Raw genomic sequence first — 51238 nt, forward strand, 5'->3', positions numbered from 1 at the left:
TAATTGACAGGAACCATCAATTTTAAACTTAGATTTCTGAAAAACAGTAAAAAACATAATGGAAAGCAATTGAAAAAAGTCTTTATTTCTGGGGATCAATCTAAAAACAATGGAATTGAAAAAAGTGTTTGGAAGATGAACAACCTCTTTAATGTATGTTTTTTATGATCTGCTCCCTCTCAGACTTCAGTATCAGGGAATGCTGCCAATAAACATATTAATTTTGTAACAACAGCATCACCTGCTGGTCAGGTTTCACACCAAGTTACAGTTAGTGTGACAGTAACATCATTTTTTTTTAAAATTCATTAGTATAGAACGAAAAAAACCCACAAAAACAAATTAAACTTATAAATCGCTAAGTCTTTATTAAGAAATAACTTAACAAAACTCTTCAGAAAATTTGTCAGAGCAATGATCCATCATGCGGCGCTCGATTTGTCCTCCCTGGCTATCTCCTATAAGGAAGGCAGGGAGGAGAAATCGATGGATCGCCGGATTGCCTTTCCTGAAATGGAGCGCAAGCGGAGTTTCGGTTAGTTATTTCTTAATAAAGACTTAGAAATTTAAAAGTTTAATTTGTCTTTGTGGGGTTTTTTTCCGTTCTATACCAACAAATTAAAAAAAATTGATGTTACTGGTCCTTTAAACACTTTTACTATTTAAATTTTTTCCAAACTAGTATTTTACAACAACAGCATCACCTACTGGCCAGTTTTCCAACTGTGCAATCTGAGAGAACTGTTCTGATGTTTTCATATAAGAAGATTAAAAACAGCTTTATATCTGTTACTATAAATTGCAAAAGTACTTTTATTTTTCTCAGGTTTAAGGGTTTCACTTGCAGATGCTATATATTCTAAACTGGAGAACAGCAGATACATTAGATGATTTGTACTTTAAGTTTGCAAAAAAATTGGGAACGGTCTTAAAATGACCTTTATAAAATTCTCAATTTTAAGGGATAACTTTTCCTTTAATTTCCATGAAATTGTTTGCTTTTAATAATCCTGTTTGTATACAATTTATGCCTACAGTACATCACAGGACATTTATTTATTTCTTTTATTTCCAGGTCATGCTTTGAAATGTGCAAAAAGCATGACCTCTGTGGATAACAAATCTGCAGCACATGTCACAAGATGAAGAAGATACTGATTACCAGCAATCCCCAGGTCAGCTCTTCAACCCCCCTCTGGCTCATTCACTATCTGTAGCTGCCTGTGGAAACAGTTTTTGTTGCGATGCCGAAGATGGCAAAATCCGAGTTTTCCAGATCACAGGGACACGGTTTGAGGAGGAGTTGTTTTTTAAAGGCCACACTCAAGGGGTTTCACAAGTCCATTTCTTAAAAGAGGAAACATAACATTTATTAATCTCTGGAGGAAACGATGGCAAAGTGTCTCTCTGGGATATTGGCAAAACAACTCAACAAAAGAAACAAAGACAACCAAAAAATCACAATCTGAGGAAATCTAACTCACTGCATGCAAAGGCCAGCGGCTCAGGTCATAAAATGACAGATGTTGCTGAGAGCATCAGTGCAAAGTTATCCATTGAACACAGGGAGAAAATAAACTGGGTTGCTGAAGCGTCACTACTGGGATCTAGAGTTATTCTAGTAGCAGACCCAACCAATTCTGTAACAGTTTATGAACTTGGAGAAATGTAGTCATTGTGCATTTTGCTTAAAATAATGACTTCACTTGTACTGTGAGTATATGTTCACGAGCTGCTTGCTGTGCCTTATGACAGAGTTGAAGGGGGAAAACTCATGTATATTTGTTCATGTAAATTAGAGATGCACCAAATCCAGGATTCCTTCTGCCCATCTGAACCTAATCCTAATTTGCATATGCAAATTAGGGACGGGGAGGGAAATCTCGTGACTTTTTGTCACAAAACAAGGAATCAAGAACTACTTGTATTCAAATTTGTGCACCGTTTAAAGGAACAGTAACACCAAACATTTAAAGTGTTTTAACGTAATGAAAATATAATGTACTGTTGCCCTGCACTGATAAAACTGATGTATTTGCTTTAGAAACACTACTATAGTTTATATAAACTGTCACGGGGGCCTATCAGCTCCCAGCAGGAGTAGTCTGGACCGAGGAGGAAGCCCAAGGGGTTTGTAGTACAGTTTGGGATCAGGCAGAATCGTAGTCAAAAGTCCAGGCAATGTTCAAAAGGCAGGCAGATAAGTGTAATGGAAAGTAGTGAACTTACCCCACGGGACATCCAAGATGGCGACCTCCTGCTCCACCATGCGGTTCTTCCTGGTCGTAATATGACTGCGTCAGAAACGTGTCGCCCTAGGATTGGTCGCCGGCGACAGAATGGACGCCGGCGTCAGAATGGGCGCCGGCGTCAGGACGCCAACGTGAGGACGCCGGCGTCGGCGTCATGACGTCACTGCGTCAAGTTTGGCGCCAACTTTTGGACTATTTATTCCCAAGTTCCCTTTCTGTCTTTGCCCAATTATAGGTCTATCTTGTATAGTTCCTGGGAGTGATTCTTGATTTTCTGATAACCGTGTACCGACTTCTTGCCTGTTTCATCGATTCTGATCCTTGCTGCCTGTATTGACCATTTGCCTGATTACGACTATTCTTCTGATAAATCCTTTTGTACCGCGAACTTGGTGTTGTTGTCTCCTCCTTGGTCCACACTACAACAGAGCCTTCGGGCCCTGACAGTATAATTGGGCCATGGACCCTTCTGAGGAGCCACAAGTTCCTACTGATGTCGGCAGAGCCGTTCGTGGATTGGCTTCCCGGATGCACTCCTACGAAGCCCAGCAAACCCATTTCAGCCAGGCACTTGAAGCAATCCTGGAGAAGTTGTCTGCCTTGTCTCCTGCGGATCCTGTCCCTATGCCGGTTCCTGCTATTCCGCTCCAGGTTTCCGAGCCTCGCATCCCTGCACCTCCTCTGTACAGTGGTGATCCGGATTCATGCCGTGGTTTCATCAACCAGTGTGAAATCCAATTCACCCTGCTTCCAGGTCAGTTTGTCTCGGAGCGAGCAAAGGGGGGCTATATTATCACCCGCCTGCAAGGGAAAGCTCTGGAGTGGGCCTCTCCTCTCTGGGAGAAGGAGGATCCGGTAATTGATGATGCCAGGGCCTTCATCCGGGATCTTCGCACAGTCTTTGATGCTCCTGGTCGGGCTACTTCTGCCTCGGCTCGTTTATTCCAGCTACAGCAAGGGACTCGCTCTGTTCCTGAATACGCTATCGAGTTCCGAACTCTCGTAGCAGAGACTTCGTGGAACAATGACGGATACCATGCTGCCTTTTACAATGGCCTGGCGATGCGCATCAAGAACGATCTGGTTTCTCGTGAGATTCCTTCTCGATGGGAGGACCTTGTTGCGCTGGCTGTGAAGGTCGACACCCGACAGAGGGAGTTCCAAGTCAAACTTGACAGGGAACGTGCTAGGAAGTTTTCCAGGTTCCAACCCACCCTGGCTCCACGCTTCCAAAGGCCCTTACTCCCCAGTCCGGCTTCCAATCTTCTTTCTCCTCCTCCTGTGGCACCGGCTACTTCCTCTTTACCACCTGAAGAACCTATGCAGATCGGACGGGCACGCCTTTCCGAACAGGAGAAGCTCCGGAGAAGGTCCGCTGGGTTATGCCTCTACTGTGGCGGAAAAGCCCACTTCGCCCAGGAATGCCCAGTGAAGCCGGGAAACTCCAAAACCTAGGTAAGCTTGGGGAGACTTACCTGGGTGGAATTTGTTCTCCTCCCCATTCCTCTGCTCAACGCTTTCTTCTTCCTGTTCAAATCCAGTTCGGCTCCAAGAAAATATCTTCTCAGGCCTTCCTTGATTCTGGTGCTGCGGGCAACTTCATGGATCGTGCCTTTGCCGATAAGCATACCATTCCGCTCCAACCCTTGGCAACCCCTCTTCGAGTCCTGGCGATTGATGATCGTCCCCTTTCTTCTGCCATCATCTCACAGTCTACTCAGGAACTCTCCTTCAAGGTGGGCACTTTGCATTTGGAAAGACTGTCTTTTCTTCTTATTGACTGCCCTTCTACTCCCGTTGTCCTGGGATTGCCCTGGCTGTGTGTTCATAATCCGGTCATTGACTGGTCATTTTCTCAGATTTCCCGTTGGAGTCCATTTTGTGTTCACAACTGTTTGCCTGCTGTTCCTGTTGTCAAAGTTTCTTCAGTTTCTTCAAGTTCTTCTCTCCCTCCTGAGTACCAAGCCTTTTCTGATGTCTTTGATAAAAAGTCCGCTGAGACCCTCCCACCTCATCGTCCCTATGATTGTCCTATCGAACTTTTACCTGGCTCCATGCCTCCCCGTGGCCGCACCTATCCGCTTTCTCCCTCTGAAACTTCTGCTATGAAGTCCTATATCTAGGAGAATCTTCAGAGAGGTTTTATTCGTCCTTCTACCTCCCCTGCCGGAGCAGGGTTCTTCTTTGTTGAAAAGAAAGACGGTAGTCTACGGCCCTGCATTGACTACAGGGGGTTAAATAAAATCACCGTAAAGAACAGATACCCTCTTCCTCTCATCTCTGAACTTTTTGATCAGCTCAAGGGGGCTAGTTTCTTTACCAAGCTGGATCTATGAGGGGCCTATAATCTTATTCGGATACGTGAGGGAGACGAATGGAAGACCGCTTTTAATACTCGTGATGGCCATTACGAGTATCTCGTCATGCCGTTCGGCCTTTGCAATGCTCCTGCGGTCTTCCAAGAACTGGTCAATGACATTTTTCGTGATCTTTTGGGACAGTGTGTGGTCGTGTACTTAGACGACATTCTTATTTTTTCCAAAGACCTTTCTGTTCAACGTTGCCAAGTACGTGAAGTTCTTTCCAGGTTGAGGAAAAACAATCTTTTTGCCAAATTGGAAAAATGCACCTTCGAAGTTTCTTCTATTCCTTTTCTTGGCTACATCATTTCTCCACAAGGTTTTAAGATGGACCCCGCCAAAGTCTCTGCAATTTTGGATTGGCCCCTTCCTACCAGCGTCAAGGCAGTTCAGAGATTCATTGGCTTCGCCAACTATTATAGACAATTTATCAAAAACTTTTCTTCCAAGATTCATCCAATCCTTGCCCTGATCCGTAAAGGGAACAAACCTCAACAATGGCCTCCTCCAGCTCTCGAAGCTTTCAAGACCCTCAAGGAAGCCTTTTCTTCTGCTCCAATTCTTAGACACCCTGAACCCCTTCAACCTTTCTTCATTGAAGTCGATGCCTCTGATGTAGGAGCTGGAGCAGTTCTTTCCCAAAGATCTTCTTCTGATGGTAAACTCCACCCTTGTGCCTTTTTCTCCAAAAAATTTTCTTCCCCAGAGCAGAACTATGATGTAGGCAATCGGGAGCTACTTGCTGTTAAGTTGGCCTTGGAAGAATGGAGACATTTGCTTGAGGGTTCTTCCATTCCAGTGACAATCTTTACCGACCACAAGAACCTTGAATTTATTCAATCCCTCAAGCGCCTCAAGCCAGGTGGGCACTCTTCTTTTCTCGTTTTAATTTTATCATCACCTTTCGTCCTGGTTCCAGAAACAGAAAGGCTGATGCTCTGTCCAGAAGCTTTGCTCCTGAAGATTCCTGCCCCGAAGATCCTGTACCCATTGTGCCCTCTACCAAGATTATTGCTGCCTTATTCCCCTCCTGTGCCTCTCAGTTACTTTCTGCTCAGTCTTCGGCTCCTGTAGAGACTCCTCTTGGTGTTGCCTTTGTCCCTCCGGAATTTCGTCATGCCATTTTATTCCAATCTCACAGTTCCAAACAGGCCGGTCATCCAGGGATTAAGAAGACAACCGAGCTCCTCTCTCGTTTGGTCTGGTGGCCGACCCTAAGGAAAGATGTCAAAGACTTCGTCTTGTCCTGTTCCACTTGTGCTGTTTCCAAGTCCGGACATTCTCCCCCCAAGGGGTTACTCTTGCCACTTCCCATTCCATCTCGACCTTGGACTCACCTGGCGATGGATTTCATTGTCGATCTCCCTGTTTCATCTGGTCACACTGTCATCTGGGTGGTGATCGACAGATTCAGCAAGATGGCTCACTTCACACCTCTGCGGAAACTGCATTCTGCTCCCGAACTCTCTGAACTTTTCATTAAACATATATTTCGTCTCCATGGGTTTCCTGCCGAGATTGTGTCGGATCGGGGGTTCCCAGTTTATTTCCAAGTTCTGGAGATCTCTTTGCAAAGCTCTTAACATTTCCCTTCAATTTTCTTCTGCCTACCACCCACAGTCTAATGGAGCCGCAGAACGGGTCAATCAGGCTCTAGAACAGTTTCTTCGTTGTCATGTGTCCTTGTGCCAGGATGATTGGTCGGATCTTCTTCCATGGGCGGAATTTGCCCACAACAACGCTCTACATTCTTCTTCCCAAAAGTCTCCTTTCTTCTGTGTTTATGGTCTCAATCCTTTGGCTTTCTCCCAAGATTTTCTTCTTACCAATGTGCCTGCGGCCAATGACCAAGCTGCTCACATGCTGGCTATTTGGCATGCTACTGCAGCAAACTTAGAGAAGAGTTCCCTGGTGCAGAAAAAGTTTGCTGATAAAAGAAGGATTTCTTCTCCTCCATACAGTCCTGGTGATAAAGTTTTTCTTTCCACACGCAACATTCGTCTCAAGATTCCTACACCCAAGCTTGGTCCTAAGTTCATCGGCCCCTTCTCTATCATCGAAATCATCAACCCTGTGGCTGTTCGTCTTCAACTTCCTCCTGAGCTGCGGATACCTAATGTTTTTCATGTTTCCCTGCTTAAACCTGCCATGTCTTGCCCCTCTTCTTCTTCCTCTCCAGCTCCTGTTTTGATTGACGATCACAAGGAATTTGAAGTCAAAAGAATCTTGGACTCTCGTATTTCCCGGGGCTCTCTTCAATATCTCATCGAATGGAAGGGGTTCGGTCCAGAGGAGTGTTCCTGGGTGAAAAGCTCGGACGTACATGCACCTGTCCTGGTTCGTAAGTTCCACAAACTTTTTCCTTCTTCTCCTAGCCTCGGTGGTCCTGAGGCCCCCCCTAAGGAGGGGGGTACTGTAATGGAAAGTAGTGAACTTACCCCACGGGACATCCAAGATGGCGACCTCCTGCTCCACCATGCGGTTCTTCCTGGTCGCAGTATGACTGCGTCAGAAACGTGTCGTCCTAGGATTGGTCGCCGGCGACGGAATGGACGCCGGCGTCAGAATGGGCGCCGGCGTCAGGACGCCAACGTGACGACGCCGGCGTCATGACGTCACTGCGTCAAGTTTGGCGCCAACTTTTGGACTATTTATTCCCAAGTTCCCTTTCTGTCTTTGCCCAATTATAGGTCTATCTTGTATAGTTCCTGGGAGTGATTCTTGATTTTCTGATAACCGTGTACCGACTTCTTGCCTGTTTCATCGATTCTGATCCTTGCTGCCTGTATTGACCATTTGCCTGATTACGACTATTCTTCTGATAAATCCTTTTGTACCGCGAACTTGGTGTTGTTGTCTCCTCCTTGGTCCACACTACAACAGAGCCTTCGGGCCCTGACAATAAGTAGCAGAATCAAAATACAGGCATGGTCAAAGTCCAGGAAATAGATCAGCACGAAAAGTAGAACACCCAGGAGTGTACAAGACAAAACCTATAATCGGGCATTGAACCCGTGACCCGGAAGGCCTTTTCAGTTCAAATTTCGCTCCATGCGCGTGACGTCATCATGGACCTCTTCACATAAACAAGCTGCTGTGTAGCAATGGCAGAAATCAAAAATGGCTATATGGCACAGGTTAAATAGTGGATAACAGATAACTCCATTATGTTTAGAGTTTATCTGCTGTGTAACTTGAGCCTTCTCTCCTTTGAATGGCTGCCCCCATGACTACACAGCAGCTTATTGATATAAATAATAGTAGTGTTTCTGAAGCAAACACAGCAACACTACATTATATTTTTATCACTTTACAACACTTTCATTTTTTCATGTTACTGTTCCTTTAAGAGATAACAGCTTAAGTTTCTCCTGCTTCCCCATGTGCCCTCAGAGCCGTTTAATACTATCTTCTGAAAGCTTTAGTTGTAAGGCCAAACAAAAACAGCTTTCATCCTTTCAGGCAGTGGAGCATGGAGCTAACTAAACATTCCTTCTAAGCAGATGTCAGAAGATAGAATGACTCTGTTATCTAAAGCAGTTTTTTCTTAAACGGTGCAAAATGTTTGATACTTATTAAATTGCTAATATATATATATTTATTTGTGTGGGGAATGTATTGTGTGACATAACTTCTCTGCCTGCACCTCTTGCTGCAGAGCAGCAGCACTGAGAATGATTATGGGTGTGTGATTTTGGGTTAATTAACTTCACACAGATGTATATGCTCTTCACAATGGCTAACACTCACATCTTTTTGCCAAGCAAATTTTCTCTACCAAATCTTCACCAGTTTACAGGAAGAACGTTATTTTGCCAAGAGCGATTTCCCCAGGGTCAGGTTGACAAACTACCATTATAAAAATAGAACAAGCACTTTTGCATTGTAAGATTGAAGTCACTTATTCCATGCTAATATCCCACATGCCATTTCTTTATGGTGAAACTTCTTTCCACTTCAGCTGTATAGGGAAATGCACCGGTGAAATTTCACAGAGAATTTACGTGAGGAGAGAATTCACAACATTTCTCTCACAATAGTATACTAATGAGTTTTAGTAACTGATATATTTTGTGAAAATACACCTGTTGAATTGAGGTAAAACTAGATGAGAAGAACCTCTGCTGTATGCTGGCAAATGCATGGAGCTTGTCAGGTGAAATTAGGAGAAATGCAGTTTATTGCTGAAAATCTTGGTATAATTGGTATCACTCTTTTTTGGGCTGAGCTCTCTCTACCTCTTGTTTTTGTATGTTTTCCTGTATATTTAATGAATATACCCACTTATTGTACAGCACTGTGGAATATGTAGGGGTTTTATAAATACATGGTAATAATAATAACCAACGAGACCTGGCGGGATGAAACATGCTACTTTTACAAATGTAAAAAGCTTTGCAACTAGGTCCTAATGGGGCAGCCAAGTCAGGAAAATCTAACAAGTTTGTTAATATACCTAATGACAACTTTTTTTTATTTCAGGTAGTTCAGGAACCTCCTTGGAAAGATGCTCTTTTGGAAGTTCTTATAACTAATAATGCCAAATTTATTGCCAGCATTTGCGTGGGTGAGCATTTAGTGAACCATGCTCATAATATGGTGGTTTCCTTTGAGAATATGTTGCAGAAACAGCTCTATAAATCAGTAACTAAAACACAAAATTTTAGACTTGCATCTTTGCCAGCATAAAGCCATCTCTGCAGTAATAAACAGGCCTGGAATGGCATTGTGTAGATTCAGGCAAGTACCAGAGGGGCTGCTGTAAGATGCCAAAGACAGTCACTGTTTATTGGGTTTGTAGGGGGGCTATTTGGGCCTCTGTGTACTTGAAATGCCCAAATAGCAAAGATCACTGGTTACATCAGACCCTCAGTCTCAGCTGGAAACCAGAATAAACCAAAACAACAATTTATCAACAGGGGCAAATGGATCTCACAGCACATGGTTCCTCTGAGATATAGTGTTCTAGGCACATTCAATAAAAGAGAGTATCACACACTGTTGACTTTTCAGGAGCCCACTTTGTAAGGGGGGTTAAGGGTTAATGCTCCGCCGTCACCATGGCAACCAACCTTCACTGGAATGATGGATATCCACACGATGTAAAATCACAAAAATGAAGAACTTTTATTGGCAATGCTTTCCAGTATCCATTAACTTTGTACAGTCCACACACAGTCCCATGGGTTTCACTTACTCCCTTCCTTGCAGAGCAATAACTTCCTTTTACGAACCCCTAACACGAAATCACTGGAGATACAGGAACACCCCTTTCCAAGGCGACTTACCACCTTCCTACTTCAGTCGGGCTGACACCACAGCAGTGCACCGCTGACCTTTTAGGATAGGAATTTTCCACCTTCTGGTCCTACCAGTCCGGCATACGTCCTATGCCCCTCTGGCCTACTCCAGATAGGATTTTTCTTGCGCCCCTCCTTCAGGATGTTCGTGTTCCCCCTAACACTCCAGCCCTTACTTGCTTCCATCTGGGAATTCATAATTATAGCAAGCAGGCAGGAGCCATTTTGTTGACACTGTTTTTAAGGTGAGCCTTGCATCATCTCAGAATCTTGTTTGTGCACCAGAATGGGGGACCTGATGTCCATCCCCATGTACTGATTACACAATTAAATGGTTAAGAGAACAGGGGGAATGTGGATAGTGCAGTGACATCTAGTAAGCGCTGAATGGAAAGTAAAAGTAATTGCCTGCCCTGCCTCTATTCCTTAGGCATTAAGGAATCTGCATTAGAGACCTGCAGTAGGTCAGGTGCCTACAGAATACCCTCAATGTGGTCAGTTTTGGGTAGAAAGTCTTTGATTCATCAACTGGCCAGCCGGTCTTTGGATACTCTGCCTCAGTATCCAGGTCTTAGCCAGCCCTCCCACCTCCAATGATCAAATTTGTTCTCCCTTTACTTGGTTAATCTGCCTCCAGAGTTATGCCCCTTCCAGGCTTGTTGGTCCCCAAGTTGGGTGGTAAGTAAACCCATTGCAGATTGCAGGCGCAGGTCAGATAGCGGGTATGGTTAGGGGTAAAGTGGGGTAGTGGGTTGCGTTGCAGGTCTGAGTTGTGCAAGGCTCTGCCAGACTGAAACATGCAGGAATCTGGCGGCATTTATAAGAATCTGCATGAAGGTGCAGAGGAAGAACCATTTGATTTTTAAAGAGTTTTTTTTTTTTTTTTTGCACGTGGTGCAGTCAGTATACTTCTATAAGCATTCATCCACAACACAATAACTTTTTTAAGGTTCTAAAACATTGTTATGATCTCATCCTGCTTACAATTCCTGGCACAATTGAGAATATAGTGGCCTCTCATTCTTATAATAATAAAAATTATGAAAACATAGTAAAAAAAGATCTTATCAGAGCTTTTCATCCTTTGCAGGGCTGTAAAGACCTAATAAGCTCTTTTTTGACATTTGTGCTAGAAATCATTTGTTTATGTTTTCAAAAACTAAAATTTTTGTTATTTATCAAGTGCAAATGCACAAAAAACTGGAATGTAAAACTTTGGTATCTAAAAGTTTGCAAGGTTATATAGTAGTCAATGGGAGCTATCCTAGCCAAACTTTTATCAAATTTTCCAATTAACAATATTTTGAGCTTGTATACAAATTTGAGGCATTTGTTTTTTTCCACAATTTTAATCAATCAAATTTTTTATATCCAGATTTTTTAATAAATAAGCAAATATTCCAGTTTTTTTACATTGTCACATAAATCAAAGTAGTATCAATAATCTGTAAAATTTTAATTTTGATAACTAGTCCTCCAAATTTCCATAATTTATAATTAGTTCTCTTTTTTTGATGTGGAATTTTCGATAGATTCATTATTATTATAATAAAAACTATAACCTCAGAATGAATAATGAACCAACAGATTATATCATATTAAGTGCCCCCCCAATATTAAGTGGCCCCATCATAATAAGGAGCCCCCATTTTGTGATGGTCTGTGTGTTGCCTCAGAAAAATACTACAGCTCTAACTGTAACAGGAAGAAGTGTGGAAGCAAAAGACAGAACTCTGTCTGTTCATTGGCACATGTGACCTAACATGTATGTGTGCCTTGGTTTGTTTGTGTACATTGTAAATCATGTGATCCCTGGGGGTGGCCGTAGTACTTAAAATGGCAATTTTCTTTTTAGGATTACACTATGGAACATACTACCAGAAAAGCATATATTTATGAAAATGGTTTATTTAGGTGAAGCAGGGTTTACTATATGAGCTGTTTTATGTGATCATTTTTTTTAAAGAGAGAAATTTTTGGGGGAATAGTTTTCCTTTAAATCACAAATTAAAATTTTTGTTTACCAAGCTTGAATTTGAAAAATAAAATATCTTAACTTGAATTAAGCTCAAAACTTGGTGAGCTTCAGTATTAAAAGTCAATGGGGAAGTACATTATCAACTTTCAAGCTATTTTATTTTTATTTTTTTTAAACATTCCCGATCTGTCAAAATGAATAGAATTATGCAATTCTCCAAGTTCCCTATTCAGATCTCGTGCGAATCTGATGACCGTACTCTAGGCTCATAACAAAATATATGTCAAACCTGAGGGGGTGGGGGCTAGGCGGCCGTCACCAATCAAGTGTGCCTTGGGCAGCACAAACTGTAAATACAGACCTGCCCACCATCCCACTATACCCCATACCAGACATTATACCCCCTACTGAGTTTTGGCAATCCAATATATAAGTTGGCAATCAAGATTTTTTGAGAAGTTGGGTTTATCAAGACTATCTTTTTGTACCTCCCTTTAGATTTTGTAAGACCACTGTTATTGAAGGTTGCATGTTCTCCTTCCATGTCAGTTGCTCCCCTTCATCAGCCATTCACCAGAAAACCTGTGGCAGACACATTGGTTTCAGCTACTACCTGGATTCTGACTGCATCGTGGAGCCTCTGTTTCAGCAGGTCAGCAACACATTCTCTTAATCATTCTAAATTAAGTGTCACTTTTTTTCTACTTATTCCACGATGTTGGACATTTCTCAGATGACATCACTGCTCTGTGCCACATTTCCCCAAGCCAATCTCTAGTCTCCAAGCCCCTAGTAGAAATGACTCCAGTAAATGGGTTATATACAGTATGGCATTCTTTTTTAGCACATTGCTGTATATCTCTTAAATATTAATTGCATTATACAGAAAGCAAAAGAATTATGCACAAAGTAGCAGCGAGACTGTAAAAGACATTGCTTGCAATTCTGCCCCCATACTGCAAAAGATCTGATTTTTGTTGGAAACTTTACTGGGTTAGTTTAGTGAAATGGTATACTTTGCATATCCCCACTGGTGCATTTTGGCCTGAAATACACCTGTCAGGTTTCCACTCATGTGAATTATAGGTTCTAACAGAGAACATTTTTCTTCAAAATGAAATACGACAGTGGACAAATATAAAATATGCTATCGGCTTTAGTAAATGAACTTCGGTGTTTCACTTTCACTTTATACATAACAATTGGAAATGGTTTATAGACTTGTTTGCTTAGACAGGTGTTACCCTTACTGGGAACAATAAACACAGAACAATAATCCTTCCAGTTACAATAAACTTTCCATCCCTAGTATAATGTACTAATATGTGCATGTATTTGCATTATGTGTTCTTTGCTTGTTAAAATAAACAATATCAGAATATTCAAACTCCTTGCAGCAGGGCCTTTTAATAAATGGCCAAAAGGAGCATACAGATTCATCATTTTAATCAACTCACATTCTTATCTTGTGGCTGTTGGCCCAGGGTGGGAGAAATGGGGATCATGTCTACGTTGATAAGTGTAGACCATTTCCTTATTGCCTTCCATATTATATTGCAGTGTTGAGGGTTGCACAAATTTCTTAGGCAGCCAGTGTTCTCCCCAGAAATTTTTATTTTGCTGGTAAAAAAAAGCCTGGTTAAGCAAATGAATAAGTAAATATTTGCCTCCCCACCTCTTCTAAGTTCTGCCCTAGTATTTTCAGAAGCTGATAGGGCTGAGTGTTTCTGTAACTACAGTGAGCAGTCCTATCGACTTCTTTAAGAAAAATACTACCACGACAAACAAGGTGGGGCCTGGAGCAGAGCCAATTGCCTGAGAAAAACTACCTGGAGATTTTCCAGGCAAAAAAAGGCATGGGGAGAAATCTTTGCGCTGGGCCTGCTAGTACCTTAAAGGAGAACTAAAGCCTAACTAAAGAAGTAGTTAGAAATGTTGTACATGATGTTTTGTGCTTCTGTGCCAGCCCAAGGCAACCACAGCCCTTTAGCAGTAAAGATCTGTGTCTCCAAAGATGCCCCAGTAGCTCCCCATCTTCTTTTCTGCTGATTCACTGCACATGCTCTGTGCTGCTGTCACTTACTGAGCTTAGGGACCCACTCACAATATACAGTACACATAGAATAGAAATGTCACAATATAAGGCTGATCAGTAATTAATACAGATAATTACTACATGGCAACACAGAAACCATCGCAACTAGCATCAGAATTTAATAATCAGCCCTGTAGCATCACCTTATATTACAGGCCAACCTCATTTTCTGCTTGATAATTTGCGACGACCCCTAAGCTTAGCTTCTCAACAGCTGCTCAGAGCCCACTGAGCATGTGAGTGTCACAGACACTTTCCAAGATGGTGACCCCCTGTGACAAGTTTGAAGTCCTGGATCATTGCTGCTATTGACAAGCTAAAACTTTAGGCTGGTGCAATAAGTTCAGTATGTAAAATATGACATTTTTAGCCATATAATTTTTAGGGTTTAAAGCACTCCAGCTTACAGGTGACCCTATAACTAAATGTAGGTCTGATGCTACTGACCCGATTGCTAAGTTTAATGGGTATAACAACTATAATTACATTCTTATGGTGCAACACACCTGCATAGTTAAGAGTCTGTAGCGTAATAAAGCAAACAGAGGTGCAAGAAGTCATCATTATACTTTATAGACCTTGCAGCACAGAACAGAACTTTGACCCATTGGCTTCCGGTAAATCTGCACCTTATATTCAAACAATTAGAATACAGAACACATTTGTGTAATTGACTGATTTAGGTGGCACCGACCTAATGCTACTCTACAAGTCGTATGAAGCTTTTACAAAACATCTACATCATTTATTTAGGGTAATCTCTCTCAGTTTATGTTTAGTTACAAACATACAGATCATCTTAAAAATTACAAATAATATTAGACACAAGTGTAGATACATGAACAGCTGGTCATCTATCTTAAAGGCTTTGTTCACCTTTCAAACACTTCTTTTGTTTCAGTGTTTCCATATTAATCCCCAATAATAAAGACTTTGCTTTCAATGTTTTATTTCTTTACAATTTTTCTAAAATTGAAGTTTAAAGTTGAATGTTCGTGTTCCTGGTGTTTAAGTCTGGCAGCTCAGTGATCCAAGAGCATCTGAACTGTTACAATTTGATACATTTCTCTGCATCTATGGAATATTAATAAATATTGTATCAATTCTAACAGCTGCCTTTAATGAAACTCAGGGATTCTGCTCAGCAGGGACAAAGATAGCAAATGTATTAACTAATGTATCAATTTAGTTAACTTAAAGGACCAGTAACATCAAAAAATTTTTTTTAAAAATTCGTTAGTACACAATGAAAAAAAACACCAACACAAATTATACTTTAAAAAAGCAAAGTCTTTATTAAGAAATAACTTACAGAAATTCTGCTTCCTGTCTTGTACAGAAACGGCGACCATCCATTGAGCGGCACTTGATTTCTCCTCCCTGGCTCTCTGCTGCTGGATCTTTTAGCTGCCACATTCTGTGCTTTCTGTAGTATAGCAGCGCTTCCAGCATGAACTTTCTGCAGATTTGCGGTGCCTTGCTCATCGGTTCCAGCCGCGAAAAAATACTGAAAGTGGAAAACAAAATGGACTTTTTTCTTGAAAAATTTGACCTCTTCCTCAAGGTTTCTTTTGCAATTTAGCAAGATGTGGAACTACAGTCACATGTTTAAAAAAAGGAAGAAACCTTTATTGCGGTGATTATTTTTACATTTTATATTTTCAAAGTTAAAGCATAGTGAGAAATTCAATGTTTTAACTGGAACATGTCAACTCGGCAATATAAACATTGACACATATTTTTTCCATTGCCTACACAACTTCTCCTGTTCATTAACTCATAGCAATCACTGAAGGTGAGGAGCTTCATGAATGATATTGTACTTGAGGGTGGGTCAAACTTCTGAAAGTTTGCAGGACAATCTGGAATGCATCACTATCCCTTTAATATAACGGACACATATGTGACTTAAAAAAATCACGAGTGTAAGTAGCTATAATTTATGTAGGTGTTTTACTAATAAAATCTGAAAAAAAATCACGACTCACTTAATTGTAAAGTAATATGATAAGTTGAAAAGTAATTAGAATTTGAACATATGCTCTGGGCTGGGTATTAACCTTCCTTCATTACTATACATAATGCAAGAAGTGCAGATGCTTTTCTATGTTCAATTATGTTATCCTACAGAATAAAGTAGAAAGTTCTCAAAATGTGACCGTGATAAAAAATAAAAGACATTGTAACAACTGTAACACAACAGACCATTGTGTTGCTTTGATTAATATAGAGACCATACATAAGACCAGGGCCGGGCCATGCTGGCCAGGCGCCCTAGGCAACCTGGCCAGTCCGGCGTCTGCTAGCCGCACGTATGCGCAAACTGCCACTTCCGTGCAGCACACATGCGCAAACTCCCGCTTTCGTGCACATGCGCAAACCAACGCCCTCGCACGCACATGCACCAATTGACTTCACATTGACGTTCACGTGCATGCGCAGAAACACAATTCCTGGGCCAAATAGAAGAAACTCAGAGAGGCGACCGGACATGGGGTAGTCGTCAGAGAAGGCATGTGCCTTGTGCCCCCTAGCTTTTGCGCCCTAGGCACGTGCCTACTCTGCCTACCCCTAGTTCCGGCCCTGAATAAGACAAAGTTGATTGATAGACATGAGTAAGCTTTATACATTAGAACACTCCATTGTGTACTTTTTGCAGAGGAGGGATTTTTTTTTAGGATTCTCTATCTCATCTTCAGAATCTATCTATCTATCTATCTATCTATCTATCTATCTATCTATCTATCTATCTATCTATCACTATCTATCTATCTATCTATCTATCTAATTTATCATCTTTCCATCCATCTATCTTTCTATCATCTCTCTATCCATCCATTATCTATCTATCTATCTATCTATCTATCTATCTATCTATCTATCTATCTATCTATCTATCTATCTATCTATCTATCTATCTATCATCTATTTATCTATCTATCATCTATCTGTCTTTATCTGTGCTATCTACCTATCTATCTGGGCCTGTCTATCCATATCTGTCTGTCTATTTAGCTCTGTCTATGTTTTCAGGAACTACATACTATCTACAATATGCATTGCACTTTTAATAAGGTTAAAAAAACCTTGGGGGCACGTTACTTATTCTGTAATTACAACACTATGTGTGTGCTCACAGCAGAGCCGGACCACGGTAGTTTGGCACCCTAGGAAACCTTACAACACATTAATGAATTAAACTTTTCTTTTATATAAATATGTAATGTTAAGAAACAAAAATAAAGTACACTAAAAAAAATCATACAAACCAAAACAGTAGGACAATTTTATCCTGTTAAACAGTGCAAATACTAGAATATGCAGAACATTTTACTTTTAACACAACTGTGCCAGCCAGCAGCACCCAAAATATTGCCCCCAATCTGTACCTGTGCCAGCCAGCAGCACCTAAAATATTGCCCCCAATCTGTACCTGTGCCAGCCAGTAGCACCTGAAATATTGCCCCCAATGTGTACCTGGGCCAGCCAGCAGCACCTAAAATATTGCCCCAATCTGTACCTGTGCCAACCAGTAGCACCTGAAATATTGCCCCCAATCTGTACCTGTGCCAGACAGTAGCACCCAAAATATTGCCCCCAATGTGTACCTGTGCCAGCCAGTAGCACCAAAATATTGCCCCCCTGAAGTCTCTGTACCTGTTGTGCCAAAAAATGCATTGTGCCATTGCCCCCCCAGCCCCCCCCAAGTCTGTACCAGTTGTGTGCCAAACAGCTACAACTCCAAAAGCAGCAGTCAGCAGAATAGTCACCCACAGTTTTAGACAGGACCCCAGTCTCAGGAAGAGTCAGAAGAGTTCAGCTCAGGAGGAGAGAGCAAAGAATGCCGCATGACGCGCCAGGCCAGGTCACCTGACATGGTCACCATGACCACACAGGTGCACTGCCGCGCACAGCTCCCTCCTGACGTCACCGCGCCCGCCAGCGCTCCTCTTGCTGCAGCGTGCAGCCTGCAAGCGCATGATTGGATGCGCATTACGTGCGCTGCTGCCTCTGATAAAGGATCCGGATCCAGCCAGCAGGGAAAGTAAGAGACTGGCTGGGTCTCGGGGAGGGTGGAAAGCAGAGCGGAATTCTGCTGGGGGCCTGGGCAGCCGCATTGGGGAAAAGGGAGTTAAAAATTAAAGAAATTTTCTTTTCAAAATTACACCCCCCTATGACTGCGCCCTAGGCGGGCGCCTACTCTGCCTATCCCTAGTTCTGGCCCTGGCTCACAGATTTCATTTTGTGCAGACAAAAGTAAGGTAACAAAAAAATTCTCATTCCATTTTTGTTTGCTCTTCTATCAGTTATTTCTTACCTTTGCTCTCGCTAGTGTTCAAAGCTACTTCCCATTGTGCTGCACCGTAATGTTAACTGATTTACAGGAAACAGAAAGAGAAAGGAGAGATGTAAAAATGAGGTGGAGACACACACTATATAAATACAAAATGTTCCTGTTACTGGTACTATTGAAGAACAAGCTCAAAGTAAGTAACTACTCCTTGGCATCTCCCAGAGCTTTTGGTGAATTATGTATTCTTCAGGATCCAACATTTTACCTATTATTTCTTAAATTCACTTTCCCATTGTTTCCAGGATGTCTGTAGAAAACAGCTGATCATGCATATATGCTAAATTATTGGCTCATTAGGATTTAGCATATCTGATTTAAAGTGGTGGTTCACCCTAAAGTTAACTTTTAGGGGGTTATTTACTAAACTCCAAATACCCAAAAATACCTGAAATCTGAAAAATTCACGATTTTTTGTGTTATAATAGGCTTTTAAAAAAATCACAAATTTTTCAGAAATTAATTAAACCCCAGGGCTAAAAAGTCAGAAAATAAAAACACGGCATCTCAAACCTGTCGAGGTTGCATAATAGTCAATGGGAACAGTCCCATTGATTTTTGGTTGTGTCAGGGGTTTCAGGCAATGTTACTATGTTTTTGGAGTTTTCGGGGAAAATTCACGAAAAAATCTTGAAAATCTGAGCTTTTCCTGCAAAGGTAATTTTCGGGAAAATGTAATCATAAATAAGCATTAAAATCCCGAGCGGCTTAGATCGGAGTTTGTAGCAGCCGATATTGAGATAAATTCGGACCTTGATAAATAACCCCCTAGGTATGTTATAGAATGGGCAATTCTAAGCAATTGGTCTTCATTATTTTTTAAAAATATTTTTTATTTGCCTTTTTCTTCTTATTCTCTCCAGCTTTCAAATGGGTGTCACTGACCACACTTAAAAACAAATGCTCTGTAAGGCTACAAATGTATTGTTTTTGCTACATTTTATCACTTATCTTTCTGTTCAAGCCTCTCGTATTGATATTCCAGTCTATTACCCAAATCAGATGGCTGAAATTGCAAATTGTCTCAGAATATCACTCTCTACCTCATATTAAAAGTTAACTCAAAGGTGAACAAGCCCTTTAAATGTTTTTTTTCCATAGAAAAAAAAGTATTTTTTTTGCATGAAGCAAGAACATCTAATTAAAGGAACAGACAGATACTGCTTTCGGTTGCAATTACATTCACCAATAACTTGGGGGGGGGGGGTCACTGACCCTGGCAGCCAAAAAGCCATTGCTCTAAGAAGCTTCAGTTTTATTAATCTGCTGGAATTCTGCTGGAGTAGCACTATTACCTGATGTGCTTTGAAAAAAAACAAGTTTTCCAATGACAGGATCCCTTTAAACAATATGCACTATTTGATTCTTGTTTCCTTCAGTCAAGGAAAGTACAGAATATAAAGTGTGCCTCAGGCATAGAGCCAGGGAAAGCAATACATGATTGACAGCTGAGATTTTTAATACATTTAAAACTATAGTTAATTGGATTAACACTAACTGGAGCCCTGGGCAAGGTAGTGCTTTTGGTCCCCCACCTTCAATTACAGTTGAGTGAAGGCCCTGACCCCCAGCAGAGATAGGCAGGCAGCAAAGCCAGGAGGTGGGGGGAAGCCTATACATCCAGCATTTGAAAAATAAAACGGGAGATAAAAAGATCTACTGTGCATTGCGGATGGTCAGCAAAGATATACTGACCAGGTCCGCTCTGTGACCGTGCCCCTAAATATCACACCCAGTTACAAAGACAAACCCCAGATGTGTCATTATAATTACAGCAGAAAATGGATAACAAGCATATTAACCCCAGATGTGCCAGTACAGTCACTGAATAAAATGGTTAATGATTAAGATCACTGAAAAATGGCAAATGAACACTCCACTTACTCCAGACATCATGTCAGTCTGTATAAAAGCCTTAGGATACAGAACACCAAAAGGGACATCTAATTACTTAAACATCACCTGCCCTATCTCCCCTGCAGTTCTAGCTGAGGCAGGCATCTTGGATTTCACTGGCTCCACCTACCTATATCTTCCCAGCCAACTGGAGCTCTGAAATCTCGCACATGCTCAGTTGAAATTCCTTGTTGCTAATGTAGGGATGTGAAAATCTTAGACACCCTTACCCATTACAGACAGGCACATCCCTAGTAAAATGGACACCTCAGTGGGTCCTTATGGGGACCTTGTGCTTATGTCATCCCTGCAGTTCACACAGTGGATGCTAGATGGCACTGTGATATAATATAAAAAGGGTTGGAAAGCCATGAGGTAGAGGCCATTGCTGCTGAACCTTTCCTCTGTTAGGCCACAGAGGTTAGGAGTGGTGGAACTCATCCTGAGTTTAGTGAAGTGATAGTTATACCCTGTAATAGATCACTCTAGGAGTGATAGATAGGGTATTTAGTTGAGCAGCTCAAAACTCCGCCGAGGAGATTAGGGGGATTAAGATCCCGGGTATTACTGACCCCATAGTAGGGCCTAAGTGTTAAGCCCAGGGAAGTAAGAGTTTCGGAGTTCCACTTAAGGTAATCCTGAAGATTGGGAAAATACCTTTCAACAAGCTGCATTGCTCTCTACATGTACTCCTTACTCCTCAGAGAGTTGTCCTATATTCACACAGTGAGTATATTGTGTAACCTTGATTGATATCTGTTTTACTCTATGTTTCATGCTCCATGGTGAACTCTGGTTTTGGTTAATAAACTCCGTTTATTGTTTAAGCAAATAAAACTACTGGCGCCCAATCTCTTGTGCATTGCACACAGTTACAGTTACACTATACCCTGCCTCCACCCCGCTGCGAGGGCTTACCCCTGAGAAAGAGAGCTCATCTGTGGTCCTAGCCCACAAAGAAAAGTAGTTGAAACTGTCTTCACATAAAGCAGTTTACTATAGCGCTACATTTTGGCGCCCAACGTGGGGCCCTGTAAGGGTAAACTGTAATACCGCACCGCAGCCTAGTGTGACAGGCGCTGCGGGTGCAGACGCAATAGGTAAAAGGAGGATTTTGTGGTTTTTACCTCCGCTGATAAGTTCGCTGTTGGAGCTGCGGCCCACTCTCTCTACACGAAACAGTGTGAGCCATCATGCCGCTACTCCGTCCCCAAGAGGTACACGCATGGGCGGTAGCAGAGCACGTTAACCCCCACTGTGCTTTTGCCGTGGATCGAGTGCCACCAGGGTGCGGCATAAAGCTCATGCATCCTACCCTCACTTACCATGTGAGATTTAAGGGCATCCGACTTGTGGTGGAAAAGGACTCTAGAGTCCTGGGTTACCGGGTCAGGTTGTATCATGGTCCCGTGAAACTAGGGGATGATGAAGGGCCGTACACTATTTACCTGGAAGGAACTTACCCCATCGGTTGCCCTGTTATATATGCCGGACCCGAAACATCTCTGCCACTCGAACTTAAAATAAAGACTGAAACTCCCGACCTTGCCACAGTGGTTAGCAAGTCTGATTTCCAGGAAAAATCTACGAGCCCGAATGTGGGGACTGTTTCATCCACTCTGGTTATTGCAGGAACAAAATACCCTAAGCTGAAGGTTTTTTCAGGAAATCTTCCCGTCCCTGAGGGAGAGCAGGGTTTCGAAGAGTGGCAGGAGGCTGCAGTTCAAATGCTGGAAGAGTGTCCATGCCCCGAGGGTGATAAATGGATCCGTTTAACCGAAAATCTGCGCCCTCCAGCCAGTCAGGTGGTTAAACTGTTTTGCAAGGCTCATTTAAAAGCGTCTGTCAGAGATTGCCTGAAGACCCTAGAAGAGGTATATGGGGCTTGTGACAACCCGCATACTTTGCTCCATATGTTCCGAAGTTTGTATCAAGAGGAAGGGGAGAAGGTGTCCACCTTTGTGCAACGGCTACAAAGCAAGCTATGGACATTAGTTCACAAGAACATTATCCCTGTTTCCGAGGTTGATGAGATGCGACGTACCCAACTCCTGCAAGGACTGCAGGGGAGCCACCCCATAGCCATGGAGCTGCGCATAATGTACCGGCAGGGTACCCCACCAGAAATGGGTGTAATCATGGGCGTAGTAAAGGAAAGGGAAGCTGAATTGGAGAAAGTTGCAGCTCACAGCAAGAAGGCAACTACGGGGAGTTTTCCCTCCGTTCGGAAGGATCCCAGGGGAGTTTCTGGGAAGAAAGAGGATTCGTTCCCCCGACCTAAGAGGGTGTCCCTAGAAAAGACTTTCAGTGCTACTGCCCGTTTAGACTGTTACCGTTGTGGACACCAGGGTCACCGAGTGTACCAGTGTTACCCGGCAGTAGACTCTGGGGACCTCCACAGTAATGGGGGCCGCTTACCCCGGAAACGAAAGGTCACACAGAAGAGTCAAATATCTGGTACGCTTCCCGGTGTAGGAAGACGGTGTACTTTCAACCTGTTCGTAAATGGGGTCCCGACCACCGCGTTATTTGATACGGGCTCCCAATTGACCATTATACACAGGCCGTTCTATCTTCAACATCTCAGCCACCTCCCTTTGCAAACTGTGGGTCCAGTACCCGTATTCGGTGTGGGGACGGGCCCTACCTACATGGATGGCTGTGTGGAAGTACAACTGCATATCCCTGGACTTGTAGGAGACAACGACCCACCTATCACTGTCGTGGCTTACGTGAGTCCTCCGCCTGGAGGTAAAGAGGCTGCCCCCGTGATTGTAGGCTCCAATGTGAAGGCTGTAGAGGAGGCTTTCCTCCGGTTCCTCCAACCCAGGGAGGGTACCCCATTAACTGTGTTGCCTGTATCTCCAGAGTTGCAGGAGATTTGCCAGACCTTTGCCCCGGAGTCCCCTGGGGGTTGTGTAGGAAATCCTTGGCATTCAGTAGAAATTCCTCCCGGGGGAGTCCAAAGTCTGCAAGTGTATGTGGAGATTGTGTCTACTACTCCTGGCAGTTATTTCTTACTAGAGACTGACCCCCACGAAGCTGCCAGAAATGGTTGGGAGATAGTTCCTGAGAGAAAGGACTATCGGCGAAAGTGTCCCCGAACTGATGTGGTTATGGTTAAAAATATTACCTCCCATACCGTCATCATTCCTGCATGGCATACCGTTGGGCATTGTTACCCTGTGGATAGTGTGAATCCATGTTCGGTCCGAATGGGGACAGTGGACACTAAACTCACCTTTAATCTGGAGGAGGCTGATGATCCCGTGGAACATTGTCATATGTTTGCGCAGAAGCTATCGATGTACCGGGATGTTTTCTCCGTAGATGAGATGGATGTGGGTTGCGCTAAACATGCAGAGCATAGTATCCGATTGAGTGATGATACTCCCTTCCGAGAGAGGTCTAGGCGAATTCCCCCTCGTGATCTGGAGGATGTTCGGAAGTATTTGGCGAAGATGAAGGATCAACAGATAATCGTTGACTCACGCAGCCCGTATGCTTCTCCAATTGTGATTGTACGAAAGAAAAATGGTATTGTTCGTCTGTGTGTGGATTATCGAACACTAAATAGATGCACTATCCCGGATCAGTATACTTTGCCCCGTATTGATGAGGCCCTGGATGCATTACATGGTAGTGCATGGTTCTCTGTGATGGACTTACGGTCAGGATATTATCAAATTCCCATGGGTAGGGATGATCAAGAGAAGACCGCCTTTATCTGCCCATTGGGGTTCTATGAGTTTACCCGCATGCCTCAGGGTATAAGCGGAGCTCCTGCCACCTTTCAGCGTCTCATGGAGAAGGTGTTGGGCGATTTGACTCCCAGACATTGCATAGTCTACCTGGACGATATAATTGTGTTTGGTTCCACTTTGGAGGAACACGACACCAGGTTGTTTAATGTCCTGGACCGTCTTCGGCAGGAGGGTCTGAAGCTCTCTGTTGATAAGTGCAAGTTCGCTCGTAAGGTAGTGAAGTTTGTGGGGCATATTGTATCTGCTGAAGGGATTGCTACTGACCCCGAGAAAGTTGCAGCTGTACGAGATTGGCCATGGCCTAACAATGTGACTGAACTTAGATCCTTCTTGGGGTTCTGTGGATATTATCGGAGATTTGTTGAAGGATATTCCAAACTTGCTCATCCTTTAAATGGATTGCTGGCAGGGTCTGCCCCCAAAGAGACCAATTCCTTCCAGCCTTCCGTTAAAGCTAGGTGGTCCACAGATTGCGAAGAAGCTTTCCAAGCTCTAAAGAAAAGACTCACGGAGGCCCCTGTCCTCGCTTATGCAGATCCCCAGAAACCGTATGTTTTACATGTTGATGCCAGTTACGAGGGACTTGGGGGCATCCTTCACCAGGAATACCCAGGAGGGTTGAAACCGGTTGCATATGTTAGACGAAGTCTTAATCCAGCTGAAAAGAATTACCCAGTGCACAAATTGGAGTTCTTGGCGTTGAAATGGGTAATTACTGAGAAATTGCATGACTATCTCTATGGGGTTAAGTTTGAAGTGAGAACGGATAATAACCCGTTAACGTATATCTTAACCACTGCTAAATTGGACGCTGCTGGGCATAGGTGGTTGGCAGCCCTGTCTAATTATCAGTTCTCTTTGAAGTACAAGCCAGGTCCTAAAAATGTGGGGGCTGATGCATTATCCAGACGTCCTGGACTTCCCCCTTATCTGGAAGAAGATGAATGGGAAGAGATTCCCAGCTTATCGGTGGATGCCCATTGTGCCACGGCAGCTATGCAGAATGGTCAAATAGCCTTTTCCGAATTGAGGTTAGTGGATTCCTTGGGGGGAAAAGAAGACTGCATTCCGTCTATGTATGCCTTTCCCACAACGTTAGGAGTACCCAAGAGTCTACAACTGAACACTGGTGATATGATTCGGGAGCAAAAGAGAGATCCGGTGGTTTGGTATGTTCGCGAGGCTGTCGCTAGGAGAAATCCTGAGCTTATGAGAAAGACTATACCTCAGGAAAGTCGTATATTCCTGAAGGAATGGGATAAATTGAAGTTTATTGATGGGAGCCTCTACAGGGTTCAGTTGTTTCATGATCACCCGGAAAGGAGGCAGTTGGTGCTACCCCAAACATGGATGCATGGATTTTCTGTGTATTGATAAAGACTCTAGTGGGATTGGAAACATATTAGTTGTAACTGATCATTACACTCGATATGCTCAAGCCTACCCAACTAAGGATCAGAAAGCTGCCACGGTGGCTAAGGTGTTATGGGAGAAGTTCTTTGTCCATTATGGTCTACCCAATCGGCTTCACTCTGATCAAGGGAGCGATTTCGAGAGTCGGTTGATAAAGGAGCTGCTAGATGTGGCTAAGAGTCACACGACTCCCTATCATCCTGAAGGGGATGCTCTTCCTAAGAGATTTAATCGAACACTGTTGGACATGCTGGGTACTCTTTCAGCCACAGACAAACCCTCTTGGAGCCGTCATGTAAGTGCTTTAGTTCATGCCTACAATTGTACTCGACATGAGTCTACTGGGTTTTCGCCCTATTTCCTTATGTTTGGAAGGGAAGCTCGACTGCCTATTGATGTTCAACTGGGGGTTTCCACTGATGGAGTTGGATGTAAGGAGCACTATCAGTATGTGAATCGTCTTCGGACAAGTTTGAAGGAAGCTTATCGCCTGGCTGAGGAAAATGCTGCAAAGGTCAATGCCGGAAATAAAAGACGTTTTGATGCTAAAGTACGGTACAGAGAATTGAAGCCTGGAGATAAAGTGCTCTTGTGGAACTTAGGTCCCCATGCAAAGCATAAGCTGGCTGATAGGTGGAGGAAAGAGTTGTTTGAAGTAGTAAGCAAGCTACCCAGTATTCCAGTGTATCGGATTCGGAGTCCGGATGGAAGAGTCAAGGCTTGGCATCGAAACCACTTACTTCCTGTGCCCCAAATTCCTCAGATGATTGCTGATCCTGATGTGGTGGAGGATACAGGTGTGGCTCTAAACGACAATGAAAGAGGAGAAGAAGTTCTACCTACAATTGACAGTGGAGAAACGCTTGCATCAGGTGGAGGGAGTGACATTATACCCCAAGGAGGTGAATTGGATATTGATGCTCCTCCATTTCAGCCTGATTCTCAAGGAAACTCAGCCCATGACATTGATGTGCAGGGGGGTTTGAATTTGGACTCAGTTGGGTTCAGAGGATCTAACATACCTAACACTGGTGAATTGAGAAGAGGTGATTGAGTTAGAAGGCCTCCTCATTTATTTACTTATGACACTGTGGGTAGGCCCTGCTATGAAGTGCCTAGATATTTTGGCCCTTCTCCGACAGTGATGAGTTTAATTGACGCTCATGCTAGATTGGTACATATGATGCCTGTGTGTTATTAGATGTGTAACCATAAAAGGACTGTGGGTTCGACTATTTGATGGACTAGAATACTGATGTGTTTGAAACGCAGCATCTCTAACTTGTACCTTCTTTTGCAGGTGTTAACTGACAAAGTTTACCTGCCCCTATATGAAACTGTTGCTATTAATATGTTTCTTTCCAGCTATGCCATTGTACCTGGGTTACTCAGGAGAGTTACCCTGAAGAGGTTATAAGGTAATGGTATAGAAATGCAATGTATTTTTGGTCTCTGAAAAGGTTTCTTGCATGATGTGCCTTAACTGCTATATTTTCAGTATTTGCTCTTTGAAAGGTTCCTTGCCGGGACGGAAGGAATTCACTAGGGGGAGAATGTAGGGATGTGAAAATCTTAGACACCCTTACCCATTACAGACAGGCACATCCCTAGTAAAATGGACACCTCAGTGGGTCCTTATGGGGACCTTGTGCTTATGTCATCCCTGCAGTTCACACAGTGGATGCTAGATGGCACTGTGATATAATATAAAAAGGGTTGGAAAGCCATGAGGTAGAGGCCATTGCTGCTGAACCTTTCCTCTGTTAGGCCACAGAGGTTAGGAGTGGTGGAACTCATCCTGAGTTTAGTGAAGTGATAGTTATACCCTGTAATAGATCACTCTAGGAGTGATAGATAGGGTATTTAGTTGAGCAGCTCAAAGCTCCGCCGAGTAGATTAGGGGGATTAAGATCCCGGGTATTACTGACCCCATAGTAGGGCCTAAGTGTTAAACTCAGGGAAGTAAGAGTTTCTGAGTTCCACTTAAGGTAATCCTGAAGATTGGGAAAATACCTTTCAACAAGCTGCATTGCTCTCTACATGTACTCCTTACTCCTCAGAGAGTTGTCCTATATTCACACAGTGAGTATATTGTGTAACCTTGATTGATATCTGTTTTACTCTATGTTTCATGCTCCATGGTGAACTCTGGTTTTGGTTAATAAACTCCGTTTATTGTTTAAGCAAATAAAACTACTGGCGCCCAATCTCTTGTGCATTGCACACAGTTACAGTTACACTATACCCTGCCTCCACCCTGCTGCGAGGGCTTACCCCTGAGAAAGAGAGCTCATCTGTGGTCCTAGCCCACAAAGAAAAGTAGCTGAAACTGTCTTCACATAAAGCAGTTTACTATAGCGCTACACTTATCAATCCTTCTAAGCTATTTTCAAATCAGCCAAACCTCTGTGTTAGCTGCTGTACAGTAGTGCTGCCACCTGCTGGAAGTTAGTATGTGCCCTTCATTTGCATAATGACTTTACCAGCAGGGGACAAGATAGGGAAATCTCCTGATACTTCTAGTGGAGGAGTTTACTTAAACAAGGCATTCTGGGTAGAATACTCAAAGCAGTGTTACAATCTGAGCATGCTCCTGAAATTTGCATATTAGAGTCTCTTTTATAGTCACAGTATGGCCTCGCTCAGTGAAAGAACCCATTTGACAAAGTAAGGGATTTTTTTAAAACCTGCAGTTTTTTCAAAAAACTATTTCTGTAGTTTGATTAAATGTGTTTAGCTTGTACTGGTCAGATTGTTAATATTTGTTTGATTTTGGCTGTGATAGGTGCCCTTTAAGCCATCTGTGTTTCCTGGCGTCTCACCACTTCTTCAGAATGGCCCTTTCACCCTCCATATTAAAAACACTCCACCCCTAAAAACCATTAACCATTTCATTACAGCTCTACCACTCTCTTGAATATCTATACATATACCATATTACATGTAATACATATGTTTACAATACATAATGGCTACTGCAATGGAAGAAAATATCTCTTGAGTTGACAACACATGTTAACATAAAGAACTGATAACAACTATCTCTGCATGGGAACACAGTGGAGAAAGAGATGAAAGGATTGATCACTGCAGAAATGAATATACTGAAAGCTTTGCCTCACCTACATTTGCATAAGCAGAATATCAAAACCAAGGTTTCCTTCTCTGAATGCTCCCATGCTGCTTGTCTCTTTGCTTTTCTGTGCCTGGCTTAAACTCATGTAAGAAATCCAAAATGGTTGTGAGTTCCACAGTGCAATGCATGGCCATCTTGGATCTTTTTACTGAGGAGCAGGGAGCTGAGAGTTGGCTGAAGACAAGTAGTACATTTTGAATGCAATCCAGGACAGTGGTATGGATCTGATAACATTGCATAGGTGGGTAATAGGCTTATGTCTAGGGCACCTAGCAGGTAATCAGGCCCTGTTTATAATAGCTATGGATTATTGAAATTTTTTTTTTTTTTTATAAAACAGACTTTAAGGATGCAGCTTTGTTTATAAAGCCAGTAGTTGAGTTGAACTGTTTTAGCAGGAAAGAAGATTATATAAAATAAGACTTCGATTTGCTGCCACGGGTCATAAAAATAAATTGTGTTCAAAATGTACACAACGTTTGTGATTTTTTCAACTGAATTGGGGTCATTTAATATCTGCATTGAGCAAAAGAATGGGTTCGGTCCACTATAATTTTTGCACTTTGTTGATTTCTGTGCACATTTGTGAATTGATGCAGGTCTCAGCGTCCATTTCATCCCTAGAATTACTAGAATTAAAGTTTACAAATAAAAGTATATCCCACAAATCCTTGGGCCATAATTCTCAGATCTCCAACAAAAATCTTGAAATACCAACACACAAAAAAAAGATATGAGAGCAATGAAAAAGGCTGTAAAAGAAAGTATGCATGATTAACATTTATAATGCAGTAGGTTCATATAATAAACACACTGATTTATTCAAGATAAATATGATTAAATGACTGGTGCTTTAAAAATCCAGCGGAGGTGTAAACACTCCCTTAGATAAAACATCACCTGATGGCAATAAACACAAAATGCAAATACAGCAATGCTATTTTGCATTGAATTCCTGTATTCACATATACTTTACTTAAATTAAAATGCAAAAAGCTGCCCAAACATCATGTAAAACCATCTTTAATAAAATTCAAATAAATATTGCATTTACCATAATGTTTATAGACACAGCCACTCAGTAAAAGAAGACCAACATCATGTTTCAAACCATGTAAGGGAAATCAATCGCTGGTGTCTCACATCTTCAACCAGTGCTGGGCTCAGAGTGATTGGTGCCCAAGGCAAGCAGCCTGCCCTTGATCACCCCCCTCCCGCAGCCACAGTAAAGTGAGAAGTTGGGGACAACACCATACAGCTTCAGTTACAGAAAGCTAAACCAAGGGTAGGCAGAAGAGGTATGTGTAATTGCCTAGGGTGCAACTAACTTAGTCATTTATGCCTACCCTTGGTTCAGTAAGCATTTTTTGAGGGAGCACTGGTTTGAAAATGGTATATTAAGTCTGCATAAAGGAAAAGTTGTTCTTGTGACTTTTATTTTGCTTCCTTTTGGGCAGGGCTGGAACTAGGGGGAGGCAGAAGAGGCACTTGCCTAGGGCGCAAAGCTTGGGGGGCGCCAAGCACATACCTCACATGCAGCCTACCCCTAGTCCGGCAAGTGTTAACTCAGTGCAAAGTGGGTGCGCTCCGTGAAGTCAAAGTGCTTTGCGCACAACTGCACTCGGCTGTGAGCATTTGCGCACATGCGTCCTTGGTTGCGCATGCGCGTCCCCGGTTGCGCACACGCGTACTTGCTTGCGCACTGCTGTTGGGAGCTGAAGTGGCCGGCCCAGTTGCCTAGAGCGCCCGGCTGGCATGGCCCAGCGCTGCTTTTGGGAAAAAAATACCAGCCTCCCTATATTGTTGCCTTTAACCCTATTAATAACATTGGTCAAGTGGCAACTCCAAAAGGCTTTAATGGAATTGTTCATTGTAAAAATAAAACTTGCTGTGCAAAATAAAACATGTTTTAATACGTCATATATAAAGACTAGAGTGACTGGATGTCTAACAGAACAGAACCCAACTTCCTTCTTTGCAGCCCTCTTGGTTTCCACTAATTGGTTACCAGACATTAACCAATCAGTGACTTGAGTCATAGACGTTTGCTTTTGAGACCCCTTTTTGTGCCCACTTCAAGTCTCTGACTAACTCAGAGTTAGAGAGCTGCAAAGCAGAAAGTTGGGTTTTAACTATTATATTAATCATCAGTTCACTCCAACCTTTGTAGATTACATTTTTGGCTGACTAATTATAATAGAAACATTTTTTACACTGAACTGTTCCTTTCAATCAGTTACTCCTGCCCATGTTACCAAATGCACAAGTCCTTTTGATAAGTCCTTAGACTTAGAAGGCTAGGATCTTGTTAGAGGGTAAAGTTACAATTTATATTAACTGTTGAAAATACATTTTCAGCAAAAGGCAAGAAAGAAGAACTGAGCTGCAGAAACAATGAAACCTAAGAAGTCAACGTTCCCGGTAAGCAGAAGTCTTATTTGTAATTTGTGGCAGAACATAATATTTTGCATGCAGCCTTCTGCTATGAATATTCTGTATGGCTCATTCCTGCCTGTGGGAAGATTTAAATATCCAACAGAAATTGGAAAAGAGATGCAGGTTCACAGTCAATGTAAAGACACTTGTGACAGACTTTTGGTCCTTGCCTGGACAAGAAGTGCTTGCCTTTCTGTTTTGTGCCCAATTGTTGACTTAAACCAGTGCTGTCCAACTGGAGGCCCATTGCCCCTCTTGTGTGGCCCTCTATTAAAGTCTGGCTGCTTTGCTTACCTTTGTGTAAATTTCAAAAGGTATCAGAATTGAGATTAACTGACCCCTGCATTGTTCACACCTCAGATTCAAGATGTAAAAGCCCTGCATCATAGTATAAGTACAACAGATCAATATACATAATTGCAATTTTCAAAACACTTATCCGTATATATTATACTCAAGGACTCCACAAGGGCAGCATCATATATCATACAAAACATAGTCTAAGAAGGCTTGTACCTCCCTGCATTGTAGCTTGGGATGGTATGGTGGCTTATCAATTTTATGAGCATAGCTTTGTAACTAAAAACCCATGTTTTTGTAAACACATGCACTTGCATATATACTGAATTACATGTGAGACAGGGGACCAGGGAATGTGCATTGATTAAATGGCCAATCAGTAGCACTTCCGTTGCATTCAAACACATTTTTACTTATGCAGATAAGAAAAGAAAACGTCTGGCTCCAATCTTGCTCATTGTCTCTTTAATGATTATAGTTACATAGTAGTTACATAGTTAAATTGGGTTGAAAAAAAACAAAGTCCATCAAGTTCAACCTCTCCAAATGAAAACCCAGCCTCCATACACACACCCCTCCCTACTTTTAATTAAATTCTATATACCCATACCTATATTAACTATAGAGCTTAGTATCACAATAGCCTTTGATATTATGTCTGTCCAAAAAATCATCCAAGCCATTCTTATAGTAATTCACTGAATCAGCATCACAACATCACCCGGCAGTGCATTCCACAACCTCACTGTCCTGACTGTGAAGAACCCCCTACGTTGCTTCAAATGAAAGTTATTTTCTTCTAGTCTAAAGGGGTGGCCTCTGGTACGGTGATCCTCTTTATGGGTAAAAAGGTCCCCTGCCATTTGTCTATAATGTCCTCTAATGTACTTGTAAAGTCTAATCATGTCCCCTCGCAAGTGCCTTTTTTCCAGAGAAAACAACCCCAACCTTGACAGTCTACCCTCATAATTTAAGTCTTCCATCACTCTAACCAATTTAGTTGCACGTCTCTGCACTCTCTCCAGCTCATTTATATCCCTCTTAAGGACTGGAGTCCAAAACTGCACTGCATACTCCAGATGAGGCCTCACCAGGGACCTATAAAGAGGCATAATTATGTTTTCATCCCTTGAATTAATGCCCTTTTTTATGCAAGACAGAACTTTATTTGCTTTAGTAGCCACAGAATGACACTGCCCAGAATTAGACAACTTGTTATCTACAAAGACCCCTAGATCCTTCTCATTTAAGGAAACTCCCAACACACTGCCATTTAGTGTATAACTTGCATTTATATTATTTTTACCAAAATGCATAACCTTGCATTTATCAACATTGAACCTCATTTTCCAGTTTGCTGCCCAGTTTTCCAGTTTAGACAAATCACTCTGCAAAGTGGCAGCATCCTGCATGGAACCTATAGTTCTGCACAATTTAGTATCATCTGCAAAAATAGAAACAGTCCTTTCAATGCCCACCTCCAGGTCATTAATAAACAAGTTGAAAAGCAAGGGACCTAGTACAGAGCCCTGTGGTACTCCACTAACAACACTGGTCCAATTAGAAAATGTTCCATTTACCACCACTCTTTGTAGTCTATCTTTTAGCCAGTTCTCTATCCAGGTACAAATACTATGTTCCAGGCCAACATTCCTTAATTTAACCAATAACCTTTTGTGTGGCACTGTATCAAATGCTTTAGCAAAGTCTAAGTAAATCACATCCACTGCCATCCCAGAATCGAGGTCTCTACTTACATTCTCATAAAAAGAAATTAAGTTAGTCTGGCAAGATCTATTACGCATAAAACCATGCTGGCACAAACTCATAGTATTATGATTTGCTATGAAGTCCAGTATCTTATCCTTTATTAACCCTTCAAAAAGCTTTCCTACCACTGACGTCAGACTAACTGGCCTATAGTTTTGAGGCTGAGAACGGGATCCTTTTTTGAATAGAGGCACCACATTAGCAATTCGCCAGTCTCTCGGCACTATGCCAGATCTCAATGAATCCTGAAAAATTAAGTAAAGAGGTTTGGCAATCACAGAGCTAAGCTTGCTAATTACCCTGGGATGAATACCGTCTGGCCCTGGACCTTTGTTAATCTTAACATGTTCTAGTCTCTTTTGAATTTCTTCATGTGTGAACCATGCATCATTAGTTGTATTACTAGAATTGGGACTGTTAAGAAGGAAACCTTCACTTACTGGTTCCTCATTTGTGTAGACAGATGAAAAATACGAGTTCAGAATCTGCGCTTTTATTTTGTTTTCATCAACCATCTGACCCCCCTCTGATAGTAAGGGTCCCACCTCTTCCTGCTTCATTTTTTTACTATTAAAAAATAATTTTGGATTTTTTTTACTGCTTGCTGCAATATCCTTTTCTATAGCAATTTTACCTTGCCTTATAGCTTCTGTGCATGATTTATTGGCCTCCTTGTACCTTATAAATGTTTCGGCTGTACCATCTAACTTGAAAGCCTTATCTAAAGCACCAAACTATAGTTGTGCTTAAAACTTATAGTGCCGGAAACAACTACTGGGTAATAGCTCACCGAGCAACCCCAGGTCCGACACTTGAATGAACGACCAATTACTTTAGAGTTTATAAAAGTCAGCAAAGCTTGAACTCACCAAGTTGACCGGGTGGCCCGGGTGCCGTGCCCCAAACCCGTAGCCTAGGCAATGTGAATCATAGAATTGCCCCTTTTGTATGTTACTGCTCATCATACATCTATGAATTCCCTTATTTGAAAGCCTGTTATCCAGAAAGCTGGAATAATGGAAAGGCTATCTCCCATAGACTCCATTTGAAGTATTTTTTTAAATATGATTTCCTTTTTCTCTGTAATAATATAACAGTACCTTGTATTTGATGGTAAGGTAGGTCATCAGACAGGCCTTCCCCCTGTTCTGCCTGTGACATCACCAAGCCCGGTTACAGGCAGAGGAGTGACTGATTTGCCCCAAAAGCCCCAAAGGATGTATGGGTAAAAAGGGGATTTCAGGAAGCCTGGTTTGGAGCCAAATCCTTGGGGTTGGCAGAGAGCTCAAATAAGAGCCCTTGCTACAGCATCCAGTCAGAGCCAAAAAGAGAGACAGAGAGAGACAGCAGAGAGGGTGCCAGCAGTGGCGTAACTATTGGGGGAGCAGGGGGTGCGATTGGGCCAGGGCCCGCACCCCCTCAGGGCCCCCTGGCAGCTTGCGTGCCACAAGTTCCCGGCGGTTCCGGGCGTACGGAGGGGCCCAGCTGCGCATCCCGCACCAGGGCCCGCCCTCCTCTAGTTACGTTGCTGGGTGCCAGTGCTGCCTGGATAGACTGGCTAGGTAAAGCTTGGAGATGCTGCAGTGTGCTCTGTTATAAATAAGCATTTGAGCTTCAGATATTAACAGAGCCTGGTTTCTGTCTCCTGCCTGTGGACAGTGCAAGGTTATACTGTTGAATTGCAATACTGTTTATTTTTTATTATTATTAAATAAAGTTTTATTTGGTTTACTGCAAACTGTTGGTTTATTTTCCTAAATAAATTCCTCATAGAGCTTCCAAAGTTGTTTTCTTTCCCCAAAATTGTTCAAACCTGCCCAATAGATATCTGACCAATAAAGACCATAGAGCTACCTGCCACACACTGACAGCATTCTGTTGACTTGCAGCTTTCAAAAAAGAATAAGGAATCTGATTTAGTCCTGGATGAGTTACCTCTACTTTCAAAGGAAGACCAGAAGAAAGTGAAAAAGGCAGATGAAAAGGCAAGTACCCGACCAACACAAACATACTTCTAATATTCTACATTATAGGATGCATTTCCTACAGCTATGCTACTCATTTAGACTCTGCTGATCAAGATTAATCCTTGTACCTACCACTCTCTTTCTCTATTAGCCCCTGTACCAAAAAATAAATTTCCCTGTGCCCCTGATGGTCTTTTCCTGTTAAAAAATATACTGCCCAGTTCAAAAACGGGCAGGTGGCAACAATAGAATAAAATGCTATCCCTGCTAGAAATGTGTAAGATGCAGGACAGAAAGCAGTGGAAATGGGTGCCTGGTCAGGTGTGTGAGTAGTGAATCAGAAGTACATGAGATAGTGATATTTGTGCTGAAATTGGTTTGCCGTATTGCTGCTTCTCTGGAGTTAAAATTCTCAGATGTTGAAGACTGCAGGTTGTTAGAAATTAAAGACTTGTAATTGTTTTGCTACATGAAACCTGACAGGTTGTAAATAAAAGACATGTATAATCCTGTTTAAAGACTAACTGGGTTACCTGCCTCTTATCTATAGAAAAGGTGCCACTGCTACCAGAATAGTGATTCCACCACAACAGATATCCATGGAAATATTGTTTCATCTTATTACATACTACGTAGTACATAGTGGGGTTTTCCTGCAGGTGATGGGGAGGTTTGCCAGAGTCAACATGGGGGAAACCAATTCACAGACACTAACTGACTTGGCAAGTCTGCAATGAGGCATAATGAGGAATTGTCAGAGAGCAATTCAGAGATGGCAGTTGAAATGTTAAAGACATGTGAAATGTTAGATTGTACGTGTGCTTGTATACACAATGATGTGTGTGCTTGTGTGTGACCACATACCCCAAACACCAAAAATGGAAAGTTGTGCTCACCACTACATTTTAAACCATTAAGTGGGGGTGCAATGAGACTGTGACCACAAAATTTTGGGGGTCATTTATACACTTCACGCAAGGCAGATTGGTTTGAAAAGTGAATTATATTTCTAAAGCTGAATAAGTGTGGTGCAAAACAGAATTGCGAATTTTTTTTCACAATGCGAATGTCTATAAGAGCTTTTTAAATATGTAAAAAATCGCATATTGCGAATATTTATGCGCACACTCTGCGACTGAATTAAGCCACAACTTTGGTGGCGGAGGAAATATTCGCAAAAGTTTGCAAAGTGCGAATGTCAATGCTATTTTTGTGCACAAAAACCTCGCACATTGGGTGTGCTCATGCAAACTCCTGTGTCATTTGTATATTCAAAATATATTCACAATGCGAATTCGCAAAAAATGGAAAGACGGGCAGAGCAGTGCAATATATTAGTGTTCAGGAAAAAACTTGGGCAATACAACCATTTGCGAAAAAATATGCCCTGCGGGAACTTTATAAGTGACCCTCTTTGTGTCTTAAGCTATCCACTAATGCTGATGCGGGCAGCTGGAAGGGAAAAAAAAGTTCAGGACCCCATTTCCTTATAGCACCCAGTGTGACCACACCCCCCAAATGCTGTCCATGTGTAGAGGCACCCTGTCAAACTTGCCATGTCTCTTCCCAACCAAACTGGTCAGAAGCTCATAACCCAGAGTGTTTTTTTAAAAAAATTCTGCATCGTTTATTTATACGTAGTACCAGACACTGTTGCCTCTCTAATATACCTATAATTTTCTTAAGAACAGATTACCAAGAATTTCTTCAACATTCAGAAACGCATGAAAAAGTTCAAGAAGCATATGAAAATATGTATTGATCTGATGGACCATATTGCAAACTGTATAGATAAAGTGCACAAGGACACCACCATTGCCAACATATCAGGGAGCACAGCTGGAATAGCAGGAGGCATCACCACCATTGTAGGTCTTGCACTGATTCCTGTTACACTGGGTGCCTCATTGATCGTCACTGCAGTTGGAATAGGAGTTGCTGTTGCTGGAGGGCTCACTGGGGTGGGATCTTCCATTGTTGATTTTGTTTACATGAGAAAGCAATGCAATAAAGCAAAGGCAATTATAGAGGAATTCATGGAAGATTTAAAACATATAAAAGATTCTCTGTCAAATATAGATATTCAGTTAGAAACATTAAAATCTGTATTAGGTGAAAACACTGCAGAATTTTCCAGATTTACTGACTTTTTGTTAAAAACTAATGTGGAATCCTTAAAGAACGAATGGAGTTTAGACCTCAACTCAGAAAATAAAATTTCAGGATTAAATTATTTTAAAAAATTTGCTCATTTGTTCAACCTGGATACTCTTGTAGCTCTAGCACCCTGTTTAATTCAATCTGAAGTTCAGGCAGTTTCTCGTATAACCCAGGTAGCCTCTCGTGGGGCCCAGATAGCTTCTCGTGGGGCCCAGGTAGGAGCAATTGCCAGTGGGGCATTTGTAGCACTGGGCCTCGTGATTGATATTGTCTTTCTTATAAAAGGTTCAAAGAATCTGCATGAAGGGGCAAAGACTGAGCAAGCAGCACTTATAAGGAGCATTGCTAGAGCTTTAGAGGCAGACTCCATAGCTTTTGAAGGAACAAATGTACAGGAAAGGGCCAAGTCAGAGCAGGAATCAAAGACAGAAGGGACCACTGGTACAACTTAAGAGGAAGACCCAACACTTTTGAAAGTAAATGATAAAAGGAAGATGTGAAAATATTTGTTTTTGCTTACACCACAATTTTCCAGTCCCCACATAATGGCTAAGATGTGCAAGCATGCAATATATTTGTCTGTAGTCACACGCATTAGCAGTAATAGGGTTTCGTCCAATTTAATTTTCCCAAAACAGTTGAGAATTTATGATCTGAATCCAGCTAGTTGTCAAATACTGGTATAGGAACTATACAATGCACTCCTTTGTAAAATGATTATTGGAAAGAGTTAACAGTCCTAACTGAACTGGATGGAGACCTGTGAGGAGGAAACCAGATTTCTTTATAGCTTTCTAATATCCCCTATGGATAGATATACTGTACTGTATTACTGATTTATTACTCACACATCTTGAACTGCACAAACTTGAACTGCCACAACACCATGCCATGCAGGAGAAAGGCAACCAGATACCTGGCAGAAAACCTTGAGCTTTCTCAGGTGCCATCTTTAAGACCTTATGCATTGAGAGTAGATGGGAATCTACTCAACATAAAAATAAGAAGAAATAGATTGTCTGTTTTTTCACGAAGTAGGTTGTTAATATCTGTTATACATTATTACATTTATGAAGGTTAAGAACAACACTTTCCTCCAGTGTATCCTAGTTGAGTATGGTTAGTAATACTAACTGTTAACTGCTAAACTCAATGTAACTTTGTAACATATCTGTGGTTATGTACTGGCTATTATGTTTAATATGTACTCCTTGAAGTGTTTTGTTTTTTTAAATTTATTCTATGTTTTTCTGTGTAAATAAATAAATAGTATTGTTCAAAATTTGTCTCAGCTACACCAGTCGCAACCCAACAAATCATCAACATCTTATTCTTTATTTTATCTGCCTCAGCAGCCAAAACACTTATAAAGTGGACATCGTGTTTCAGTTCTGGCAGAGTAAAAGATAGACTCCTACACTCTACCTACACTCAATACTGTCCACATAAAATAGTTGATGATATAAGGGGCAAATTCATCAAGGGTCGAATATCGAGGGTTAATTAACCCTCGATATTCGACTGGGGAATGAAAATCCTTCGACTTCGAATATCGAAGTCGAAGGATTTTGCGCAAATACTTTGATCGAACGATCAAAGGAATAATCGTTCGATTGAAAGATTAAAATCCTTCGAATCGTTCGATTCAAAGGATTTTAATCCAACGATCGAAGGATTATCCTTCAACCAAAAAAAGTTAGGCAAGCCTATGGGGACCTTCCCCATAGGCTAACATTGAGTTCGGTAGGTTTTAGGTGCTAGGGGGTCAAAGTTTTTTCTTAAAGAGACAGTACTTCGACTATCGAATGTTCGAACGATTTTTAGTTTGAATCCTTCGATTCGAAGTCGTAGTCGAAGGTCAAAGTAGCCCATTCGATGGTCGAAGTAGCCAAAAAAACACTTCGAAATTCGAAGTTTTTTTACTTCTAATCCTTCACTCCAGCTTGGTGAATGGGCCCCTTAATGTTCACAATTGTTTGTATGGTTGCCACATTAGGAAAAAATACCGGGATTTCCTCCATTTGTTACTTAACTTTAGCATCAATTATTACTTTACCGGTTTGGTAAAATAATGACTGTGTAGCAACCCTAGTCTTGCAAAATGGGATAAAATAAAATTTACAGATAAATGCCCACAACACCGGCTAACTCAATTCAGAGGTTATTCTAACAAAGCTTGTGTAACACAGTCATCAAAAGCCACCTGAAGGCCAGGGCCAGATTCAGTGGCGTAACTAGTTGGCAATGAGCTCCTTCACAAAAAAATCTTCAAAGGGGCCCAGCACACAGCAACTCCTACCCATATGCCTGCCCATGTCCCCTGTTCTTCATCCGCAGGTTGGGAGGGGGGATTTTAGAACTATAAAGGATGCAAGCCCTACAGACCCCCCATGACTGCGTGGTCTGCTACGTCTAAAGTTACACCAGTGGCATACTAGAAACTTTCACACAGAGTCTCAGGGTCAATTTAACTGCAATATTGGTCCATGGTTGCTGTGGTTTAGCCAGATGAGTGAGAGCTAGTGACAATCACTAAGGAACAATGAAAACACTGTTCCTTGATATACAGCTCCAGTCTGTGGCTAGTTCTGTTAAATATGTTACTGTATTTTGTACTCTTTACCCTTTCATGGCATTTCAACCCATTTACCTACTTACTGTGTTTTATACCATTTACTTAAAAATATGAAAATGGAAAGACCAAGAAATCCATAGTCCCTCAAAAAAATCCATAAAAGTATTTATATATAAACTTCACATATTCAACCTCATTTCTTTATATATATTTGGATATTCCCAGGGGTGTAACAGTCTCTACTGCTGCTCCCCCTCAACATCCCTGTGCTTAGTCTGAATACTCAGAGCAGGTTGTGGATGGACCACATTTTTGGTTCCAAAAGCACAATTGTAATTTCAAAACTACCAGTGGCAAAAAAAAAAATATTTCCTTCTTTAAAAACTATGAAATTTGACTAGGTTACCAGATCAAAAGGTATTTTGCTACTGCTAGGCTAGCATGTGCATGTGCTAGACATACAACCAAGCCTTCCAAAGAATGATGAGCCTTAAGCAGAAATCACCCTAAGGACCTGCCACGAGGATTGAAATAAGGCTGTGATGCTACTGTGGCACTCAGTGTTCCCCCGTAAACAGTGTTATTAGTAAGGAGGTTCAGTATAAAAGAAAATATAATAATTTTTTCTCGCCCTGGAGACTGCCCCCCACTGCAAGTTGAGCTATTACTGCTTTAATAAATGAGGGTTGATGAAACAAAAGCTAAGTAAATATACATTCAGCACTAAATATTTAAAGACTGGGAAAAGTAAAAACAAGAGGGATGGTGGAGGGGTGATGTTTTGCCTATTGGCATTCCAGCTGAGGGAGAGTATAGGAGAAAGGGGAACAACAGAACAGAAGTGGCATATTAAATATTAAATAGCCCTTAGGGGTTCCGATATTAAATAAAGGTAGGACTTTGTCCTCATGTTTAATTTGAAAAGTCCTTTTCAAATTAAACATGAAATCCGATTTCTATGTTTTATTAAAGCATTCATAGCTGTTGTAAGATCATTTTAAAATCAATCAAATATTGTCTGCTCCTCCTCTATGCCCTGGGCATAGAGGCGGGGCAGATAATTACTTTCACTTTCCATTCAGCACTTCCTAGATGTCACTGCTCTTTACGTGCATGGGGATGGACATCGGGTCCCCCATTCTGGTGCACAAACAAGATTCTGAGATGATACAAGGCTTTTCTTAATAATGTCCACAAAATGGCTACTGCCTGCTTGCTATAGTTATGAATTCCCAGACTGAAGGAAACACGATTCAAATCATTTATATAGTGTAATTAAAGTTCATTTTGCTTGACTAATGTGATAAAATGGGATTTTGAATAATTTTTTTGGGTGACGGGTCCACTTTAAGCTTTAGTTCTCCACTGCTCTTTGTAGAACATGGAAGTGAGACTTACTTATTGTTATTGCAAACTCTGTTAAAGGATGCCAAGACAATGCTGGGCGTTGTCTTCAACAAAAACCAGATGGTCCCAGGTAGGACATCCCCAATTTATATAATATTTTCCCCCTTAGATTGGGTGCACAGCATTTCTACAATGCTCCCAGACAAAGGTCTTTAACTTGGACCATGATTTATATACCTCTATAAAACTTGTTTCCTAAATCCATGTGCTTAAAAAAGATGTTATGTTTATTTCAATTCTTGCTTTAACCTCCTACTTTCTCTTTCTCATCTGAGTCAGAATAAAGAAATAAAGCTGCGACATAAAGAACCATAGAATGTATTGTGCGCTGTATAAAGGGGAGTCTGGTTACAGGATGTTTTCTAGGTTTCCTGGTAAGTTCTGCAAAGGTTCAATTTGCTGTAAAATTCCATGGTGTAAATTTACTTACCTTCAAAGTTGTGCCAACGTTGGCTTCACCACACTTCACCGCACTTCGCCAACCGAAGTTTAGCCAGGACGCCGCTAATTCACTAAAATCTAAAAATTTGCCTGTAAGTGAATCTGCCCTCATGGCTTTTGTCTGGTGTCTTCTCTGTATTCATAGTAACTGTGCATTTTAACATTTACTATTGAGCATTATCACAGAAAGGTACAGCTCTGGTATTTGTGACAGAAAATAAAATAATATTTATGGATCAACCTATATTTTAACAAGTAACTATTTACTTCTTGCCCTTTGCTAGCTTAAAGGAGAAGGAAACCCCCCTAGGCGCAAAAGCCCTCCCCCTCCGCCGTGTTGTCCCCCCTCCTCCCCCCTGGCCTACCTGTCCCCCCGGGCAAATGCCCCTAACTTGTTACTCACCCCTCTGCGCAGGTCCTGTCCACGGAGTTCACAGGCTCCATCTTCTCCCACGCGGTCTCCTTTCTTTCTTTAGTAAGACAAGGTGCTGATCTTAAAGTATATTTAATTAAGCACATTTGTGTAGTTTAAAAGTAGTCACTTTGTTCTGCCACCGTAGAGGCACATTATATATAGTATATACAGTATCTGAATCAATGTTATATATACACTTGGTATTTCTTTAATCCTTTGTTCAGTTTGAAATGTTTTCAATTGTTTTCTTACTTACTTGGGTTCCTGCACGGATCAAAGACAGCTCAATAAATTCACGATCAAGAATCATTACTTCTGCTCTTTATTTTGGACTTTTGGTCATAATTATAGGGGGCAATGTACTTACCAAGCTGGATCTCAGGGAGGATGGGAATTTATCACTCAACACATTTTCCATGGGGTGCAATGATCTCATGGGCACTATTTATATACAGTAATGCATTTTGGTTTTTAATGTGTATGATCTATTGATCTCTTTACTACATAACCTAGATAACAGTGCTTTGAAATAAAGTGCCAAATAATTGTTTATCAATACAAATGTACTTTATTGAAATTAAAAGACAATTGATTCCAGTTAAATGGTAAAATGCTCACATCTCAAGCACAATGCTATATTAAAGTGATACTGAAACTAAAAATTTTCTTTTCAAAATATTAATCTACATTAAGGGGCAGATTTATCAAGGGTTGAATTTCGAGGGTTAAAAAACCCTCGAATTCGACCCTCGAAGTAAAATCCTTTGAATTCGAATATCGAATTCGAAGGATTTTACCGCTAAAGCTTCGATCAAATGATCGAATAAAAATCGAACAATCAAATCCTTCAAATCGAACAATTTGAACAATTTTAAGTGATTGATCGAAGGATTTTTATTCGATCATAAAAAAACGTAGAAAAGTGCTGGGGAAGATCCCCATAGGCTCAAATTTTCAGCTCGGTAGGTTTTGAAGTCGAGTCGGGGGCCGGACACTGGCGTCTTTTCACTAGCTTTACTTCGGCAGTGCGAGCATTTCATAGCAAAGATGCGCTAGCCTTCGTTTGTGCTTAGGTCTATTTGCAGTGGGCGGGTAATTTAAAGTTGTATGGACGTCTTTATTATAAATGTTGGTTCAAAAGCTTGAAGTTACCACTTTTTATTAAATTGTCCAGGGAACCTTAATAAAGACAAGAGAGTTAATATAATGCCCTACACATGAGCCCACTGTATAATGAATGTTCCATTTGTTATAAAATGTCTGGATAAAACCAGTTACCCCAAAAAAGTAAGTTAGGACTTTTGCAGCCAATCATAGTAACATAGTAAGTTAGGTTTAAAAAAAGACACAAATCCATCAAGTTCAACCTTTTTTTTTTTTTTTTTTTTTTTTTTTAATCTGCCTAACTGCCAGTTGATCCAGAGGGAAGTAAAAAACCCATCTTTAATTTGCCTCAGAGGGGGAAAAATTCCTTCCTGACTCCAAAATGGCAATCGGACCAGTCCCTGGATCAACTTGGACTATGAGGTTGTAATGGTACCTCCAGTCATTAAAGGCACAGTTAGGGTTGCCACCTTTTAATACAATAATTACCGGCTGGTGGTGGGGGAGGGAGCAAATGGACGGGCCTTGATGTAAAAGTGGACAGGGTATAACATAAAAGCGAGCAGGTGTGACGTAAAAGGGGTGTGTCATGACGTAAAGGGACGGGGCCTACACACGCGATGGGCCTGGAGAGAGCAAAAAAAAAAAGGTAACTTTTGAGCGGGTTGGGATGGCCGAGGGCTTTTGTTAGGAGTATTACAAATTTACCGGCAACTACATTGCCGGTAAATTTTCAATACCGTCCCCGGCCTTGTGGCAACCCTAGGCACAGAACACTAATTTCTTAAAAAATTTAATTATAGTTTTATTTGACAGATGTCATAAATTACTCACCAACCAGCATACAGAACAGTTTCTCTTACAGATTTACAGGTGATTCACATTCCCCCACATTACACTGTGTTTCTGTTGTGCCACCTCCCTCCTTCAGCGAGCGAGCCACCACAGCAGCGCCCCCTAGCTTTTCTGGGTAGGATTTCCACCTTGGCCTGGGTTGTCCGCACTGTCCTGACTACCACTTTTCCCTATCTGTGGCTGATCCACGGCTACTAAGCCTCTTACTCCTTGGTGGGGTGCCAGCTACCCTTTCTAACTTTGCCCTCACTGGCTATGGCACCTAGTGCCCCATTTAAGTTCTATCTATCTATACCTCTCAGAACCGACTAACCACGCCCTGGGTGGAACCATCCCTTTTATAGCTTTTCTACCCTATCCCACTGCTTCCCTCTAGTGGCCGGGACAGAAATTACATTTTACATAACATTATTACATAACCCGTATATAATTAATGAGAACCCAAATCCTGTAAATACACCTTTTAACACCAACTTTTCAACATCAAAAATCACACATACACAAAACAGGCATTTTCTTACAGTTACAGCATAATTCACTGTACTTTTCGCATAACACCATTTTTATCCACCTTACAAGCTATCTTCCATAACCCTGTATTCCTTCACTTGCTAAACACCATCCAACCCCTTCTTAAAGCTATCTAATGTATCAGACTGTACCACTGATTCAGGGAGAGAATTCCACATCTTCACAGCTCTTACTGTAACAAAACCCCTTCCGAATATTTAGGCGGAACCTCTTTTCTTCTAATCGGAATAGGTGACCTTGTATCAGCTGGAAAGACCTACTGGTAAATAAAGCATTAGAGAGATTATTATACGATCTAGGGGTGCTTCGCCAATGAGGCAAGTTGAGGCTGTCACCTCAGGCGGCAGCGCCCCACTAGGTACCAAGGGGAGCAAAAATGCTGCTCCTGGTACTTTAAGGGTGAATTTCCAGGGGAGGGGGGCAGCAGCAACTGCTGCTGCCTCAGGCGGCAGAGGGGCCAGGATCGCCCCTGATACGATTCCCTTATACATAGTTATCATATCACCCCTTAAGCGCCTCTTCTCCAGCGTGAACATCCCCAATTTGGCCAGTCTTTCCTCATAGCTAAGATTTCCCATACCCTTTACCAGCTTAGTTGCCCTTCTCTGTACCCTCTTTAATACAATAATGTCCTGTTAGAGTGATGGAGACCAAAACTGTACGGCATATTCTAGATGGGGCCTTACAAGTGCTCTATACAGTGAAAGAATGACCCCCCTCCTCTCGTGACTCTATGTCCCTTTTTATACAGCTCAAGACCTTATTTGCCCTTGATGCTGCTGACTGGCATTGCTTGCTACAGCCAAGTTTATCATCTACAAGGACTCCAAGGTCCTTTTCCATAATGGATTTGCCTAGTGCAGTCCTATTTATTGTTTTTATTTTATTTCCAACTTTAGGCTTAGACCACATTAAAGTCTGTCAGACACGCATGGCCATTCGTAGCTGCATTAACCACAATCTAGGACAGGCTATGATATAACTGGGGGCGTGACAAGGGGGCTGGAGGCATCATAGTGGTGGGGCTATCACATGAGCAGCATCTAGGAGGTCCCCCACCTCTCCCTCCATAACAAAATAGTATTTTTATAGGACTGTGTGCTTCTGCAAATACAGCAAGCAGTCCTGATGATTTTTGGAAGAAAAATGATATCACAGCACACAAGGTGAGGCCCAGAGTAGAGTCAAACAGCTGCGAAAAACTACCAGGTGATACACCTGAGAAAAAGGGCATGGGAAAAACTCTGGGCAGTAAAATCTTTTCTCTTGACTGCTTATACCTTAAACAGCCACATAGAAAAAGCTGTACAGTGAAATTCCTTTGCAAATTAAACATGAAACCCACATTATTTTTTTTATTAAAACATCCACATCTGTTATAAAGGTGTTTAAATATCGAAACTTTCAGCCATACTGTATATTGCCTCAGACATAGAGGCGCAGGGGCGCTCCACCAATGAGGCGAGTTGAGACACTCGCCTCAGGCGGCAGCGCCCCCCTGGTTGCCAGGGGCGGCAAAAATGCCGCTCCTGGTAACTAAGAGCCGAATTTCCGGTTTTCAAACCGGAAATTCGGCTCTTCTAGCGCAGAGAGCGCTATCGCGCTCTCTGCACGTATCGTCGCGGACCGCCCCTGCCCTCTCCGGCGCTATAAAGGTTAGTGCCGGGAGGAGGGAAGGGGGGCGGCGAAAGAAGGCCGCCTCAGGCGGCATTATACCAAGAATCGCCCCTGTAGAGGCGGGATAGTCAATTACTTTCACTTTCCATTCAGCTCTTCCTAGATGTCCCTGAACTCCCCACATTCCCCCCTCCCTCCTCACACTCTATAGAATTGTGTTGCACATGGACATTAGGTCCCCCATTCTGGTGCATACACAAGATTTTGGGGTGATACACAACTTGCCTTAATAACAGTGTCCACAAAATGGTGCCTGTCTGATTCTGTGAAAAGTAAACCTGCTTTATACCTACATTTATAACACAGCACACATTTGTTTGTGAAGCACAAAATCCTGTAGTGATTACAAATTGTATTTAGTGCACAAATACCCACTGTTTTAAAGAAGTTTTGGTGGCCTCTCCACAAATCCGGGCCTGACTCTGCGGGAACCTGCCATATAGGGTGGACCACAGAAAAGGGAGCAATTCGTCCCAGTTTTCCATTTCAGAGTCTACAAATGTTTTTAACTTGCTATTTATTGTCAGGTTGAACTGTTCGACCAACCCATCAGTTTGATACACTGCGGTACACCGATACACTGAGGTTTTTTCATGCAGAAGGTTTCGAAGGACCAATAAGATCCACAGCCACTCTCTCAAACAGGACATCTATTAAAGGCAAAGAAATTAAAGAGGAAGGCTTTGGCTAGTTAACTGGCAATCTGGACCCACAGCACAAAGAACATCCACGTCTTTGTAAATATTGGCCTAGAAAAACCTTGCAAGAATATGGTTTTATCTCTGTCCAAATGTCCACCCCAGGGAACTGTAGGGTCAACTTAACAAAGCCCAGTGTCGGACTGGCCCGGCGGGAAACCGGGAAAAAACTCGGTGGGCCCGACCCCTAATGGGCCCCTGCCAGGCCAGACCCCTCTCCCAATCAGTTTGTTCAAACAAAAGTTTTCTTTAGGAGCTGCGCAGTGCCATCTGCACTTTCGCGCAGCACCATTCATACAGGAGCGCCGAGCGGTGCCTTTCTAGCAGGAGTAGAGTCATGTGATTGGTGAGGTTGTGGTGATTGGTGACTACTTTCCCAGCAGGCTTCACGGCAAGAGACCAGTCAGCGAGGTGCGCGCAGCTGGAACTGGAACTGCTTCTGGGCTGGAGTGCGAGTTGCTGGAGTAAAGTGAAAAGAGCCCGTGTGGCAGATGCAACGACACATACCATTCTGCTTGGTGCAGGAGGGAGAAACCAGCCGGGACCCCGTACCTATAACCCTCTGACAAGTCATGGAAGCGATAAGGAAGGAACTGTCCCGGTCCTACCACAGTAGGGTGGCGGGGAGTCGGAAGGGGCCCTGGACAGTAGTTACGGTGGGCCCCGGGCCCCCCAGTCTGACCCTGACAAAGCCTTTACCAACTCCCTCCAGCCTACATAAATGCTTTGCCATATGTGGGTGCGATGTTACTACCCATCGCCAACCCTTTAAATTGGAGAACAAAATCCTTCTGAAATTTAAAATAATTCTTGCCCAGCAAAAAATGTAGGAGCAATAAAACGTAATCCACCAGTGGAGTTTTATATAATGGATCACCTGTAATGAGCTCCTTTGCTGCATCCAGTCTTTCTGTGTGGGGTATATACCGGTATAATGACTGGTGATCTAGAGAAACAAACAAAAAAATCCATTTCCTTATTTATTCTCTCTGCCATTATTAACAATTAATGGTGTATTTAAGGTGGGAAGTGCTGTCACACATGGCTGCAGATAAAAATCCAAATACTATGCTACAGGTTTCAATAAAGATCCAATGGCTGAGATAATTGGCTGCCCTGCGGGATTATCTGGATCCTTATGGATCTTTGGACGTGTGTAAAACACAGGCTTTATAGGAAATTCCACTAGCAAAAACTCTACTTGTTATTCATGAATCCACATGTTGTTCTTACCCATACTGTGTGTATATCATACAGTTCCTGTCTATATGTGGACGTGGGATCCTTATTATGTTTTTTGTAACACGCTTTATCCACAAGTTGGTTAATGATCTCCTCCCTGTATTTATCATAGTCCATAACAACTATTACACCTCCCTTATCTGCTCTTCGAATGATAGTATATACAGTATATATATTATATTATGTTCTGATTATCCCTTAGAGAGATAAGCGCCTCCCTTTCACTTTTGGTTACATTTTTCTGTACTGGTGGGGATGACACTACTGCTGCTTGTGTTTCTCAAAGAGCCATCCTGTTAAAGGTATACTGGGACTAGTTGTTTGAGGTTCAAATGAGCTTTTAACCCTAAAGGAGCAGTATTTTATGTTCAAAATAATACTCTGAAAGTGTCACTCCATGCTAGTATAACTCTGTTTTTTCTGCAGTCTTAATAGTTCAAATATATATTCTTAGGAGCCAAGGAGTATAGGTAACCACAAAAGGATCCTTGAATAAAATACATTCGATATCCTCTTGTGTAATCAAACTTATTTTTGATTACACAGATATAATACATACTATATCAAGCCATATATTATCAGAAGGAGAAAGCAACCTACTGAACAAAAGTATGGGATTTGTTCCTACTGTGTTTGGTGATACTTTTACTAATAAGGTTCAAATATATAAGCTGGTGAGAGATATTAGACTTAAGGAGTATTATATGAAGACTGGAGAGAGAGAGAGAACAGCAAGACACACACTGCTCCTTTAGGGTTAAAAGCTCATTTGACCCTCAGTATGCCTTGAACAGGATGACTCTTTTAGAAACACAAGCAGCAGTAGTGTCAACCCAAACAGTAAAGAAAAATGTAACCAAAAGTGAAAGGGAAGCACTTATCTATCTAAGGGATAATCAGAACATAATATAATATATAGTTGTTATGGACTATGATATTTACAGGAAGGAGATCATTGACCAACTTATGGGTGTCATGTTACAAAAAACAATAAAAAGAAAAATAAGGATCAATAGACAGGAACTGTATGATATAATACATACAGTATTGGTAAGAACAACACGTGGATTAAAGGACCAGTAACATCAAAAAATGAAATTGTTTTAAAGTAATAAAAATATAATGTAGTGTTGCCCTGCACTAGTAAAACTGGTGTGTTTGCTTCAGAAGCACTACTATTGTTTATATAAATAAGCTGCTGTGTAGCAATGGGGGCAGCTATTCAAAGGAGAACAGGCTCAGGTTACACAGCAGATAAGCTCTGTAGAACATAATGGTGTTATCTGTTATCCACTATTTAACCTGTGCCATATAGTCTTTTTTCAATTTCGGCCATGGCTATTCAGCAGCTTGTTTATATGAACTATAGTAGTGTTTCTGAAGCAAACACATCCGTTTTACCAGTGCAGGACAACACTGCATGATATTTTCATTGCTTTAAAACACTTTCCGTTTTTGGTGTTAGTGTTCCTTTAATGAAAATGAGTTTTAGCTAGTGGAATTTCCTATTAAACCTGTGTCTTACACACTTCCAAAGATCCTTAAAGATCCAGATAATCCCGCAGGCCAGCCAATCATCTCAGCCATTGGATCTTTATTGCAACCTGTAGCATAGTATTTGGATTTTTATCTGCAGCCAATAATGGTGGGGAGAGAATGAATAGGAAATGGATGACCATGATTTTTTGTTTGTTTCTCTATATGTCGCCAGTCTTTATACCGGTATACCCCAACAGAAGGACTGGATGCAGCAAAGGCACTCATTACAGGTGATCCATTATATAAAGGCCACCGGTGGATTATGTTTTATTGCTCCTACATTTATTGAAGGATTTTTTATCCAATTTAAAGGGGTGGCAATGGGTAACATCGCAGCCACATATGCCTATGCATTTATATATATTTTTTTAAAAAGAGTTTATTTTGAAGGATATGGCATTTAAAACATATGGCACATATGGTACATCGATATTTTTCTTTTGCATGGAGGAGAGAATATATTATTAGAATTTGTAGAAAGGTTAAATAAACACTGACAGGCAATTCAATTTACGGTACAATATGGTAAAATAGAACTACATTTTCTGTATAAATACAGTGAAGGAAAAATGACAACTAAATTTATCGCAAACCAACGGATAAAAAGCTTACACTAAACTGTAACAGTCATCATCCTAGACATTTAATTAACTCCTTACCTAAATCGCAAGCCCTGTGCATTTTGAGAATAATTAAGGATGCAGATATTAGAGAGGGGAATTAACCTCCCTAAGAGAAATGCATTTGTCTAAAGGCTACCCTGCAAATGTAGTTATTAAGTCAATTGAAGAAGCGAAGAAACAGGTGGCTATGGTTTATCAAATACAGACACAAGAGAGGATGTTAACAAACAATATTTATTTTGTCAGCACCTATAGCCACACATCTGAAGCAGTGCGCAAAGTTATCAAATCCAATTGAAGTATTCTTTCAACAGACAAAAAAATGGACAACTGGTTGGAGAGTCTCCTTGCTTCATCATAAGGGCAGAACCCTGGGTGCAGTGCTGGGCCAGGCTGGGCAGGCACCATATGCAACCTAGCAGGTGGCAGTGTCAATAGGCACACGCGTGTGCGGAAAAACGCTTGCACGTGTGCAGAAAAACATGCCTGCGCGAATGTCTGCCACAACGGTGAGAGGGGACCAGACTAGGAGTATGAGACAGAGAAGGTGCGTGCCTGGCAGCCCTCCAGCTTTGCGCACTGGACACGTGCCTACTCCTAGTTCCGGCCCTGCCTGGGTGGCATCATAAGTCAGCAGCAAAAAGCACCAAATTACCACAAGGACAATCCCCCTCCCACCACCCAATTTCTTACTTACCTATCCTTCCTCCTTTCTTCATGCTTACCTGTAAAATGTAAAATTAATAAAAATTCGGGTTTCAGGTTTTTTTTTAACTGAAAAGGCAGATTTAGCAAATCTCTATCAAGGTGCTAGTGCTGAGCAGGAGTCAGAAATAAGGGCCACTGCAGTAGAGAAAGGTCTAGGTCAGGGATCCCCAAAATTTTGAACCTGTGAGCAACACAAGCATGAAAAATGTTTTTCGGGTGCCAAATAAGTGCTGTGATTGGCCATT

General features: G+C 41.8%; 1 protein-coding gene and 1 pseudogene across 1 annotated transcript; both read left to right on the plus strand.

Moving 5' to 3' along the window:
- Positions 1–1078: 1078 nt before the first annotated feature.
- On the plus strand, positions 1079–2219 carry LOC108717478 (annotated as a pseudogene).
- Positions 2220–30777: 28558 nt separating this feature from the next.
- On the plus strand, positions 30778–38423 carry LOC108717479 (apolipoprotein L1). The gene is made up of 3 exons (XM_018264716.2): positions 30778–30966; positions 34941–35036; positions 36710–38423. Exons 1-3 carry the CDS (start codon positions 30940–30942, stop codon positions 37628–37630), a joined length of 1044 nt encoding a protein of 347 aa, XP_018120205.1. The 5' UTR covers positions 30778–30939; the 3' UTR covers positions 37631–38423.
- Positions 38424–51238: the final 12815 nt, after the last annotated feature.

Source organism: Xenopus laevis, chromosome 5S (genome assembly GCF_017654675.1).
Source record: "Xenopus laevis strain J_2021 chromosome 5S, Xenopus_laevis_v10.1, whole genome shotgun sequence".
NCBI lineage: Eukaryota > Metazoa > Chordata > Amphibia > Anura > Pipidae > Xenopus > Xenopus laevis.

Bases quoted from the DNA above. Each gene is read 5' to 3' on its own strand.
- LOC108717479 (XM_018264716.2), top strand. From the start codon at position 30,940: ATGAAACCTAAGAAGTCAACGTTCCCG. The intron at 30,967-34,940 runs GTAAGCAGAAGT...GTTGACTTGCAG, and splicing joins CTAAGAAGTCAACGTTCCCG to CTTTCAAAAAAGAATAAGGA. The intron at 35,037-36,709 runs GCAAGTACCCGA...TCTTAAGAACAG, and splicing joins TGAAAAAGGCAGATGAAAAG to ATTACCAAGAATTTCTTCAA.